Consider the following 72,089-nt stretch of genomic DNA (forward strand, 5'->3'; position numbering starts at 1 on the left):
ATAATGATGAAGGTCCTAGAGGAGAGGATATTGATGAAAATGAAGATCATGTGGAGGACAAAGATGATTATCCTGCTTTCGATATGAAAGATTTTGATATCAAAGATTTCCTTGGATAGTTTTTATTAAACATTGAACAATTTATTAGATGTTTTATGCTTCTCCAAACTTATAAACCTATTTTAATTGTTATAAACCCATTTTATTATGTATGAGCTGTTTATATCATTTATATTATTTTAAATGATGCACCTATTTATGAATATAAATTTTTACTAGTTTTCATTCCCTTTCCCATCCCCTTACGATCCAAGAGTTTGACAACATTCATCTCAATTTTAATCTTACAAATACGGGTTGCACTTCCAACCGTTGTTTCAAAACTGGACCAGCCAATTCGAATGATCTAACCCGGAGTTGATCTGGTCCCAGAAAAAAAAAACAAAAAACACTCTTCCCAAGACCAATGCAAATCACTTAAAACCAGTCCAAAACCAGTGCAGAAAACAAGATTGAACAGCACTTAAAGCTCATAATTTAATTTTGTTAATTCAATGTAAAATAATTTTAACCTAAATAAAGCACATTTAAAAATTATGCATTTGTATAAATTACTTTACAAATTATTAATTTTTCATCCCACAAAACATAATTTAGATAGTTTTAGTAATTTAGATAATGTCTAGATTTCTTATAATTATATATTATTTTATTACTTAAAATATTATTTAAAATAAAAAATATTCATTTAACTACTACTAGTTCAACTACCTTGGAAGAAATAAACCATCAACCAATACTTGTGTTCCAGCAGACAGAAGCTAAAATATGTCATTTGCTAAGAATTTAGAAGTCTAATTTGGACCCAACAGTAGCCAGTAGGGACCTTATTCGCCATGTTAAACCCAACGTAATATATTTAGCAAAGCATGTGCCAGACAATCTAATTTAAATAACAGTTGGCAATAAGGACTACATTGTGAACAAAAAGAAAAAATGTGGAACTCAATTGAGAAAATTGGACAAGCAGGTCTGATAGATCTAAAGATATGATTTGATGTCTCATTTGAAGATGAAGACTTGATGGAGTTTGCTTCAACCTTGATGAAGATTTGATGATTTTATTGTTTGAATCTTGTTGAGTTGTAATTCTTAGGTTTAGGGTTTGTTTGAGGGACGGTGTGATATATTGATATTTTATGAGCTAAAATTGTTTTCAAGAATTGTTTTCCATGATTTCAGTTGGTTTAAATGAAAGTCAAGAAAATGTAATTGATTAAAATTTGTTTTAACAAGTTGAAATGTACATAGCTTTGTTAGAAAAAACTAGCTTAAAAATTTCAATGTATTAAAACAAGTTTTAAATTGGTTAAAATTTTAAAACTTCTGTTAAAAACCAAGGTCCCACGTTTCAACCAATTAACATATGAATCAATCAATTAAAATCACAAAAGAAGTCAATTCAAGTAATTTCAATCAATCAAAACTCGGTTTAACTGATTAAAAATTCTTTTTTAAAACTTTATTCGCATTGTTTCAATAAATTTTTTCAACTAGTTGAAAATATCAGTTGGCCAAATTGATTTCTATCTTTTTTCTTCAAATAGAAAACTCGAAATAGTTTTTAAAATAATGTTTTTACAGACTGAATTGAAGACTTTAATACTGAAGAACTTTCTTGAAGTTCTCATTTTGAAAAATCTTTCTAAGGATATAGTTTCAAGTGCCGCATTTCATTCTTGTTGTGAATCATCTAGCATTGCTTTAAGAGGGAGTTTTTCTTGAACTTCATTGTCAAGGTGACTTTGTTCCAAATTTTTTTTCTTTGACTGTAGGCTATTCTCTTGATTAGGGTTATCAAGATTTGCTTGTGGAAGGGTTTCACAAATGTGGTAGGATCTTGTAAGGTTCAAGATCAAGTGTAAAGTGTTGTTCTTGTTTTTTCGAGTAAAGTGTTCTTGTTTTTTCATGTAAAGTGTCTACAGAAACTTGAAGTTGGTGGATTGACTCAATTAGATTGATTATACAACTGGATGTAGTCTACTTTGGGGAGGTGAACCAGTACAAATTTCTGCGTTTTTCTTCTTGATCTCCAACTCTTTCATATTTGAATATTTGAATTTTATTGTTTGTAGATCTTATAGATATAAAGAAATTGATAATTCATCCCAAAGATACTCATTAAGACTTTCTTCTTGAGTTAATTGATTCAAAAAAAAATCTGAATTTAGATTTGTTTTTGGAAGAGTTAAAGTTTTTAAAAGTTCAATTCACCTCTCTTGAACTCAACCTACTTTTCTAGAAGTTTCTAAATAAACAGAACGAGAAATGCAGTAACAAGATTTAATTAAGCATGGATATAGCAGGTGAAGAGAAAACATACCATCCTGTTAGGGCTCTTAATTCCTTGGTCCGCTTTACAGGTATTGAGAAATGGCTAATCTCAATGCAATGTAATTCAGGAGACTTTGTTTTTGAATTTTGCTGGGTAAGCTTCTTCCACCAATTTTGCTCTTCGGTCTGAATACTGTCCGTTAGATCAATGGGTTTGCTCTCAAGAATACACAGGTCGAAACGATCCTCATACATTGACACTACTGTGTCCATGTTGTGGCACAACCACTGATTCAAAGCCACCTGATAACAAGAATATCACCGAAAGTCTTGGTGAAATTTCATACAAAATTTAAATAAATAATAAATGTATGCCAGAAATGGGTAAATCTCACAATACATTTGACTCTTCACTTTATTCGGGTGCCAGAAAATAGTTCGGTAATAAATGAAGCACCAAATGCCAGTTAACATCATTTGATCAGATATTAATTCTTAAAAGTAATGCAAAAAAATACATATTTTGTGCCTATAAGGAATTATTTTAATAAACCATCATCATCTACTTATCTAATCACACACACGTATAGCATGTAATAAATTTCAGGCTACAAAATTCGTAATTTAAAGATGTACATTTTGGTTGGTAGGATAAGAATAAATTTATTTTTCGTATGAAGTTAACCATGACTAGCAAATATAAACTGTCCATATTACCTGTTCTCTCCCCATAGTACTCAATATCAGGGAAACATAAGTTATGGGAATATAAAAATAGAACAGGAACAATTCCAGTTTAGTTGATTTCATGAAAAGAATTTGGCCACAGCTCCAAAAACGGATCAACAAAAATGGAGAACTTTATTTCAAGTGAATAATTGCTTTTGACATAGAAGCTGAGGAACCATAGAAACTTCTCATAGAAAAGTATACACATTTAGTTGCTACAACTCCCTACGGGCAGCCAATGACCAACATGGGCAAAAAACAAAAAAAAAAATCTACAGGCTTCAAATTTGAAAGCAACATTAAGTACCTCGTTACGTAGCTTTTGGAGTTCTCTGGTGGATAAAGCACATAATGACATATCCAAGCTATTGGTTTTACTTGACACATCACTATCAACTGAATTGAACTCCAGATATATGCTTGCAACCCCATCTGCTAGAGCTACAATTAAATCTTCTAAAATAGAAATCCCATGCACAGCAAATATACACGAATCATAATAGCAGTCCTCCCTGATAATAGATGGATGACCAGTGAGTCGCTCAAATCAGGAGATTACGTTTAAGAAAGGGAATAAACATTCAAATTCATCCTCCAAAGTTACACACCAGCAGAGTAGTCCGCCAAAGATTCTTATTCTAACTATTCCTTCCTCAAAGTTACAAAATAGTCATCATAAGTGTCCTTTAGTGTCACCGTTTTAGTCCACTTAAAGACAAATATGATTGTTTTAAATTTGAGGGACTAGCTTGGATTATAAATCTTTGAAAGACTTATGAGCTGACGCACACATAACTTAGAAGGACCAACTTGAAGGTTTGCTCTATAACAATATAATTTTAAAGTTACAGTGCATTAATAGAAAAAACTGCATAGCCATGGACACAAAATATGCCAGTGTGGACACTGATAGTTGATCTAAAACAGATTTCCTGATTTGTAGATCCTGGACTTGGAAATCAGAATGCAAACCAAATAGATAAAAAATGAATAAAAAAATAGATAATAAGGTTGATTTTACCTGAGAGAACCAAAAGTAAGATACCAAAGTAATTCCGAATACAGATCTTTCTTGCCAGACCTTGCAATGCTCTCAACAACAGTGCTATCCCCTTTCACCTTTTCAAGTATCATTGACGCAAGTTCCTAACAATAATGTCAAACTAGAGTTTCATTATCTTTTTGAAAGAAGAAATTATGGAGGAGAGAGGCTTTTGTCTGAGAATCCTCCCCAACTTGGAGAGAAAATGAGGAGAAGAGCCCCTAGTTTTCACTGTTTTCTGTTTTATTATTTAAAAACTTAATAAATTATATTCGATAAAAAAATTTAATAATAAATAATGTGTTAGGGAAAAAATAATAAACTTAAAGTTTGACGTTTTTGGTTAAATTTATTTTTTTAATTAGTATAAAATATCGTATAATTTATTTATTTGTTTGCACTCTCTTCCACTCATCCAAACAAGAGAAATTTCTCCACTTCTTTCTTTTGTATTTATGTCCATTGAAACCCAATGTTTTCTATTCTATTTTTCTTTTTATTTCCATTCTGCTTATTTTTCACTTCCTTGTTTAACTCCTCATCCAAACAAAGCATAAAAGTAGAAGCTCCTACTGTTAGCATCAATAGAAGTTGTACCTTTTGCTCTTCTATTCATCAAGGGTCAAAAAGAACTTATCTAAGCTGTAATTGACCTACCTTCTCCTTTCAAAGAAAATAAAAGCCTGAAAAAGGTTGGGTTAAACACTCCCTAAATGAAACAAATTGTTCCATCATCCCTTCAAATCTTGTGCCCCTTCAGATATCCTTTATAACATTGAATTCAGCTCTTCTAAGCATCCTTTAGAGGGAATTGCAAAATCAACGCAATATTTTATCTTGAGAATTGCTATATACATGCGCATACATAATACCACAATCTCAATTGATAATTTTCTAATCAATGATTATAATTACACACTTTTCTCCGTCCAAAGTAAACTCATGACTCTGAAAGAGCCTAATTGGCTATGTGATATATTTTATGGACTTATTCAAAACCAGAAATTAGAACATTGTTGAAATAGTGTTTATCTTACAATTTAATTACTTATCAGTTATGGTTTATATTTCTATATTTCTTATAATATATCCTCCCATTCACACTCTTATTCTAGTTTGAGAGATTTAGTTGTACTCATATCCATGCAACCCAGACACTTCATTCAAATGCACTAGCAATAAGGACAAAAGTTGAGTATTGAGTGATATTATACTTTCAATAAATACCTTGTCAGCATTTCCCTTTAGAAGGAAAAATTCCTTTTCCAGCCACGCAGCACAGATAGGGTGACAGGATCTCTGAATTATTTCTGAAAACCTTCCAAACAGACCATCCATACCAACAGTTCTGGAAATGCTTAAGATATTGTTGACCTGGAAAACAATTTGAAACAATTGATAATAGCAATAATATAATTGAAAAAAAATAGCATACACCTACTTAATCATTTAGGCATGCATTTTAATTTTGTCCAGTAAAATATTACAAGGGGAAAAATCAGCAATATACTGTATAGAGAATCAAACTTTGGGAGTATTTTTTTTTAATTTCATGATAACATAATAGTTAAGTTTTGCAGGTAAGTTAAAAATTGAGAATTCATCTATCAATTAAAATGAAGCAAATGATGTACTAAAGGAGTTATTTGGATATTGGTAGTTGTATAACATTCAATAAGATTTCATTCAAATAAATACGTATAAAAGAAAGATATTTCCCAATATATTAATCTTATTCAGACTTTTGAACACTAGCTCAATAAAGGCAAGCTAGCCAAGACATATTTAGAAAACACATTTCAAATGTTTATTAGAACAGATCCAGTGGTCATTCCAATTTTTCAAAATTCTATATTATACCAAAATAACATAATATATGCATATGACAATTTTGAAGAAAATAAAGACAATTCCTGCCTCTTCTTCAACTTGCTGAAAAGCTGCCCAAAGCAACCTTAACTTTGGACCCCTGGCAACAGCACTTAAACTCAAGGGTTTCTTGGCCGATTGAAGGATGATGTCTCCAGAATAAGCCTTGTCCTCCAAGGCATTTAGAGAATTCAAAATTTTTTCTCTAACTACGTGTAATACATACTTTGACTCAAGTCCATAATTTTGCTTTGCTGAACTGCAAAAGACACCAAAGCTTACGTTTAATAAACTATAGTTATTTCTCAGCACACCAAACAAAATATTCATCAATTTAAACTGATAAAAACAATTCAACCTTGACGTATTGGTGTGCTTACCCTTACCTACCAGAAATGTCTGAGCTTTGAGGAAAAACATTTTTATCAGAATTAGTCTTTTGATAACTAGCATGGGATTTCTCAACAGGAATTACTCCAGCCATGTAAGTAAGAAATATACTGCCCATCAAAAGCATCTGGTCAACAACTGGAACCAAATGAGAGGTCGTTGCACCACCAAAGTCAACCAAAGGCCCTAAACCAATGCATTTTATTGGAAGTTCCTGAGTACGAGTAGTGAATTTCAAATCTCTGGCCCCAAATACACTTCTGGAACACGAGAAATATTAAAAGATCAGACTGCCAAATTCATAATAGCTGGCATGAAAAGCATCAAGGATCACTGTTTATCGCATATATGGGAAACTGATACGCATACTTCTAACCAATCAACATTACATATAACTAAAAACAGGGTGAATTAGCAGACCCATCAATGTGGAATGTATTTAGAATCGGCAAAAAAAGCATGCAAAAAGATGAATTCAGGTTTAAACGAAAGGCAGTATAATTTTCTATCCACACCATGAAGGCGAATTCGAACTTTAGGAGTTCACTGTTAAATATCAGAAAACAGTGCTAGACGAGAATTAGGACAAGCTCATTCTCACTAATGTGCCCCTTCAAGTGCTGGAGGGAGGAAATAGAAGATTCAAACCTAATCACACATGTAAAGAGAAAAAAAAAAGTAGGAAAACTCCAAAAAGAAAAAATATATGATTAAGAGGAATGAAACCTTTGAACAGTTTTGAGATTTGTAATCTGACCAGAGAAGCCTCTCCCAGTAACTAGCCTTCTCTGAGCATTCAGCTTAACACAGAATGCGGAAGCCACACATTCTGCCATTGATAGAAACGTTACTGCTGCACACTCAACACATTGCACTGCCCTACATGCGTATTTTATCAACCTGAACCCCAAAGAAAACAGAAATAGCAAACATAAAAAATGTATTAAAACAAAAACAGCAAAAAGAAAAACCAAACAACCACAAACTCAAGAACAATTCAATATTCTAATAGTAAACTAGGATTAATTACCCCTGACAGGCACATTAGTGAATTTAACAGCAAGAAAGAAAAAAACAAGGAGACGTTCACATTCTTAATGTGAAACAATTAACAACTTCGCAAAGCTCAATAATCTTAGTAAATAACGCGTAATCAACTAATCGTAACTAAAATGGACAAAACAAAATGCTCACAAGGAGAAACAGTGGCGGTGAAACAAAATTGAGATGCGTTGCAATCATAGTAGAAAAAGTGAAGGCAAAATTGAAAGGAGAACAATAGAATGGGAGTGGGAGAGCGAAGAGTGAAGAGAACGGAGGTTTGGGAATTGATGAGATGAGGATTGGATTTGTGCGTACCTGATTCGTTTCTTCTTGGAGACTGTTTTCAGAGTACAGTGAAATGGTTGGTAACTAACGGCCAGATTAGGGCTTTAAACCTTCCTAAACGTGGAATACTGATTCGTTTTCGGAGTTGTAAGAACCGCACCATTACAATTGGAATTCACACGCTCGATGTCAGAAAACATATTTTAAATAAAGTCACAGTACTCCAACAAATCTATTATAATATTACTAATTTCTTTGTTAGATAAATTTACAAATATATTTTAAATGTATATGGATTAGAAAGTCCTGTAACAAATATTAAATAAATATAAAAAAAATAGAAAATTTTAGTAATATATATATATTAGACCAATTTTAGTAATATATATATTATACGATTATTCTATTATACGTTTATTAAATGAATATAATTGATCATTAAATACTCTAACAACACATAATAAATAAGTTTGTTTTTACATTAATTACATGAATATAATAAAATATATTAAACCAGTTTGTTAATACGATGATTAAACAAATTTAATAATATATATTACATAAATTTTTTCATAAAATCATTAAACGAATATAACAAAAGCACATATTGATTAAATGAATTTAGAAATACTCTTTAGAAAAGTTTGTCATAACAAGATGGGTCTAGCAAAAAAATAGGAAATTATACATAAAGTTTGCTCATACATAAAAAATTTACTTTATTATTTACATTTATTTTATTGACAAATATTCAAAAAAATTGTAATAGATATTAAACAAGTTTGTTCATCTGTTAATTAAATAATTATAATAAAAAATCTTAAACAAATCTACTCCTTCTCACAAATTTATTCCTATATCAATTAAAAAAATCTTAAACAAATCTACTCCTTCTCACAAATTTATTCCTATATCAATTAGAAAGATATAGCAAAAGACATTAAATATCATTTCATATATTATATTTCTGTTATAATAAATAAGAAAAGAGATGCTAAAAAATTTATTTTATTATTCAAATATATTTAATTTGTTGTCACATAGACATAAAAGTTATTTTAATTATTTTACTATTTTATGATCATTTAATAAATTATTAAATAATAACTTATCTTTAAAGTATTAATTTTGTTTTATACTATTTTTTTTATTTTTAATTTTATGCTTTCATATTTTTAATTATTTGTTTGTTTAGTAAAATTAAATTTAGAAAAATATATTTTACTTTTATTTTTTAAAATAATATTATTTAAAAAATAATATATATTTATTAATAATACAAACTGTTTGCATTACCATATAAAAACTTATCTCTCCAATTATTTTACTATTTTATCAATTTCATTTGTTTTAAACTGATGTATCATAAAAAATATATATTTCAAACTATATCACTTAATTTATATCAAATTATTATAGTTTCTTAAATTTAAAATCTTCATATCAATTTCAAATATAATATATATTTATTAATAATACAAACTCTTTACACTGTTATGTAAAAAAATTATCATGTAATAATTTTATCTCACAAACAATTGTGAATAAAAAAGTTATATTTATTTATTTTTTATATTAAATTAGTACACATATATTTTTATTATTGAATATTCTTCATATTTTACATTATTATGTAAAAGTTAAACAAAAGATTACCATGAATTATATATATATATATATATATATATATATATATATATATATATATATATATATATATATATATAACTTCGTATAAGATTTTAAATAAACAAAATAAATTTAAAATATTTTACTTAATACTTCATTTCAAAGGCTTAAAATATATATTTATAAAATAAATCACACTTGTTATTATAAATTTTGTTTTATAATTATTGAATATTTATATTACTATTTCGGGTTTTTTTAAATTGTTAGAACATGTAACTTTAATAAGATCGAAACCATAAGTAAATGCTAACAAAATAATTATCATAAAATATATTAGTAATGTGTTTATATTATCATGAGTATAGGAATATATATTATAAATATATTGATTAGACGAGTTTAAGAAAAAATATTAGACAAATATAACAAAAAATATTAGACAAAAATTGAAGTACAAAAAAAATACTAGGGAGGTGAACAGTGTTTTTCAAATATTTTTTGCAATGCAGCATCTAATGGTTTAGTAAAAGTAAATTCATAAGTAAGCTATGTGTAGACGTAGGGTAAGTAAGGTAGGTGAATAAATATTGTTTCAGACAATGACATTGTAATTTTAACAATAGTTTTAAAGAAGGAATATAATAAGACATAATGTTTATATTAGTTCACTCAAATTTGAGCTACGTCTAGTTCTTTCTTAAGAACTCTTAAGGGGTTCCATTAATCTTATCAAGATTATACGAGTTTGACCCACTTCTGGTTGAGTATTCTTACACCATTCTTGGTCCCTTAGTCAACACGACTAGTCTGAGTATTCTTACACTACTCCTGGTTCTGAGTTTAACTCACTATTGGTTGAGTATTCTAGCCAATCATGACACACATAGACAACACGTCTAGTTCGAGTTTAGCCTCTATAGGATCTACTCCTAAACAATTGTTTAGATTGAGTTTACCAACTCCTACTTGAGTATTATAGCCACTCCTGGCACCCCTAGACAATTCTGGTATATCCTATATATGTTGTCTAGTTGAGTATCACCTACTCCTGGTTGCAAGTATTTTGGTTCTCTCCAGAATGTATAACAAATCCCTTGCGGGATATTACAAGGTACTTATGTTTAACTCTCAATGAGAGAGGATATGTTTACAATTACAATATGACACTTGTATAGTTACAAACTTGATTTACTCTCTAGGAGATTATATATAAAATTATGTGTAGTCTTGTACCTTGAAGGTTGCTTCTTTTGCTGAAGAGTATCAGATGATGTAAGCTTGATAAGCAATAACATTGATCTTCAATCTTCATGCTTGTGCTTGCTCCTTTTATCTTCTCTTTAGTGATGTTATTCCTTTGATTAGAGAAACATCAAACGATGTAAGCGTGAAGAGTAGCAAGATGAATACTTGTTCTTTTTATCTTTTCTTCTCTTCTTCAGTGAAGTTATTTCCTTTGATTAAAGAGTTGCATATGAAGCAGGCTTGGAACAACAACATTGTTGATCATTCAGCTAATTTTGATTTGTATGCTCCTTCTCTTCTCTATTCCCTCTAGATGGAAGAGCTTCAAACGATGTTTTTTGTTAAAATAGAATGACTTAATTTTCAACACTAAGAGGGGGGTGAATTGGTGAAATACAAAAACAATGTTTTCTTTAAATCTTTTTCGCAAAGTATATGACTTTAAAAACTTTCTTGAAACACAAAGAAAAAGATTTTTAAGTGCAGCGGAAATAAAGTTGATTAAACGCAGTACAGAGTCGATTAAGTAAAAGTGTAGGGATAGAAAAATCAAACACTACTTTTTATACTAGTTCGGCCAAGCCTACATCCAGTGTCCTTCCTCACCAGGAAGCAAATGCACTATAATGATCAAGGTTTTTACAACAAGGCTTTTATAGAGACCTCCACGTCAAAAATATAAAATACCTCTCTAACCCTCTAATCAAAATATAGGCATACAACACACAAAGACCAGCAGCAAGATGTTCCCTCTCCTACCGTCTTCAACCCTTTGAGAAACCCCTCAAAGTCAAGAACGTCGCACGCTCTTCTTCTTGTAATCACAATGGGGAAATAACCCAATCTTCAGTAGATTGTCAACTCTGATCTTCAACCAGCACCTCTTTGTGCAGATTTGATCAGCTCTTTGAAATCCCAGCAATCTTACTTCACAAGAAATCACAAGTTGATATTCACACTTTCAATCTTGATTCTTGGAGCGTTTTCCTCTTCTTTGTAAGATCACACCTTTCTGTAATGAATATGAAAATGTTAGAATTCACAAAAGTTCTTACAGAATTCAAATTCGCGTTAATATATAGATAAACACATCTCAGACGCATTTTAGTCGACTTAGCTACTAATGCAGTCGAATATCACAATTCAGTTAAACCAATTAGCAGCAATCAATGCAGTTAATTGAATGTACAATTAATGCAGTCGAATCACAATAAATGCTTGGTCAACATATTTAAAAATATAGTCGTTGTAACATTTAATACAAGCATTAATAGAATTTCAAAACTGTAACAAACTTTGTCGAATGGCTTGCGCACATAATCGACTTTGTAACAGTCAAAAACATAGTTTTGAAAAACTTTCTCTTCAAAAATTCTCACAGCACACTTTGAAAAAGTTTGTGCAAAGCCACGAGTTTTAATCGACTTACTTCATAATGAAGTCGACTTAAAACTGTTTGTTTTGCTGCACAATTTAAGTTCAACTAAAGTGCATGTGGTTTTTCTTTTCCAAAACAATTTTCAAGCAATCACAGATTAAATCTCACATATATAACATAGTGAATTGCAATGATCAACACAACACAAACATGTTCTCATATAATCATAATCATGAAAGTAATGAACATGTAACACATAAACACATGTGTTATTAATTATGTGTTGTCATCATCAAAAACCAGAAGCTCTGAGATTGTAGGTTTAGCTAAATCAGTGCTCCCCCTATCAACAATCTCAACATTTTTGAACTTGGTGAGCAATAACATGAATGTTCAATGCATACTCTCTTTCTTTTCTTCTCTTCTTTTCACTATGCTCTTAACTTCATTTTTCTTTTCATCATTTCATTTCAACCTCAATTCATTTCTTATTTTCTTTTCTTCATCCTAACTCGGGCATAATATTTTATTGCTCTTTTTTTCTTTTCTTCATCTCTCTTTTTCGATTTTTCTTGGAAGCATTAGACATTATAACTTAAAGATAAGATGAGGGCGAGTTAATGACTAATGATATTTCTTGAGCACATTCTCTCTCTCTCTTTCTTCTCTTCTTTCCTTCCTCTATTTTTCACCTTTTATATATTTCTGCTTTAATCATCCTTCTACATTTTTCTCAAAAGCAACAACTTTCTTCTCTTTAGTTAATCTTCTTTATATTAGCCCTTTTGAAAGATGACCATTGGATGTCGAGTTGATTCTTCAGAAAAGTAGGCAGTTTTTAGGTGAGAGATCACACTTTTGTCTTTTCATTAGAGGTACAATGTTTTATCAGAATTTTTCATTGAAGAGTAGCTTGTATGGATCTTTTAGAGTAGAGGTCTTCAAGAGATCTATTCTAGAATGTTCTTTGCCTCTCTAAATGTTTTTATCCAACGTGTGTAAATGTTATGATTAATCCTTAGTGTATTCCTATTTTGCAAAGATAACAAAGACAAGGTATGTAAGTGAAATAATACTTTATAGTATATGCATTGAATGTTTATAGTCGTTAACTTGTATTTTTTGTTTAAAACATCTTGTCATACATCTTGTCAGTAATTAATAGATCGATCAAATATATTATTCATGAGGATTTAGACAATGTATAACACTTTTTTTATGGCAGACGACATATGTCATTAGACTCTTATGAAAAGTCATTTTTGGATGTATATTTTAGCGCACTTTTCATTGGACGATATAAAACACTTTCACTTACAACACTACTCTTTGATGTAACTCATTGTTGGATGAATCGGCAAGTGTACCGAATCGCACAAGTAATATAAAATGGTAAGACCAAGTATCGTATCCCAAAGGACTCTCGGCACTAGACAGTTGTGTGATAACTTGATTAATTAAGACTTAAAGAAAACGAGATCATTGGTTTCAAATGCAAAGACAGAAAATTAAATATGAATGCAGTTTGATCAATAGTAGAATAGCACAGTGAACGAATGTTGTTTAATATGAGATGAATATGTTGTTGGGGTTATATTTCACCAAGTTCCCTCTCATGTATGTAAGAACTCTTCTTTATGCATTAATGTCAACGTCACTCACTAAATCACTTAAACACGATCCCTCGGCGAAGAAGCCTGTCCTTAATCACTAGTTCATGCAATTCCTAGCATTCCTAGTAATTAAATGTGAAGATCAAAAGCTTTAAGACGACCAAGACTTGTACCCTCATCCCTAAGCAATATTACTCTTGGGAGAATTCAACAAGAACCTGAATTGTAAGGAACCTCCCAGCACTCATGCAATTCATACATCATGCTATGAATGAGTTAAACAAAGCATGTAATAAGCACATATGAATTACTCTAACAATTAATGAAAAAACATGTGTTATTAAGAATCAATTCAAATACACGAGAGTTCATAAGGTTACATCATCCCCCAACAACAAATAGAGTTTAGTTCACCATAGACATAATGAAACTAGATGAATAATGGAAAAACATGAGATAGCAAAACCCTGAAAGTAGAGGATAGTTATTGTGCCGCTCCAGCCAGAGATACAAAACATAGGACGCCTGGGTCCTTTAAATAGAGCGAAGACAAAACAATAACAGAGCCGAAGCCCGTGTCGCTGGCGCTCAAGCGTCCCACATAGGGCGCCCGGGCGGTGACCGGTGGTCCTTCACGCTTAAGTCTTCTAGATGACGCCCAAGGTTCGTGCTTCCGGCGCTCAAGCGCCCAAAAAAGGGCACCTGGGCGGTGAGCGACACTCTTCTGCGCCCAAGCCTTAGAGATGATGCCCAAACTTCGTGCATCTGGTGCTCAAGCGCCCAAAAAGGGCGCCCGAGCGGTGAACGACACTTTTCTACACTCAAGCCTCAAAAAAGGGCGTCCAAGCTTTGAGCATCCCTCCCTTTTGGTGCTTTTCCAAGCCTTTCTGAGCTCCATCTCCTTAGCACTTCATCTTTGCTTTCCATATTATCTCATTTTCAACCAAAACACGGAGAACTAGTCATAAAACCATCAAATTCAACCTCAACTCTCTTATTCACACAACTTAACAGAAAAACATGATTCCAAGAAAGTTTCTAAGCAGAAAAGGGTGCATTTAGTATCAAAATTACATCACAAATAACGGTATTTTCAACCGTTATCACTCATTTAAGCTTCAACATTGTTTTGATTCTCAATAAGAGATATCTCAACTTGAGAGCATATCCTACTATTTTTCGCATGTTCCTAGAATAACTCCTTCTTGACATATTCTGATTTTCGTCTCTAGATGAGTACAAATATGTTATCTTTAAGGTTTTCATGTAGGTTTTCCTTAATGATCATACACTTCCTGTAAACAATGTGCTAGATGATATAGGTTTCTTATAAGTGTTTTATGTTCTTTCTTGGAGAAGCTTTGTATTAGCATTTAGTCGATTTTGTAAAATCTATCAAGGAGGAGGTTTCCTGTGGGTTACACGAATACCAATAACATATGAGTCAACTATATAAGGGATCGACACCACTCTTTACCCAAAACCTTAAGGCAATGGGTTAATGGATCTTTCACCTTTATATACTGCTCTATTTTCTCATTTCTATCCAATGTGGGACTTAGACTCACAGTTGGATTCCCAACAATCTCCCCCTCAAGGGTGAGTCCCTTCCACATAGGTACACTCCCCCTCCAGTGGAAGCATTCCCAACCAACCACAACCACGAGTAACCCTTTCCAATCGCCGTTCATCTTGACGAAACTCGCTTACCTGAATACCCTTTGCTAGGAAGACTTTCGGTATAGGGATCATTATACTCGTTTGAGTCGGTCACCAAGACAAACCATAAGCTCTAATACCATTGTTGGGAAAATTGAGGAGGAGGTTCCATGTGGGTTACACAAACACCAATAACATCTGAGCCAACTATATAAGGGATTGACAATACTTTTTACCCAAAACCTTAAGGCAATGGGTTAATGGGTTTTTCACCTTTATATACTGCTCTACTTTCTCATTTATATCCAATGTGGGACTTAGACTCACACTTGGATTCTCTAATACCATTTGTAGGGAGGTTCACCACACACATATACACATAGATATCCACACTGGTAAGACATTGTCCGCTTTAGGTCAAGCCCTCACAGATTTGCTTTTGGTACCACTCCAAAAAGCCTCTTACCAACGGAGGTATCTTATGTGTATATAAACCCCTGTTCATCTCTTATTTTATCCGATGTGGGACTTTGTTTGTACCCAACATCCTTCCCTCAAACAAAGGACCATGGTTCTCCACCTCTACCTCCCCTACAACTGAAGTCTTTTCTTATCCTCGAGTACACCATGGTCACCACTGAGCATCTCTTTACCCTTTTTCACGATCCATGGTCACAACACTGAGCATATATTGCTCTTTACCTCTCATGATACATCTGGCTATCTGTCGGCCACCTGCCATGGCTTCACCTGATCATGGAGGGGCGTACTCGTTTGAGTCTGGTCACCAAACCTGAACCTAGGGCTCTGATACCATTTGTAGGGAGGTTCACCACACACATATACACATAGATATCCACACTGGTAAGATATTGTCTGCTTTGGGTCAAGCCCTCACGGATTTGCTTTTGGTACCACTCCAAAAAGCCTCTTACCAACGAAGGTATTTTATGTGTATATAAACTCATATCCATATCTTATTTTATCCGATGTAGGACTTTGTTTGTACCCGACAAATTTGCATAGCTTCTCGTATAAAGTCTTAAGTTTCCAATTGACTCAAGTAAATGCTTAAACATTGTTTATGATTTTCTAATTCATTCAATCAATTTGGTTTAAAAGGCACTAATTCAACTCTTCACTTCAAACACTATAAAATGTTATTAAAAACAACTTTTCCTAATTCGTGATATTTCAATTATTAAACTTCAAAATTGGATTACTAGACACTGTAGTCTCTCTTATCTTAACAAAAATAACTTATATGTAAAGTATTACTTCTTTTTTCTATATTTTTTTTTCATTTTTAATTTTATTATTTAATGATTTCTAATTACTTTTTTATTTCATAAAATTAAAATTATATTTTACTTATATTTCTTAAAATAAAAATATTTAAAAAGTAATATATATTTATTAATAATATAATTTTTTTATACTGCCATATTCCATATAAAAAATTGTTTCCCTAAATAATTAATTTACTATTGTATCCATTTAATTTGATATTAACCTGATTTATCGTAAAAGTAAAAATATATTACAACTTTATCATTTAATATCTAATAAATTATTATTTTAGTTTTTAGATTTTTTTGAAAATTTAAAATCTTCGTACGAATATCTAAAATGTTAATGATGACTTAAGTTTGAATTACATTGTTAATCAGTTTAATCAAGATATACATTTCTAAAAGTTATTTAAAAAAAAAATATTTGATTTCTAAAATAAATAAATAAAGGTATGCCTTTGGACACATTTTCACCATCATTAATCTTTTTTAACATATTTTTCATATATTTGTTATGAAAAAGTAAATTATATTTAAAGTATTAATTCTTTTTTCTATACTACTTTTTTTCATTCTTAATTTTATCCTTTTATAAATTCTAATTATTTGATCATTTAATAAATTATTAAAGAATAATTTATATTTCAATCATTAATTTTTTATACTACTCTTTCAATTTTTAATTTTATCTTTTTTTTATTTCTAATTACTAGGTCATTTAATAAAATTAAATTTATAAGAATATGGCTTATTTTTTTCTCTTAAAATAATATTTTATTTTAATATATATATATATATATATATATATATATATTAATAATAATAATACAAATTTTTACACTGTCATATAAAAAAAATCTCTCTAAAGAGTTATTTTACTCTTTTCCACTTCATTTGTTTTGAAACTTATTTATAAAAAAATAAAAACATATTTAACTAAATAATTTAATATTTAATAAATTATCATTTTAATTCTTAAATAACACTATTAGTTTCTCAAGTTTTAAACCTAGGTATCAATCTCCAAAACGTGGATTATGTCTAAAGTTGGAGTTCTTTTGTTAATCAATTTAATACAGGATAATCACACTTTTATATTATTTTAATTTACTTTTTACTATTGTCAACTTTGAAATATAGTTTAATATTTTAGTAAAATCGAAATAAAAGGTAAAAACTAAAATATTAATTGTTTTAAAATATATCACTAATTTTTTTATTATAGTTAGATGAATTTAAAAATATATTTTAGACGTGCATTGATTAGGTGAGTCTATCAACGTATGCTAGACAAATATACTAAAAAACGTTATATAAGTCTAGAAATATATATATTAGATAAATGAATTTGTTCATACGTTAATTAGATGAGTATAAAAAAAATATTAGATGAGTCATTCCATATATTGATTAAACAAGTTTAAAAGAATATACTAATTAGAGGAGTATAACAAAAAAATATTAAACGAGTTTGTTGATATATTGATTAGACAAGTTTAACAATCCACATCACATGAGTTTTTCCATGCAATCACTAAACAAAAATATAGCAAAAAACATGAGACAAATCATTTCACATATTGATTAGACAAGCTTAGGAATATTCATTAGACAAGTCTATCCATAATGAGACGAGTCTAACAGCAAACACTAGACAATTTTATCCATACACTTATAAGACAAGCCTGAAATTATACATTGCACAAGTCTATTCATACATAGGAATTTACTTTATTACCCACATTTATTTTGTTGACAAGTGTCCAAAAAGTTGTAATACACATTAAACAAGTTTATTCATATACGGATTACACATTAAACAAGTCTATTCATACACATGAGTATAACGAAAAACATTACACAAGTCTAGTAATACATATTAGACAAATATGGATACACTTATTAGACTAATATAGCAAAAGACACTCAGTGAGTCATTCCATGCATTGAATTGATGAGTGAGTCATTTCATACATTGAATAGATGAGTAAGTCATTCTATACATTGAATAGATAAGTCTAAGAATACACATTAGACGACTATGTCCATAAACACTAATCAAATGAGTCTTGCAACATACATTAGACAAGTTTGTTTATATATTAACTAAATGAGTCTAACAATATAAGTTAGACGAGTCTATTCATACACATATTAGATGAGTTTATTAATACACATTAAACAACTTTATCCATTTTCTCATCAAATGATTCTTACAATATACATTAGACTGGTTTGTTCATATATCGATTAGATGAGTCTAGTAATACGTATTAGACGAGTCTACTCATATACTAATTAGACAAATCTAATAATATATATTAAATGAATTTGTTAATGCACTGATTAAGCAAGTCTACAAATACATATTAGACTAGTTTATTATACACTAATTTGTGCTCTTAGCGAGTCTACTTTATATAGCATATCCTTCATATTTTTAGACAGTCTACTATATATTTTTCACATGTTTTATCATATAATTTTTACAAAGTTTTCAAAACCTATAGATCATTTTTCAAGTTGATTCTACTTAAAACTTAATTACAAACTTAAAAATATTTATTATTTTTTCCTTAGCATCTAAATATCTTTTAGTAAACACACAAACAAACACTAACTAGTACGTAGACCCGAGTTTAAAGTTAGTTACTTCTATAAAATAATCATATTAATTTTTTTTCTTATATTTCTGCTTAAGAAAAAAATTCAGCTGACGATCATTTAAAAATTAATAGATTAATTTTTTTTTATAATTTTAAATTGTAATGGATGAATTTTGTTTGATATATTTAGCTTTAATAAATTATTCTATTTTTTAAAAATAATAATTATAATTTGAAAAAACATGAAAAAATATTTCTTAATTAAGTACATGTATTAAATCAGTGCATATAAAAATTAACGTTAGTTTAAGTTACATCACTTTTTTTTTCAAATATAGGTCTTTTTTAAAAACAATATTTTTTAACTTATAATAGGATGAGACCAAATTATTTTGACTCGTTTAAAATATCGCAAGGTTAGAACAAATTTTTCATTTGATCTATAAGATTGAGCCATGTTGCTACACGGGTGTAGAATCAATGTTCTAACTTATGCTTTGGTTTTGAAGAAATCGAAGCATAAAACGATACAGTAACATTTTTGTAAATTTTGTAAATTTATAAGTATCGGTATGAAACGAATGAAAGCCATATACATCTTTTAACATCGGTTAACAAAGAACTGAAACCTAAAGGTGTGCTAAATTTTTCAAAAAGTCACTCTCTTTTTTTATTTATTTATCTAAAAGGGACATATGGGTTCCATTATTAGTTATTGGGCCAACCGAAGCCATATCCTCTTTCAAAATTGACATTTATTTATTTATTTATTGTAAAAGACATATGACTTTGGTTATTTGACTAATCGAGACAATATTGTCATTTTTGCTTCGATTATTTGACTAATCAATGTCATATCCTTTTTCAAATAAACACTTTTTTTGTTTTTCAACTCTAAGAAAAAAAAAATTTGCTACCAAGTAATTAAATTACAGAGGGTATATATTAGAAAAGTATTTTATTTTTCTAGCTCTTAAATAGACTCTTTTTTTTATCGAATTTAAGTCGTGTATTGAGATCGAAAAGGAAGACACCTCAAACAATATATCAACATCGGACATGATGACCTTGGACATTCACATTGACAACATTGCCTTAAGTACAATTTACATTAGATAATGAAGAATTAGGATAATTAATCATGTAAAGACACCCTAAAACGGGACAAGCCTATAAACCCTAGGTCCATGAAGGTTAAGGTCCATACAAGTACTTTAAATAGTTATTGTTCACCAATAGATTCATTTATTACATATAATGCACCATTGACTTGAACATCAAAATATCTTTCCAAGCTCGATGGTCAATGACTCATACTACCATATCAGAAGAGGACATACATGTGAGAGTTATCAGAGATACTTTAGTGTAAGGAGCATAAGAAGGCAATGTAGACATGTGTGAGTCACGAGTGCACTTCAATCTCGCAAGAACATTTAACATCCATTATGGGGTTGAGGTATGTCTATATGTGGTGTCTACTGGAAACATGGCAAGCAACAGAAGCGCAATTAAAACTAAAGTACTTGACAACAATTTTAACCGTATATCAATGCTTATGGAGTTACAAAGGGAGTTGGCCAATTTAAAAAAGCGTAACGTCGAGGAGATGAATGCACTAAATGCATAAAATACCAAGATGAATAGGAAAGTTGAGGAGGTAGAAGGAGAGAAAAGTCAACCCCGACTTAGTAAGACACATATAACATCTCCACCTTAGACGTGCATCAAAACTATGGAAGAAAGTGTGTAGGGTACTAATCAATGCACAACTGCATTGCCAACACATCCTCACTTTTTAGGAGCCAAAAGGTACCCTTTTATAAATGGTATAATGGAAACATAAATTCTCCCAATTGGAAGAAAAAGATACGACGACACTATTGACCCAAACAAACACATTGATGTTTACATCACTCAACTTAGTGTTAAGATATGCCAAATATTCTATTAAAGGATATTAGACAATCAAATATTGTGTTAGTTATAATTTAGATATTATTATAATTTGTGCAGATTTGTGCACCTGTCATTCCTTTAATAGATGAAGAATTATAGGATCCTTGAATGTATATATATGGTACTCTACTCTTTAAAATAATACATCAGAATTATTCTTTAAATCTTTTATTATGGTATCAGAGCCAACACTGATATCCTCTAAGATATAGGAATCAATGTTTTTTTTTCATTGAATATTTCTGATGGCTTCTTCCGATGACAATCAATTGGAGAAACATGATTCTGGAACTTCCGCTGCTTCCAAGAGTTATATTTCTACTGCTACCGGATTTGTGACCAAGTCAGGTATATCTAACTCTGCCCTTAATCTTTCTGTTGTTACTAAGGATAGTGATTGGATAATTGATTCGGGTGCTACTGATCATATGACTTGTGATCCTCATATATTTACTAATTTTTCCTCTAATTGTTCTAAAACTGTTATTATTAATGCCAATGGGGTCTCATCTCCTATTGACAGTATAGGTACTATATCCCTCTCACCCTCCTTATCGATTCCTGATGTTTTATTTGTTCCTACATTAAACTGTAATCTTATCTCCGTCAGCAAGTTAACCAAATCACATTCTTGTGTTGCCTTATTTTACCCAACCCATTGTCTTTTTCAGAACATCCATTCCAAGGAGAAGATTGCTAGTGGTAGAGAGAGTGAAGGACTATATTATCTTGAAAATGTCTCACAATCAAACCATAAAAAAAGGATTGACTTGTCTTGCGAACGATCACATACAAGATAAAAACAAAAGAGAAATTTGGTTGTGGCATAGACGGTTGGGACATCCCTCTTTTGGTTATTTAAAAAAATTATTTCCATCACTATTTCATAAATGCAATATTTCTGATTTTTTTTTGTGAAACTTGTGTTTTGGCAAAAAATCATCGTGTTGTGTTTCCTTTAAACAATAACAAAACTAATTTTTCTTTTTCATTAATTCACACAGATGTTTGGGGCTCTGCCCCGCAATCTACACATAATGGAAAAAAATAGTTTATCAGTTTTGTTGATGATTGTACTCGAGTAACTTGGGTATATTTGCTTAAATATAAAAGTGATGTGTGTGATGTGGTTCGTTCCTTCTATCATTTGATTGTTACACAATTTAACATATCTATTAAGGTAATTCGATCAGACAATGGAGGAGAATATTTTAAGACTGAATTAATAGACTTCATGAACTTTAAAGGCATCTTACATCAAACTACATGTCCTTATTCACCACAACAAAATGGAGTGGCTGAGAGGAAAAATAGACATATATTAGAGGTGACAAGATCACTTTTGATAGATGGTAATGTCCCATCTCATTTATGGGGTAAGGTTGTGAGCTCTGCCGTTTATTTAATTAATCAAACTCCTTCTAGTGTGCTTAACTTTCGAAGGCCTTTTGATGTGTTGTCTGATCATTGTATCCTTCCTCCCATAGTTTATTTAATTAATCAAACTCCTTCTAGTGTGCTTAACTTTCGAAGGCCTTTTGATGTGTTGTCTGATCATTGTATCCTTCCTCCCATAGTTTATTTACCACCTCATATTTTTGGATGTGTTATATATGTTCACTTACACTCACATCAATGTACAAAGCTTGAAGAACGAGCGATCAAATGTGTTTTTGTTGGGTATGGATCAACTCAAAAACGTTATTGTGCTTACCATCCACCATCAAGGAAATTTTATATTTCTATGGATGTGACATTTAATGAGCATGAATTTTTTTATGTTGATTCTCCACTTCAGGGAGGCAATGAAAGTGAAGTGCATAATCATGATGTTGATATGTTTGATTGTGAAGATAAATTATTGTGTGAGGATCATTCTGCAGGAAGTGAGCCAATCCTAAATATGGACCCTTCTTTTCTGGATAATATAGTGTCTTTTGATCATAACCAATTGGCTCAATCTTCTCCACAGGTTCAACTTGACTCTTCAGAGGTACCTTCTGATCCTATCTTTGATAATACTAATTTAGATGAAATTGATCATGGAATTGATTCTTGTCTGCGTGAGACCACCAGCACACCAAACACTGAGTCTACTACTGTTCAATATATTCTTCCACCTCGTTCTAACCGTGGTCAACCTCTAGTTAAATATGAACCAGACCTCCAAGCCAAAGTTAAATATCCCATTAGTAAATATGTGTCATCTCACAGGTTATCTCAGTCATATGCATCATTTGTATCTCAATTATCTTCAATTTCTATTCCTAGTAATGTACAGGAAGTTTTGGCAGATCCTAGATGGACCGAAGCAATGGTTGAGGAGATGACAGCTTTAGAAAAAAATAACACTTGGGATCTTGTGTCCTTACCAAAAGGGAAGAAAACTGTGGGCTGCAAATGGGTCTTTACCACTACAAGAAAAAATAGAATTAAATACAGCCAAAATCCGTATATAAGGTCCAAAATCCGTATATAACACTTGGTTACATACGACTTATATACGGACAAAAATCCGTATATAAAACTGTCGTAGATAAATTATATACGGATATATCCATATATAATTTATATACTGATTTTTCCGTATGTAATTTACATACGAAAAAATCCGTATGTAATTTACATACGGAAAAATCCGTATATAAAATATGTATATAATTACATACGAAAAAATCCATATATAAATCCGTATGTAACATTTTTTACAGAAAAAATAAATAAATTATTCAACACTTACACATACATTAATCACAAACTTGTAATATATATATCAGTAGCAATCACAATAACTTTTTTTCAACACCATATCAAACCTTTCACATTTAAAAGAGATATATATTACATAAAAATCATTATCAAAATAAGTTTACAAAATGTCTAATGTATTCATAAATAGATTGTATTGCTCCTAAGATGCAAAACAATATAAATTTTACAATTCATAAGATGTCAAACAACATAGAATGACAGGTCTAGAGTTTCCTAATAATCAATCACTAAGGATTTTCTTCATCTGGGCGTTGATCTTGTTGCACTCCATCACCATGATAACAACTTCACCACATATTGCTTTTTCCCTTCTCCTTATTAGATTGTGCTGAGACTGGAGGAGGTGGGTTAGAACCACTAGATGCCATGTCCTGACAAAAATAAATGCAATTGGATGGTCATACATAAAGTTGACAAACTCTATTAAACAATTAAGATGGTCAAAACATTGAAGAACATTAAGATGAATTTAAAAATACTCATAGCATTATAAAAGGTTTTTTACATTGTGTTAGGATAAGAAGAATGAAACCAAGATTAATGCACAGGTAACCTAATCTACTAGAATGTGATTTAAATGTTGTTGGAGGCCCTTCTATACAACAGTATGTAAATAAATACAATTGCAAAGGTAGTTTGATTACTTGGTGGTATGAGTCCTTTGTTTAGGTATCAGTTCGCATGTTAAGAGGGAGTGGGACATGATAAGAAATGTAGGAGGGAAATAGAAAGGTATTATAAAATATAAAAGGTTAAATATAAACCATGTAAAAAATTTCTAATTAAAACATCTGTCAACCAGACTCTTAATCTTTAAATCTTATATATCTTTTACATTGAAATAAAAGTTGTAAAATAATTTTAAAGATTAAGGGAATAGATAGAACTTGTAAAATTAAAATTAAAATTTGATATAGTGAATGTGAATTAGAAATGAACTTAACACATTGGATTGAGCATGATAAAAGAAAAAAAATAAGATTAATATATCAAAAGTTTAATGAGTATGACTTTTCATTTTCTAAATTTTAAAGAGCCAAGTGAGTATAACTTTTCATTTTTCTAAATTTTAATGAGTTTTGGAAGTTTAACAACGTGTCGCAAGATCCAAATAGGGTTAACATTGACGAGATACTCCTAATATTTTGAGAAAATAGGTTAGAAAACTTTCTATTTCCCTCCTATATGTTTCCTATCATAATGGGTAAGGCAATTTTTGACAGTATGTAAGGCAATTTTTGATTTAGTACAACATATCAATTTAATGCCATTATCTATGTTAAAAAGGATTAGAGAATTGGAGTTTCATCCAACAATAATAACATTGTAGTTATTATTGGAGAATGCAATTAGACTTTATGATCATATATATATATATATATATATATATAAACCAAGAATATAGATTGAGCTCTCGAATTCCCAATTTGAAGTATGCAAGCTCCAACTTATTACAAACAGACTATACTAAACTTGATTTAGAAGACAAAAAATGTAGTAGGATTATAAATTGTGTGGTCAAATCATGGATTTGGTAGCAAGATTAGAACTTGCATGTGAGTAAGATGTTCTAAACTAAACAATAAATGACATAAACATATTTGCATTGTTCCAAACAGGTTCATAACTAATAAGTGGTTATAATAAAAAAAACTTAACAGGACCATTAATGCAAACAGAGCAATCCAAATATCAGATGATTCATGCACTTGCAATATTTAAAAGCAACCAGAAAAGGCATAAATTAAATTTAAAGTAATCTTCAAAAGCTTTATTCTTGAAATTTTTCACAACTTACAAGAGAATATGGTCTTAGAAATCAGAATGAGGTATAGGTGTCTAACACATAATTTTGTTGAAACTTTCCTATCTGGCCTTCCCAGCTCTACTGCATAAGATGGTCCTCCTGCTGAAACCAACTGAATGTTCATTTTCTGTTCAGCTAATTGTACAAGGAATAAAATGTCAAACATTATTTTCCACATAACCAAAAAAGAACTATTAAGACAAATCAAAGAAAATATCATACTCTATGGATTATGAAGGGATCCTAATCTTCCTAAAATACTTGTCTAATTCAATCCCAAAAGTAACAATAATTGCCCTCTTAAATCTCCCGTTCTTCCTTTATACAATGTAATAAACTCTTCTTGCTATGTCTCTGGTGACCTTTATATAGTATTGTTACTTATTGTATAGACAAATGCTATACTAGGATTGAACTTACTTTACAACCGATACAATCTATGAATTTTGATTAGAAGTTGTATTGCAAAAGATATAGCTTATTATAATTACCAGAGTTATGGCATCCCTATTTGCCATTGCCAAAATGTCAGAACAGGAAACCTTATTCTGGAAGCCAGGTACACTGTTGACTACAGCCTTGGCTTTGATCACAGTGTCAAATCCATCACCAGCTAGTGAAAGATTTATTTCATAATCAACACATAATCATTTGCACCATCCTTGGTTCATATCAAAGCCTTAGTCTAACAAACAAAGAGAAGTTGTCTCAAGTGACAGAATCATTACTTGAGTACTCTTTTCAACAAAAGTTCCTAATCGTCCACTATCAAGTTCTCAATCAAGGTTTCATAATTAGTGCCCCCACTTTTGTATTTTTATTCTTTTCCTTTTATCAAGAATGCAACATATGATTGGTACAGGTTGTAGTGCTAACCTACAGTATAGCAATCCAATAGCATTCTTTCAATTTTATTAAAGAAAAAGGCTTCAAAATTACATTTAAAGCTTCATTATCAAAACTTACATGAAACTTTGATCTGTTTGTAGAAGTTCAAGTATTCCCCTAAAACACCTAATGGATAGTAGTAGATAGGCATTAGATACACTTATACTTGAAATGGACTAAAGAAAATAAGGCACAGATATCAAGTAAGGCTGAAAAAGGTAAACAACCTATAGATATTATGATAAAAATATAAGACTCAACTTATTGTAAACAATAAGTCATATTATTAACCAAAGAAAAAAAATATTGTTAGTCAAAACACAATGATAACAATGACAATAGAAAAAAAAAGTGAATAAATTATGTAAAACTGAAATGAAAACACTTCTAGCTTTAATTTTGAACATCTCACTCTCAACTTATCCCCTCCCGCTGCCTTCACTCTCGAATCCTGGACAAAATAACCATCATTAGTAAAAAAAAAATTTACTTCTGAATGAGAAACATGTTTGGAGAAACAAGCTTCGAAACTGAGATAACATTATACTTAAAGTATGGCATCAAAACCATATTTAACAAAGTAATTAACTAAACCTAATATGAATGCACTAACCTTGGAAACCCTCGTAGGAGGTGAGAAGATGCAATGGTGGTTATGGAACAATAGCTCGGTCACACAGCGGCTACGGTTTAAGCTTTCACGAGTCCAACAACCTCAACCTAGCTTCTTCTCGAGCTCGCGAATGTCCTCACCTCATCACTCTCACAGAGCCTTCGTCGTCGTGATTGACATCATCGAATCATATTTTGCGACTTCATTTGTCCTCGTTACAGCCTTTTCGATCGATTACATCCTCATTTTGGCACTGTTTCACCGATTCAGTCGTTGAATCGTCCTTTTCCACCGAACACGCGACCTAAATCGCATTTCTCACCGAACAATCTTCCTATTTTTCACTCCGCTTCGAATCCTTTCCGCTCCTGGAGTATCATCGCGAACCTAGGGTTTTCCAGGCGCGTTCCTCCTCTTTCGAGTTCTCTTGCTAAGGCCCTTCATTGAATCCGGTCGTGGTCTCACTGTTAACTCGTAGAGGAAGCTTCGAGAAGTCCAAGGAGCGTCTTCTATAAAGAGGGTTCTTCGTTGAGAGAGCAGAGGAAATTAAGACCTGGGGCAAGAGGGTTTCTTAATACAAATACCATATTATTATTTTTTAATAAAATCTTTTCCAGATCCGTATGTAGTTTTGGTAGGAAAGATTCACTTTTAATTATACAGGAGCCCATTACATAAACTTCAGTCTTTATAAATCTTTCCCGCCACAGCGCGCCTTACTTACATACAGATATTACATACAAATTATAGATAAATAAAAATCCGTATATAAAATCTATATATAATTTATTTTTTTAAATCCGTATATAAAATCTGTATGTAATACTTACATTACATACGGATTAGAATCCGTATATAAATATCGGTAGATAATTTCAGATTTTCTTGTAGTGTACAATTAAGCATAAAGCTGATGGAACTATTGAGAGGTATAAAGCACGACTTGTGGCTAAAGGTTACACTCAGTCTTATGGTGTAGATTACCAAGAGACGTTCGCACCAGTAGCCAAACTCAATACTGTGAGAATACTTTTGTCGCTAGCTGCAAACCAAGATTGGCCTCTTCTACAATTTGATGTGAAAAACGCTTTCCTACACGGAGAAATTTCAGAAGAATTTTATATGGATTCTCCACCAGGCATGACTGATTCAATTGGAATGAAGGTTTGCAAATTAAAGAAGGCTCTATATGAATTAAAACAATCCCCCACGAGCATGGTTTGGAAGGTTTACCAAGTCTATGAAGGCTTTTGGCTATAGAGCAAGTAACTCTGATCACACCTTATTTTTTAAGAGAGGAAAAGGAAAAATTACAGCTTTGATTATATATGTAGATGACATGATTGTTACAGGAAATGACCAAGATGAGATTTCTAGTTTACAACAATACCTTGCATCTGAATTTGAGATGAAACAACTTGGAAACCTCAAATATTTTTTGGGTATTGAAGTAGCTAGATCAAAACATGGTATTTTTCTATGCCAAAGAAAATATATTATTGATTTACTATCGGAAACTGGGCTGCTTGGGAGTAAACCAGCTGATACACCAATTGAACAAAATCATAAACTCTTTCAATGCTCAGATTCAGCAAGCATAGACAGAGGAAGATACCAAAGGCTAGTAGGAAAATTAATTTATTTGTGCCATACACGTCCAGATATCACCTATGCAGTGAATGTTGTTAGTCAATTTATGCATGACCCACGGAAGCTTCATATGGATGTTGTTGAAAGGATTTTGAGATATTTGAAGTCTGCTCCTGGAAAAGGAATTTTGTTCTCAAATCATGAAAACTTAAAGGTAGAAGGGTACACTGATGCAGATTGGGCAGGTTCAAAAGATGATAGAAGATCTACCTCTGGATACTTTACTTTTGTAGGAGGGAATCTTGTAACTTGGAGGAGTAAAAAACAACCTATAGTAGCAAGATCTAGTGCTGAAGCAGAATTCAGAGGCATGACACTAGGTGTATGTGAACTTTTGTGGATTAAAAATGTGCTATCAGATTTGGGCTTTAAACAAAATGAAGCTATGAGTTTGTACTGTGACAATACTTCGGCTATAGCAATTGCTCACAATCCTGTGCAACATGTTAGTTCAAAGCATGTGGAGGTTGATAGACATTTCATCAAAGAGAAGCTTGAAGCTGGAATAATTTCATTTCCTTTTGTAAGATCAGAATTGCAGTTGGCTGATGTTCTCACCAAAGGAGTGTCAAGAAGATTGTTTAATGAGTCTCTATTCAAGTTGGGAATGTGTGATATCCATGCACCAACTTGAGTGGGAGTGTTAAGATATGCCAAATATTCTATTAAAGGATATTAGGTAATCAAATATTGTGTTAGTTATAATTTATATATTATTATAATTTGTGCAGATTTGTGCACCTGTCATTCCTTTAATAGATGAAGAATTATAGGATCCTTGAATGTATATATATGGTACTCTACTCTTTGATCTTTAAATCTTTTATTACTTAGCTTGTATACAATTAACATGTGTAGAGTATTCCCTACTTCGTTTAAGGGTACAACCCTGAATTAGTTTACTCGTTCAAGAAAAAAACATATGATCCATCTTTAAGAACACATTTAAGAATTTTTAGCATAACATGAATAAACATAAAACTAAAAAAAAATACATGGTTATCTTAAGCAAACTTGGATACACTTCCTAAATTTCTTGTGATAAAAGGAATGTGTAAGAAATCTTATAAAACAAGAGCAACACGTTTATTAAAATTGGAACAAGTAATTGAACCAATGTGTTGAATTTGCATACTTGAACCATTATTAGTCTTAACAGTGTTAGAACCATTGTAAGGAATTTTATTAAAAAAATTGGTGGAGTCATTGGTTATGTGATGGGTTGCTCCACTATTACCACAAGGAGTCACTCATGATGGAAGGCGTTTCAAGAATGGATGAAACAATGTCAGCAAAATCTTATGTTATTATAAAAATGGGAGAACTAACGAATTAACACACTTTTTTATATTAAGAAGATATGCATCAATCTATCTATCTTTCTTTTAAGCCCGGAGTTGAATCTTATGTCTATTAACTTATCACTTTATAAAAATTAACACATAAACTTAGAGAATTGATTTTACAGTTATGTTAGTTACATTATGATCTAAATTAAAATGTGATATGTAAGATTTTACTGTCAAGACAAAATTAATGTGTAACTCTACCAGTAATTATGTGTGGTAATTATCTTAATAGAGAACTAATTATAACTCCTAAGTATGAATATATTCTTTTTTATCTAATATTTTGCAAAAAGACTTTAACAAGTGTATTCAAACCTCCGTTATAAAGCTAATTGTTGCAATAGTGTACTTTTATCCAAATAAAATATCTATACAAAACAAAACTTGATGAAATTATTTGTGACATGTAAAATAATACATATATCCACCAACATAATATCCCAAGATTACACTTGAATGATTGCGTATTCAGTTTAATAATATTTATGTTCTCTTAATTTCTTATACTTACCACTTTTATAAATGTTTATTATTTGAAAATATATTTTGAATTTCAAACAAATACATTTACAATTTTAAAATTTAATCTGATCACTGCATTGATCAATAATAACTTTTCAATTTAAAATGTAAATAGTATATGTTAAAATAATAAATCATCACATTCTTGTGTTTTAAATTTAAATCAATTTTATATTTATAATATAACAACTCCTTTAAATTTTGTCTCACCGCAAATTACCATTTTCTTAAAGCAGTTTTTATTTAATTTATATAATTTATTTTAAAAAATAATTACTGTTCATTTTATAATATCACTTTATGTTATAATTTAAGTACACAATCTAAATAGATATTTATTTACTAAAAATGATTTTTAATCTATTATTTATATTAACAATTACATTGAATCGCATTAGACATTATTATTATGATTCATTTTTTTTTTCTATTTTTTCCCGTTTTCAAAAGAAAATTGAAAAAACCAGATCTACAATCAGGCTCCAAAAACATTATAACCATTTTTTTTAATTTGGACAAACTTATTTCAGATTGAATTTCTAAAGTGCATAGTAAAAGGGTTTAACGTAGTAAATAAAGTTTACTTAAGTTTCGAATATTTTTTAAAAAGGTGTATTCTAGAAAGAAAGAAAAAAGAAAAATCTTAAGTTTACGTGTTTACCATATAATAATATTATTGATATTAGAATTGGTTGTTCGTCGATAATATTATTGATATTAGAATTGGTTGTTCGTCGAAGGAAAGAGTCTCGTGTTGCGCCTGGTTCCTCTGACGTTTCCTTCTCCGTTTCCCAAATTTTGAAAAGCCAACACACGCTTTTGCTCTTCCTCACTTTAAAGCCCTTCTTCTACGATCCACCAATATTCAACTTTTTCTCTTTCTCTCTCTCTTCCGAGTTGTTAATTTGTTTCTTTCACTGATTGATCTCATGACGGGGCAGCAATCCCTGATATACAGCTTCGTGGCGCGGGGCACGGTGATTCTGGCGGAGTACACCGACTTCAATGGAAACTTCACGGAGGTAGCTTTGGACTGCCTTCGCAGGCTCCCTGCTTCCAATTCCAAATTCACCTATAACGCCGATGCTCATACCTTCAACTACCTCAACGATAATGGATTCAGTAATCTCTCTTCCTCCCTACCTTCTATTGTTTCCATTCCACCAAGATTTTCATTTTTCTGTTATATCATTTTTCGATTCACGATTTTAACTACTTTTTTAATTTCTTTCCATGCATAGAACCTAAACAATTTCAATGAAATGAATTTCACTTTGATTTCCACTGAATTTGTAAATTAATTAGCGTAAATCACCTTAAATATAATTTTAGACACAACGTCGTTTACAATATAGTTGATAAAGTTAGTTTCCACAAGCTAGATTTTACCTTTTAATTAATAATAAAATTAAAAAATTTATGTTTTTAAGATAAAATATATTATTATGTAATTATAATTTTATATTTTTCTAATAAATAATTGAACTTTTTATTACATTGTTTATTGTTTCTATTTGTTTTCTAAATACTGGACATGTCTTTTTCTGTTTAGATAAGTTATTATATTTAAATTAATTTATCTAATAAATATTAATTAAATTTCATTTTTATTTACTTTTATAATTTTTTTTAATTTAAAGTTTGTTACACAGAGTTCCTTTTACTATTTTTATCTAATATAATTATGTAATGAAATAGTAATTATTTTAATTTTTAAAATTAGATATTAGATATATTTAAAACAAATATTAAAAATTATGTAATCATTAATATAATAATTAATTTTGGTATAAAATTGAAAATAAATAATAATAGATAAAAAAATATAAATAAAAGAAGATGTATTAAAATATAATAGATAATAATAGAAAAATCTTAAAATAATTTCTAACTTATAAACTAGATAAACCAAAACATTCTAAAATAAATATTTTGAAGTACCTTATAAAATACATTTGTATTTATCAAACTAATTTATGAGCTAATCATCTACCACCTACTTTATTAAATACACTTTTAACAATGATATAAAAATTATATAAATTGAATGTATTTAAATTAAATTTAAAAAAAATCAATTTATAATAATTCTTCTTCTTCAAGTTTTAGGGAGATTAACTTTTGTTTATTCCATGATCCCTCTCAACACAAAACAAAAGTCGTGTGCTATCAATGTAAAAATAAATCATAGCATTAACAACCAAAATTAATTTCATCAATAAAATTTATTATAATTATTATAGAAATTAATAAATGTATCATATGTAAAATCTATAACTAAATAATGACATAAAAATCTTAATTATGTCTACGTTTTAATTTTAATTACTTTTTTTGAGAAAATTTTGTATGAATTGAAAATATATAATAATTTCATTATATTTTTTAACCATTATCTTATAAAACACATTAATATTAATTATAGAATTTTTCCAATGACACGTAACTTTCAATTCTTTATGTTAATCTTAGAAGTTGTATTCGGTGCAGGTGTGATATCGTGCCAGTTGTTTGTTTTTTTTTTCTGTCTGCGGATACTTTGAATTGCTCGGTTAATCTTAGAAACGGTCTTAAGGAACATTCTAATGTCCACATTTTCATATTGGTTGACTCGTCTTCATTTGTGTTGTATCATATGGACTTTTTAAAATTTGATTTAGAAGTCTAGTACTTTTTATTTTTCTAAAGGTTTGGTTATTATTAGAGTTTTTGTTACTACACTATCAATAAAAAAATAACAACACACTTTTCACTAACGTTTTATTATTAAATAAATTTTATAAGACTTTTACAAAATTTGGGAATCTCATTATTTATTCAATGAATTATTTTCTTATTTTCTATTTTCTAATAAATGTTAACCTTTTATTAAATACAATAGAGAAAAAAGTCTTTTCTTTTTGCCTAAACTTCATATTTTATATGTATTTATATTCTATATTTATTTATATAAAATTAATTCAATCAAGACGTGAGACAATTTATGTAACAGAAATTATATTTGATTTTTTGTCAGGTCAATTAAAAGGTAAAATATATTATTGATATAGTAGGCTTAATAACATGTAACATGATGACTTAATTAAAAAGTAAGATATATTATTTAGTTGAAAAATTAAATAAACTATAGCGACATTCAAACTAATTGAACCATTCTTTATGACTAGACTTTACATCACCGTGCCCCATCCAGATAGTAGTTTTAGATTGCTGGTTGTGAAACCTAATTCAATATTCATCAACTTGTTCGTCTTAATGTATTTGAATTGATGTTAAGTTATAATAAATATATGAATAACATATTACGTAATGTAATTTTTAAGATAATGTTTAGCTTCATTTTAAAGAATTGATTTAATCTCTAGAATTAATTTTGAATTGAAATAATTTTAAGCAGCTTTTATTACTATATTAAAAATTTTATGCTAAATTTCAGGATTTTTACTGTAATGAATAAACAAATAACATTAATCACATCTAACTTTAATTTATAAAAAATTAACATCATTTCCAATTTAAAATCTTAAGACTACTAATATTATTTCAGTTTAAAATTGATTTTAATCGAAATCAGATTTTAATTTATTGGAAATGAAATCATGCAGCGACTTTTGGTTAAAATTAAAAATCTTTATTATCTAAGGTAGATACTAATATAAACATTACATATAAAATTATGTGTTAATTAACAACAAGCTAGTGGTTGAAATATTAAGATAAAATAGCGTTATCGTGTACACTTTCTTGGTTGTCAATTTAAGAAATCCACAAAATGTAATTTCGGTTTTGTATATTTTTAACTAATATTTTAAAATGTATTAAGCTTATGTTTCATGTTCGTGCTTTTTTGTGTTTTTGTTGTCAGTATTGAATAAACAATTGTGAGGAAAAATATAACTTTATTTATATATTTCTTACATTTTATTACTTTATTTTGTACTTTATTTGTTGTTAATATGGATTATACTTTTATTGGGTTGCAATTATTATCATATTTTAGATAGAAGTGATAAGAGTAAAGTTTTTTTTGGTAGCAACATGCATGCTGAAAGTGGTTTATTTTAGTAGAATATGGTTAACCTCTACTGAAATTATGTTTGTAATTTGCACATGTTTCCTAGTGAATTAAGGCAGAAATAGCTGGACTGACATGATGTATTATTTTTAGCTTACTGTGTTGTGGCAGTGGAATCCGTTGGTCGGCAACTTGCAATGGCATTTCTTGAACGCATCAAGGATGATTTTAGCAAGAGATATGGTGGAGGAAAAGCTGCAACAGCCACTTCTAAAAGCTTAAACAAAGAATTCGGGTACTTGATATTATGTTTACTTATTGTGTAAAGCAAATGGGGCCTCTAAGTGTTTGATGAAATGTACTAATAAATGAAGCCTTTAATTGTTGTGTGGGGTTTTAGACCCAAGTTGAAGGAACATATGCTGTATTGTGTGGAACACCCAGAAGAGGTTAGCAAACTAGCGAAAGTGAAAGCTCAGGTTTCTGAAGTCCAACAAGCTATGCGGGCAAACATTGATCAGGTATATATAGTGTTAAATTATTGGACCTTATTTCACACCATATTTTGCCAATCATTGTATTATGTCTTAGGTTCTTGATCGTCAAGTGAAAATTGATGTTTTGGTGGGCCAAACTGAGGATCTTCGGGATCAGGTACTATTTATGATTTCACTTTTATATTAACAGTTAGCAAAAAATAACATATTATAATTACTATTTTGTGGATTAAAAAACTTATGATTCTACTTACATGTTTTATTTTTGTAAAAGAATTAATATAATAAGTTTAAAATCGATCTCAAATTAAAACAACTTTGAATAACTTATGCTGAGTTGGAAATTTTAAACGAAACTTAATGTTTACTTACTTTTAGATTAAAATCGTTTAATTATAAGTTAACTCACTTCAAAAACAGATTTTGTAGAAATCAAATTTAACAACATTAACTCAAACTCACTAAGTCTATGAAAAATTGAACTGATATGATTTTATCAAGCAGGGTCACTTAACCTATATGTTTGGTTGAATAATGTCTAGGAAAAACTTGAAATAGATCATCACTAGTAAAAGGTACACTTTACATTTAACTTAACCATACAGAATCAATCTCTAAAATGAGATATAAATTTACTTATTTATCTTTTAATCAATATGAAATTTCCAAAAGTTATTTATGAATAAAGATGTTATTTGGTATTTTTAAATATAAACAAATTATAATACTTTTAAATATTAAATTTAAAGATAGATGTCGATAAATTAAAGAGGATTATTCAGCAATTTTCTTTAGTTTGTAAGCACTTTCTTCAAATTTAAGCTACGAGAATCACATTAAAATAATATTTTTATTTACAAAACATTTTCCACTTAAATGTCGGTTCACTAAATGAAGGGTTCAGTTGGCCTAATGTATCCAAAGTGAATGAATAGCTGTATAGCATGGTCACTGTGCCATGAAAGTATCACAAAACTATCATAGATGACTGTGTTGTTTCAATAGATTCTTGTTATGCTACATTTAAGTTGTAGCCAAAATGTATCTGTCAAGAAAAATTATAAGTGGTTGAAGTCTTTTTCACTTATTTTCATCTACATTGACCAAACCAGTTCTTTGATATGTTACATACCAGTATCATGCATCAAAACTTGTCATCTTCAATGTACAAAAAGATCTGTGGGGTGTAATCGATTTGTGAATTTTGTATGGTTTTGAAGGCCAGTGATTTCAGGGGAGTTGGAAACCAGTTAAGGAGAAAAATGTGGTATCAGAACATGAAGATAAAGCTGATAGTACTCGCCATCATTATTGCCATCATTCTCATAATTGTTCTTTCAGTGTGTGATGGGTTCAATTGTGGTGGATGATACTTACCACTCACCTGCCACTTTTTGTAGTTTAATATATATACTTGCATGATATGATATCAACACTGTATAAAATTTGTTTATTTGATTGGCATAATAAGGTATCATGCAGGGTGTGATGGAACATTTTTAGTAAGATAAACAATGGAAATTGACCATTTTTAGTTTATGAATTCTTCTTATAAAATATCTAATATCACGTTTAATATAAAACTTTAAGATTATGAGTTATATATATATATATATATATATATATATATATATATATATATATATAAATTATTTTTTATTTTTAGGTGAAATTTTTAATTTATATTTAAATTTAAGATAAAAATAGGAAAATAAATAATATGTGACATGTCTTATTAGGTTTTCAGTTTATATTTAAATCATCTATAGGTTTTTAGTTGCTTTCAACCAAAACATACATGTGAATGAATAAATTAATTTTAGGTTTAATGTTTTGGTAGATCTCTATTTTTGTTCAGAATCTCAAATATCAACCTAAACAAATCAACATTGTCACAATGTTCACTGTAATAACAACACACATAACTCCAACTAGCAATTTTATCCTTTTATGCAACTTTTGGACTAAAATTTCCAAATCACATATCCTCCTCCTTTGTTTGACAATTTCACCATCTCTTTCGTCATTATTTTCTTCATTACACCACTTGAAAAAGTTAAAGTACATCCCTCTTGATGATCCACCCTATTATGCACCAAATAAGCCACCAAAATTTGTTCTAACTCATCAATCTATGAACAAATTAATTCTAAATAAAGTGACAAGGGTATTCAAAAAACCTAGTAATGACAACATCCCTAAAAATTTCTGCTAGCATTCTGTGGTGTTCTCGCCACTTTGCTTACAACATAATCACCACATTTGCAACGAGGGATTATCCCACCTCCCTTCCAAGCACCATCATTTGAGGATTGCGAATTTCTTTCCCACCCTGTTTTGGAACAAGAAGAACAACTTTGGGAAGAAGTTATTTCTATCTACCCACAACCACTATGCTGAAAAAATGGAACAACTTGCACGAACCCTAACCACCCCTTTTATTAGACACAATAACCTCAACTTTAAACATTTCCACCAGCTCACTTCACTTTGCCACATATTCATCAAACTGCACAGCTCACTTAGGTTTGACCATGGTATGGAGCAAATGATGTATTAAACCCTTATGAAAATATCAATATTGATAAGGGCGACTAGTACTCAACTATTTACACTATATAACAAATAAGGATTTAGTTTAGTATTTTTTTTACTATATTCTTATAGGTTCTATCCGTAATTTCTATATATTAATATTAGGATGGGAATCTAATTAAAAATAAATGCAATAATGTTTTTGCTCATCAATTTTATAAAAAATTCTATTGTAGAAAAAAAAATCCAAAAAGTTAAATTATTAGTACGTGCAACGTATTGAAAGAATTTGTGAATAATCAAACAATAATGGGTGTTGCTCCCTTCATCACCACCACTTGCTCTCTCCACCCCTTACTATTTTGCCCTTGAGTAAAATTTTATTTCTATGGTTAATATTTTTGAATTTTGACCCACTCCCAACTCATTCCACTAATCACCTGATACTAGTCCCCTACATGAATGTACGAGCAAGAAGTTTTTCTTTCATTTTAACGTTGGATTTCATCCTCTCTTTATAGGAATATTTTAATAATTTAATTTAAATGTTTTGATTTATTATTTTTGAATATATTTTTGATGTATTTTAATAATGTATATTTATATTAGTTTATATTTATACTTTTGTATTTTGCACGTTATATATAATTAGTTTTTAAATTTAATGTTTTTGTAAAATATATATTTTTTATATATGATTTTTGTATTCTTTAATTGTTTAACAATTTTATAATTATATAAAAAATTACTTATTACTTTATTTATATTAATATTTTTATATTTGTTTGATTAATTATTAATTATGTTAATAATGCTCATTATAATTTTATAGGTGATTATTATTTAAAATGGATGAATATCTTCATATGGATTCTCAATTTTTAGTTTGAAATCCGATTTCACTTCATTAATTAACGAAGTTGTAGGGAGATTTAACAAATAAATTTACCACAAATGAAATAATTCGTTCACGGGAGCACTTAATTCAATGGGTAAGAGGGATGACTTATGATTTAGGATTTGTTGTGGTAACAGTAAGATCTGACAAAGCTACTGGTGTGTACAAGGAAGAAAAACGTTCGTCATACTTGGATGTGAAAGAGGGGGGAAATATCGGAAATACAAAGCCGATGCGGTGGCTAGTGTATACGGCACTCGTAAATGTGAGTGTCTGTTTAGATTAAAGGGTAAACCATGTTCAGATGGGGCCGGATGAGTGTTGAAGGTGATGTGTGGACATCACAACCATGAGTTGGCTGAAACTTTAGTTGGTCACTCTTATGCTGGCAGGTTAAATACGAGTGAGCAGTCATTACTGGTTGATATGACAAAGAGTAAAGTTACACATGTAAATATTTTATTAACACTCAAACAAAATAATGATCGAAATTTCACAACGATTAAAAAAATTTACAACGCAAGGCAAGCATATAAACGATCATTAAGAGGGTCCAGAACTGAACTACAACAACTTATGATGTTGTTGGATCGGGATAAGTACATTCATTAGAGTAGGTGTGCTGATGATTCAGAGGTTGTTACTGACCTGTTTTGGACACATCCTAATGCGGTCAAATTGTTAAACTCATTTAATGTTGTATTTTTGATGGATTCCACATATAAAACAAATAGATATAGACTTCCGTTGCTTGAGATTGTGGGTATGACTACAGGGTTAACCTTCTCAGCCGCATTTGCTTTCTTGTCTACTAAAAGGCAGAGTAATTTCACATGGGTTTTGGAAAAGATGGAAGGTTTATTTTTAACATCTGAGGGTGGTCCTAAAGTCATTGTCACTAACCGAGACTTGGCTTTAATGAATGCCATTGCAAATGTATTCCCTAAGTCATATTAGATGTTATGTCGGTTCCACATCCTTAAAAATGTTAAAGCTAAATGCAAAATGTTAGTTCATCCTACTGAGGCTTGGGATGTGTTGATGGATGCATGGGAAAATGTGATGGATTGTGCTGATGAAAGCTTGTTTGTTGAGTATGTGAATAGTCTTCAATACGCGAGCAATTCATGCCCTTTGTTCTTTGAATATGTGAATCAGACTTGGATTATTCCGTACAATACATACTTTGTAAAGTTCTGGACGAACAAAGTAATGCATTTAGGGAACACAACCACAAATAGGTATGTTGTAATGTTATTTTATTTATTTGTTTTGTAGATAAATATTTATTTGCACTTGTTGATAGTTTTTTTTGTTTCAAGGCTGAATATGCTCATTGGAGCCTGAAGAAAGTTCTTGGCAATAGTATGGGTGATTTGTGTTCTTGTTGGGATAATATTCATAACGTCATTATCTTACAACACAACAAGATTAAGGCGTCATTTGAAAGTAGTTTGTTGCTCACGAGTGACCATTTTAAAGGCGATAGATATAGAAAACATATTGGGTGTGTCTCTCGATATGTATTAGATCTTATTGCTAAGGAATTGGAAATAGTGCAGCAGATAGGATTGGACTCCTCAAAGTGTGGATGCGTATTAAGACGTACATTTGGTGTCCCCTGTGCATGTGAATTAGCACGGTATGATCCTAGGATGATCCCTGTGGGTGAATTTCATATCATGTGGCGAAGATTACATTTCTCAAATGTTGAATTAAATGAAATCGAGCCCCTATTATCCATTAAAAATGAGTTGAAACAAGTAGAAGAACGATTCAATGAGGTTGACATTGGCGGTAAAGTCACCATCAAGCAGAAGTTACTTGACATTGTTTGTCCTACATTGACATCAATGGTCCCTCCATTACATAAAGTCAAGACAAAGGGTGCACAAAAAAGTAAAGTTCAACGAAGAGAAAGGTCTACTACACGGGATCCATCATATTTTCAGCATGTGGACGCCTTTCATTTAACCATAGAATCTTCATCTGTGAGAAGTAAATTACAATCAAAGCCAAAAGCAGTGAAGAAAAGGAGAGTTCCAATGATAGACCAGTTTCATTCTACTACTCACCCCTTCATTGTGGACGTTGTTGATGTTGTGCTTGATGGTCACTGTGGATATAGATGCATTGTTGCGTTGTTGGGACTTGGAGAAGATTCATGGCCCCTTATTAGGAATGAGTTGTACAAAGAACTCAGTGAATGGCGTGATGAATACGAAAGCCTAGTAGGAGGCTATGATAGACTAGAAGAACTAAGGAACTCTTTGTTGGTGCAGTCACTGTCGGCGGTAAGTGTTTCCCGTTTTATGTATTTTATTTATTACATTTATTTTTCCTAACAACTTGTTTTATTCATAACAGGCTAACAGGAACAAGTGGATGACATTACCAGACATTGGTTATGCAATTGTTAACCGATATAACGTTATCTTAGTGTATATGTCATACTCTCAAAATTATACTATCTTCCCCCTACGTTTCACACCACCTTCTGATATAACTCAACATCGCTTGATTTGTATAGGACATGTTCATGGATGTCATTTTGTACAGGTAAGTGTATTTTTTTATGATTTCCTTTTAAAATTACTTATCACTCAATTAATTATTGTAATTTGTATAATGCAGGTTAAGCTACAAGAAGGTTGTCCATTGGCCATGGTGAATATCATGTCCTCAACTCACTATTATCCTGAGGCACGAGCGTGGTCATCTATTTATACTAGTAGAATGCAAGCATTTGCACAGTTGATGGGTGTAACAACATCTTATGTTGACTTAGGTGATTCGTGATATTTATATTATGTATGAAGATATGTAAAAATACACTATTATTTATATTATTAGTATTTGTGATGTTTATATTATTAGTATTCGTGATATTTATGTATTATTTATTTATGTATGAAGATATATTTATATGTTCAGTATTCGTGATATTTATATTAGTTGTTGTTAATTAAGTACTTATTTTTTTCCACTTAAACATATAAATATTGGATCATCTATATAACCAATATAAAAGAACATGTAACTCAAAATGAAAACATTAAAATTATAAGAAATTATAAATGTCTAATACAAATATAAAGGAAATATAAAGTCAAATAATACATAATGAGCAAAAGGAAATATAAAGTCCTGTAATACATAATGAAAAAATGAAATACAAAGTCTTATCAATTAGACGTCGACTGTCTACCACGCACATGCCTCTGCCCTCTCCTAGTCGGGGAATATTCGTCGATGCCCTCATTAGCAATCTGCAGCAGGTCCACTGACACCTGATGTGCAACAGTACCCTCGGTCACATGACGACACGATATCAAGGACTGTAACATTCTCGCCATTCGCCTAAATCTAGCCTACATTATAATTATATCAAACAATTAAATAAAAAAGGTGAATAAAATTTAATAATATAAGCAATGAAAAATAACATACCAGGGCGCCAGATGGTGAAGGTGGGTACGGTCTACGATGGAGTCGCGTATAAGGATGCGAAACCCTCCTAAACCACTGAATGTACCCATCGACACAATCAGAAGGGGATGCTGCATGTCTGACATTACTCACAATGTGAGCTCTGAAGTGCAACCAAACATGATCAATGGCCACTATATCTGCATCTGGAACCGCAATGGGTGATCGTGGACTGTCTTGCTGAAACCCAAATTGCCTCAACACACGCTTAGGCAAATGCGGCAAAGGGTGTCCCCAATCCGAATCCATCTAGAAAACATACAGATGCTGAAGAATGGCTGAATGGCCCAATGCCCCTCATACGGATGCCATACAACTCCACTGTATGTCAGCGCATCCAACTGTGACCGAATCTCCGCGAGAGTGGAACCCTGCCTAGGGCTCTGCCACCTCATGGCACGTGGTGTGGTATCATCGTAAGAAGTCACCAACCGCCTCCTTCCCATGCAAGGGAAATGTTCGTATATCCAACTCTAAAAAAATAATTATTCAATTAAATTTCATCCATCTTCGAACATGGAAATAAATACATGAAATAAATGTCAAAGTTATAACTGTACCTGAAATAGAGTCAAATATCCGACCATCTGCTTTGTGGAGGCGAGAACTCGCATCTCCGAGCTGCTCGTACAAATGGGCGAGTGCAGCAACGCCCCAGGCATATCTGCCACACGCGTGTACGTCTCTAAATAATAATAAGTAAGACACGCGTATAGAACTGATACTCTTATTTGCAAAAATCGTGCATCCTACTAGATACAACAAATATGCTCTGGCAGTATAGTCCCAATGTTTCGACTCACACCTCTGAACATATATCTCTCTAAGCCAGCTGAGTTTGACTTTCGGACCCCGTGCATCCTCCATCTCAGCACCAACTGTGCCACCATCAACGCCGAGCAGTTGCACAAGGGCTGTACGAGCCTCCTCAAACTCCAAGTCCTCCAAATCACACAGTTATCCCATCACGGACATGTGAAGTAATGTCGAGATGTCATCAAGAGTAAGGGGAGATGAAAACTACTGGTCTCGAAATGCCACCTCTCTATGAATTCGAGGAGTAAGCCCTTATCAACGTAATCATAACAAATCTCTGTGAGAGGCATCAAACTAGAATTCAACACAATGTGTTGAATTCCCTCGTGGCATGGTCCTAACTTATTTACTTTTTTGCCGTTGGAGATCAACTTCAGTATGTCCCCTCAATCCTACACATCAATATTTAATAAATTTCTATTAAAAAAACAATAAAATAAATTTTATTTTTACACTCACCCGACCTTGTGAAATAGCATAAGCTACATGCTGAACATAGTGCGTCAGCAATGAACCATCACGTGGACCTCTAGGAAATCCACCGACATACTCTTGTATGTCATGAACATCCGCATGCTCCTCCTCATTGTCATCGTCGTCAAGGGCCTCAAATGCATCCTCCTGACCATGAGTCTCATACGCCTCATATGTTTGCTCCTCAAAGGCTCGCTCCTCAGCATAAGGGTCATCCTCAATAGGAGCTGCACGACTTCTATGAGTGGAAGAGGTAGGTCTTCTCCGAGTTTCGCCCTGTGCCGAACTCTCTCCTCGAGAACTCTCACCTCGAGAATTAAAAGATGCACCGTGTGTTCTTACCATTTCTGACAAAAATATAATTGTTTCATTTAAAAAACCAGCATAATTGATTTTTATTCGCATCATTACAATTAAAATGTGTTCTGAATCCACTTCGCTAATAGTTGGAACAACAATCACATATTGATATATTGGATTGAGCTTTTAACTTTGAACATTAAGTTGCGAGACTGATTGCAACATCTCTGTTCCATGGATTGACTCTGTGCTTCTAACATTCTATATTTAATATTGAAGAAGAAAAAAATCCCAAAAGGCCGAAACAGATGTGGGATATCCGTTTGAAGGCCAAACGAATATCCCACATCCGTTTTGGCCTGTTCAGGCGGTGCACAATCGAACCAGCGGCAACAATACTCCATAAACGGTGATAAACAGTGACAAAATAACACATATTCAAAGTACACAAACAATAATAAACCTTAAATTAAACTATTTAACATAAAAAAGGAAGACAATGGTGAAGAAAACCAACCTGAAGAAGACGAAAACAAGCTGTAAGGAACTCGATCCAGGCTCTTCCTCGACGCTCCTCCACACCATGGCGACAATGAAAGCTTTCAAACCAAAAGAAAAACGGGAAAGAAACAAATAAAGGAAAGGAAGTGGGGAAGTGAAATGGAAATGGGGAAAGAGAAAGAGAGTTCCGTGAGTGCTGGAAAAGTAAATAAGGATTAGGATTTCAAATTATTTAAAATAGGGTAAAAGTAAAAAACTTTTATTTTAAAGATATCATTAGAATTAAAATAATGTGAGGAGGTGGAGAAAATATACCGTAATGGCGAGAACAACACCCAATAATCATTAACGTGGTATCAATTGAAACATTTTAAAACACATTATTCAATTATTTCCTACGAATTTAGTTAAAAAAAGAACATATTTGAGTTGAGTCAACAATTTAAAATTTATCCTATATTTATTTAAGAAAAACACACACATATAATTTTTTTCTAATTTAAAATTTGTACAATCCAAAATCTAAAACAATACCCATACTCAGGTGTGAATGTGACGTTCCTCTAGAGAACGACTTTGAAGGACACTGTTTGAAAACCTCAACCAATTTGAAAATGTATGGCAGCGAAATTTGAAAGTGGCGTGGCACTTCGTAATAACGGACAAAAGTCGAGGGCATTTCAACAACGTATACCCTCTTTTCTTCTATTTCACGCTTGCTTCACATCTAAGCCAACAAAATCAAACACCGTCTGTGTACAGCGGAAGAACGAAGCCTCCTCGTTCTTCTTCTGCGCTTTCTCTTTCTACAACCGCTGCCTATCTTTCGTTCTTTCTCTCTCCTCAACCTGCCACGTCACCTTCCTCTAGGAGTCGCGCGGTGTTGCTCGTTCTGCTGCCGTTGTGGTTCCGGCGATGGGACAGCAATCGTTGATCTACAGCTTCGTCGCTCGCGGCACCGTGATCCTTGCCGAGTACACTGAGTTCACCGGAAACTTCACGGGCGTGGCGGAGCAGTGCCTCCAGAAACTCCCTTCCTCCAACAACAAGTTCACTTACAACTGCGATGGCCACACCTTCAACTACCTCGTGGATAACGGATTCAGTAACTCCTCTCTCTCTCTCTCTGTATATATCTACCTGTTGTATTGGTTCGCTGATCTGCTTTCGTTTTGTGATTTTACTGTGTTTGTTCTTGGAACCGGATTCGGTGCGCTTACGCGCACGCGCTGATGTAAACCAGCGCTGTTTGATGAAGATCGGACGGTTCAAATATCGTATTAATGTTTAAAATATGCTTCGTCCGATCTTCATCGACTTTGGATGTGCGATGTCCGTTACCTCTTGATCTGCGTGCTAGAAATGAAAAAAGAAACAGAAATAGAGTTCGGTACACGGCGTGTGTAGCCTGACATGATTAGGTTAACCCCTGGGGATCAAACTTGGTTGTTCGAATGTGTTAAACAAAAAGTAAATGCGGAAATGGAAGCAGTGAAGTATTTGGATAATTCATATGTTATGTTTATAGGCATGTATGGTAGTTTGTAGCATTGTGTTGTGTCTGTTGTAGCCGATTTGTGCTCACTGGCTTATGACAAAGCACCATTTCTAATTTTAGTAAAGCTATTTGTGGATAGTAAGGGATATAGATTAATTTTTCCATTATTTTAGTAGCCGTTGAAGAGGATGATCAAGGTATTAAATTGCAGTTGTGGTTTCATCACAATTCTTGACTTGTGGAAAATTGTGGTTGATGTGGCCACAGTTGCGGTTGGAGTGCGATTCGACCATCATGCAGAGTCCAAAAACCTTGATGTTGTGAAATCATGGTCAGAGATCTCTCTTAAAACAATTTAGATGATTGAGGAAAACTTAGTAGTGTTGTAAGGGTTTTGAATGAAATCTTTTGGTTTTCTGGAGGTGAACTATATGGAATTATAAATGTTTAATTCTGACTTTATTGCTATTAGCTTTGTTAAAACAATCCTTCTCTTTATCTGTGGGACAGCTTTTTATAAAGCTGTTTTTTGATGTTTGATCTAGAAGGGTCACAGGCTGTCTCCTATTCCATTTTCTTTTTTCTTGTCTTGTACGCCTATCTTTTATGAGTGAAATATATACACAAGTGAGGAGCGAAAGACTCACTAGATTTCCTCTCAAGTAGCTTGACTGTGTTTTTTAAGTTAGTTAGGACTAACTAAATGCCACTGAATATTGTAGCTTATTGTGTGGTTGCTGTTGAATCTGCTGGACGGCAGATTCCAATTGCTTTCCTTGAACGAATCAAGGAGGAATTTACCAAAAAGTATGCTGGAGGAAAAGCAGCAACAGCCGCCGCTCAGAGCCTCAACAGAGAGTTTGGGTATATATGTGAAATGCAAATTTGTCTTTATAATCTTCTGTAATGAGATCAATTATCGTGAAATATTTGTTGTAGTATAGACCTAAGTTGAAGGAGCAGATGCAGTATTGTGTTGATCATCCAGAGGAAATCAGCAAGCTTGCTAAAGTGAAAGCTCAGGTGTCAGAAGTCAAAGGAGTTATGATGGAAAATATTGAGAAGGTAAGGCAATTATCCTTTTTGCTATTAGTGGGTGGACTGCGTTATGAGGGTAAAATTTTGTGCTAGTTTGTTTTTTTTTGGTGGGCATATTTGTCTGTATGGGTTTGAATTTAAACTTATATGTTCCTGTAACTTTATTACTAAGTTGCCGTGACGTTTATTCTATTTGGCAGGTTCTTGACCGTGGGGAGAAAATCGAGCTTTTGGTGGATAAAACAGAGAACCTTCGTTCTCAGGTCCATTTTTTATTAATATTACTGATGTCTTATTATGTAAATTTGAAGTAATAGATGACTAGAGATTCAACACACTTCATTCTCTTTAAACCTCCCTTTTTTATTGGTGTTATTTGTTGTCAAGAGTATAGAAATAATTATGTATTAGACACAGTCATCTACAAACTGACTCGGGAATACTTAATTTCTCTTTATATTCACCAGTTTGAGGAGACTTTAACTACATTGTATGTTTCTAAGTCATCAGTTAGGCAGGGCCTATCACACTATGAAAGTATTGGTTAGCATTGTGATACGTAACTCTCGTGCATTCATGTTGTGTTGTATTCTTCCTTTTTGTTTCCCTTCAAACATTGAATTTGTTTAATATTATGGCTCCTGTGACGTAGAGGAATTGGTAGTTTATTGTACTGTTTTTATGTCTTTTAAATATAATTTTTCTGTGCCTCATCAGTTAAATTGATCTTGCAGGCTCAGGATTTCAGGCAGCAGGGAACCAAGATTAGGAGAAAGATGTGGTTTCAAAACATGAAGATAAAGCTAATCGTTCTGGGTATCTTAATTGCCTTGATTCTCATTATTGTTCTTTCCGTTTGTGGTGGCTTCCACTGTGGTAAATGAGTCTTCCCACTTTCTGGCTTCAACTGTGGTATTTGTCTCCTCACTCGATATGATTGTTACTAGCAGATTGCCATTGTGCGCGTAGTGTCGGCATGGTGCTTTTGACTTACTTTTTGGGATTTACATTCTTCCAAATTTGATGATCAATATTACATGGCATTGCTTGTATAGTGTGTGATGCTTTAGTCTTTCCATCTTGTCTCCCATAGCGTAATGGTAGTTTGCCATTCTATATAGTTTAGGTGGGAGTTTAATCATTTGGTTTTGAAGATTATGCTGTTTTATTTATGACACATAAGAAACCAACCTTTGCGTATTCTAATGTGCTAAAATTCTAAACGCTGTTGTTTGGTTAAATTGGTGGGGTTTTAATTCATTCATTAGGTTTGCTCAATTAACTGAGTATTTCTTTACCAGTTGAGGCCAAACAAAGACAAGCAAAAACAGACGTTGAACACGAATGGTACAAATGGTGTGTTTGGGAAAACGTTGGGATCAGCGGAATGCACGTTTTTTCCTATCCATTTTTAGCTTAGGACACGTGAAAGATAGTTTGTTGTCTCGTAAACCAAAGACGCAAAATATTGCATTTCAGTTTCATGCATTATAAGAGTAAAGTCCTGTTTGCATTAATACGCTTGCTGAACATTCAATTGTACAGTTCTCCAAATTCACTTGTAATGTTCGCAGGCAAAATTCAATGCCCTGAAGTTTTGGTAAGTTGTAAGATTAGTGTCTTGGTCTTGAGATAACAAGACGTGTTCTTTCTGCGCGAAACTTATTTACGGTCCGTGGGTAGGTGTAAGGGGATTAGGTTTGTTGAGAAGTCTAAGGAATACAAAAAATTATTTGAAAAATTGGAAAATGAGAAATTGACCGATCAATCTGTTGACTGAATGATATTCTTGTGAAAATTAATTTGAGTAGCATAGTTCTGACAATGATATTCTGCACATCGATTCTTCGAACGACAGCCCCTTTGGAGGTCATACACCAAAATCGGTTTATAGAAAGTTAAGAAATTAAGAAATAATAAAAGTTAATATAACACTAAAATGTTTAATTAATTTCAAACAAAAACCGGTGTGAAGACATGAATTAGCATGAAAACCGTACAAGAATTTCTTGTCGAATAGGTTAGGATAATACCCTCAAAATTGCCTGTATACAAACATCAATCAGAGCATGAGGTGGAAAAATAATCCAAAAAATTAAAATTGTCCGTAACTCACACCAGTAAGATATTTCAAAATTTACTGAAGGGAGTGTGAATTTCCGTTAGAAATGAGTTGAACGGAAAAATTGCATTTTCAATACGTGAGTGGAGAAATAATGTAAAGTTAGATTGAGTTTAAACTTAGATGAATTAGATCAATTGAAATCTTTCTTTCCAATTGACAAATTAAAACGATTAATTTCATTTATATTATTATGATAACAAAAAATAAAAACTGATTATTATAATAATTAAGCAATTATTAAAATAAAATATATTATTAAATTGTAAAAATTTTCATAAGAAATAATTTTAAAAATAAATAATTTTTATGATTTTATCTTACTTAGCTTTCTTTTATTGTACTGGTAGATCTTTTTCTTTCTTATTGTGGATAATTAATTGAGTTTTAAAGAATAATTTCCTAAATATAAAATTATAAAAATTTGTACACATTATTAATGTTATACATTATAGCTAAAGTTAAAAAAAAAACCTTTATTAATGTTATACATTATAGATACTGATTTTTTATACTTTGGATAAAAGAAAACAAATCTATTCTTTTGTTTAAGAATGTAAATTTAAAAATTATAGTTCTAATTTTCTTGACTATTTTTACTGGAAATGGTTTTTAAATAAAAATCCCATAAAAATAATAACGTTAAACAATATCAAATTCATTAAAGTTTGGTTATGTTTAAATTCATCATATATACATTTTTTGATTTTTTATATCTGGGTCTGTATTAGGAAGTTATATCGATAATGCATTTCATTTATATTACAGTTTAATTATGAATTTTTATTTATAGTAAAATAATTTACCTTTTTAATAATTTTCAGTTATTTAAGATAATTTCTAAATATTCGACAATGAACATCTTTATATTAATAATATTGAAATTAAACTTTTTATTTATATGGATCTTGATGCAGTATACTATTTAAAAAAGTTTAAACACTATTAAATATAAAATATTTTTGCGGACATACAAAAAAAAATTATCTTTCATGAAATTATTAAAGAAAACAATGCATACATGTAATATAAATACTCTTTGTGCACATGCAATACATTAAGGAATACAATGATACAGTGAAGTGATCCAATCTTAGTGAATACACATGAAAACATTTTGAATATATAACACATGTATTTAGAGTTTAACAGTCTTTTTTTATTGTTATCACAAACTATAAAGTATAGATATGATAATTATATAAAAAATTAGAACAAAGACAATTTTGTAGTTACTAACTGAATATTGTGATAATGCATGCATATTAAAAATTTACATGAATATATTAATTATTTTAAATGATGTTCATCCACAGTTTGCAGTTGCATAATAATTTCCTGTTCTTCTTGTCTGATATCACACATTTGGTTGCAGAAACATAAAAGTTTGTAATGTGAGATTGGTGAAGCTAAAGTTCACATTTTTCATTTGTGTAGAAAACATTTCATTTTTGGTTCCAATAATCCTATAAACTAAAAGTGGCTTCCAAAATGTCTCATTGATGTTCATAAGAACAATAGTCTTATTGTTTTTTTTTATCATTATTAATTTACATCTAGATCTTCTCTCCATTCAATTCCTCACTCTTAAACAAAAGTAACACTCTCAATCCATCAAAAATCTATACACAAAGTATAGGAATTTAACAAGCTAGTTGATCTCTAAATGATGAAATCTCCTCAAAAATTGGAAGTCTCTTTGATCTAATTGGGCCCCATTCATTTACCAACCGTTCCAGGCCTTTGATGAACTCATCATCCAGGCCCAAAAGATCTGACAATTGTGGAGGAGGCAACATTGACCTCAACTCCTTTAACAAATCTTGGGCCCGTTTCCTTGATTTGCTATCCTCCGAGCCTGGAAGGTTTCCTTTTAACACTGTTTCAAGAATAAATTGAGCCTCCTCAAATTTGGCTTGTTTAACGAGGCACAGGCCCAAGTTATAGGCCTTGTTACAATCTGGATCAATCATTTGGGCTTTCCGATACACCACTTCGGCCATCATGTAGTTCGTTTTTTGCATGTAGGCCCAGCCCAGGTTTCCCTGTACAATAACAATGCTAAAATATGTGACTCTCCAAAAACAATGGTAATAACCCAATAAATCAAATAAACTTTTTTGTCCTTTTTTATTTTCTCTACTATTTTGAAAATTTTCAATTTGATTATATTTTTTTTCAAAAATAAATTAATATGATCTTTTTCATCAAATCATGACACATGACATGATCAACAAATAATACATCATCAGTCAAAGTTGAAAGTTGACTTGTTAATAAAAATGACACATGAATAACAAATACCGTGACATTACAGGATTGTCTGTTACCAAAAACTTAACGGAAAATAATATACTGACTTATTTAAAAAACAAAAATGAAACCAGATTCATAGCACTCAAAATAATAATATGAAAGTGAAAAATTATTACATCATTGAAATAAAAAAAATATTATTTAGCCTAACCTTAAAAAATCAAAACATAGGTAGAAATAAAAAGTTTATTGATAGATAAAATACCAGTAATCTTGAAGTTTCTTGTTTAATAGAAACTTGGAACTTTTTGCCATGAGAGCGTGCTGTCTTGGTGGGTTTTCCATTGAAGGCCTCACCTTGGTAGATCAACTTCAACTTTCTCTTCAGCAATTCTATTTGTTCATCTATTTTCCCACATTTCTATCATCAACAAATCAAATTTTAAGTATAATAAACTTATTAATAACCCAATAATAAAGAATCTTATTTATAGCACCAACAAATAATAAAAACACATAATTATACCAAAAAATAGACATATAGATAAGTATAAGTATTTGAGATATGTGAGGGTTTCTTCTATTTTTAAACATCTCATGATAAGCATACATTATGTCTGAATGAAAGAACATGAAACAATGTAATAAATTAATTAACATAGTCCTTTCATGTTTGGAACTTTCAAGGTTTTTACAATTGAAAACTTCGATTAGTAACTACCCTTTTGTTCCACATGAATAAGAAAGAATGAATGTCACTTATTAAAATAATATTACTCTCTCAATAATGCATTTCTTCTGCAAATACAAATATTGATATTGTTTAATTAGAGCCAAGATAAAAATAAAAAATCGAGAATATCAATAAATTTGAATTTTTTTGAAAGTTAAAACTACAACCATTTTCAGAAGTCAGTTTTAGATGGAGGGAGTAAACAAAGAAGTAAAAAAAGGCAAATAGCATTGACTCCATTTTTGGAGAAATTAATTTACATGCACACAAATATAAATAAAGGTTATATATATTTAGTGGACTTAAATATAGTTAAATGCTAGCTAACTAACTTAATCCTATTCTTATGTTTAACATTAAGATTATCCCAATACATATGATAGAGGATCATCTATAAAGTATAGTTATATACTTATTCATTTTTTAAAGTTAGGAACATTAAATAAATTAAACTAACATTCTTAAGCATAGTAAAATTAGATAATTTTATTTATATGTAGGTCCAAAGAGATAGCACATAGTCTTAATCAGCGAAAAAACGTATTAAAATATGATTATTTTGTTCTCGTAAATTAAAAAAAAAAAATCTTAAACACTTATCATCTTTGAAAGGTTGGACAATTAAAAGAATAGTTGGATCATTAAATATTCAATATTATAAAAGTTCTAAGAGGATAGGGATCTTAAACAGAGATTCATTATTATAAAAGTTTCTTAAACCATTTTTTGAGGTCCTACAACACTTATTTGTATCACATCATTATTAATAAACACATAATCAATTTGGTAAACAGTTTTAAGAACTTCATATTTTTGTATTTTTTTTCACTTAATAATGTTTCAAATAAATTTCATTTAAAAAATTAACTTAACTTGCTCGAAAAATTGTGTTTTCATTTTGAAGAAACAACTATATCACTCACCTGAATTTAAATAAACTAGATATACCACATAAAATCTCCACTAATAAATTTAAAAATTTATAAAAATATGAAGTTTAAATGTATTTTAGAGTATTAATTTTTTGTTTTATAAATGTATAGGAGGGATTAACTACATGAAATATAGTGAAATTTAAAAAAAAATTGTTTTATTTATGTAATAAATATAAAGAAAAAGAATTAAAGATTTAGTGTGTTGAAGTTAAAAGATAATTATACCTTGTAAAGATCAATGAGTACATTATCAAGGGACTCTTGGGATTGTTTGGAGCAAAGGCCTCTGAATGAAGAAATTGCTTCAATGGCTTCTTCTGATCTCTCCAATTGCTTCATCACCACTGCCATGTCCTTCAAAGCACTGTCCACTTTGTCCCCACAGTTTATTGCTTTCCAAAATAACACAATTGCCCCTTCCAAATCCTTCACCACCAGCTTCATAATTCACATCATTTATTAATTACTTAATTACACCAACAAAAATTCAATGTGGATTATCATGCGAACTTTTTTTTAAAAAAACTACAGAAAAAATAATAACTTTAGGTGATTTAGTTAATGTTCTACCTCTTTTTATTGCTTTAAAGTTTGTCCATAATTAATAAACTGAATTTTAGGTGATTTGATGTTCTACCTCATTTAAAGTTTGTCTTCTTGTTAATTTTGCAATGAATAATAAACTGAATTTTAGGCGATTTAATGTTCTACCTGCGATTTAATGTTCTACCTGGTGTTTTTGATTTAAAGTTTGTCTTATTAATTGTGTAAGAAATCAAATTATAAGTAATTCGATGATTTATAGTTATTAATTTCCTAATTTTAGTTTCATTTAGTTCATGTGCTTCCATTTCTGAGGATAAGTTTGATTTGGTTTGGTCATTTACTTATTTGTTTTTCTTTTTCTTTTTTTATAGGCAGATTTTGCATTCTTACATTTTAATGTCACCTTAGCTAGGATTTCAAAGTTTCACAATGAATGAATTCAAATAAAAAACTATATGTGAAGCTTAGAAACACTCATGGTTCACGAATCAAACAACAACGAAAGTTGGAATCATGAACATCAAACAAAACCAACGTCAGAACAAATATGAGTCTCGATCTCAGTATCAACCTCAGATACACAAAAACAGCTGGTGTAATTTAGAAACCAATCAATTAATCAATCCTCGGAAAAAGAAAAAAAGAAAACAGAAAAACGAAAAACGACATAACAGATAATTGAATGTTCATGGAAAAGCAGGAACGAAATAAGGTTTCCTTAAAGAATGATTGTAAATAATTTGAGATTAAAGGAAAGAAGGAGGTGAAGTATACCTGGGCGTGTTTTGCTCTGACATAAGGGGAATCTCCATAAGGAACCTTGTGAAGTACATGGAAAAGGTCTTCTTTCTTTCCTTTTGAGGATCTGTTGTTGGAGGCACTTCTTTCTTCCATCATTGTTCTGAGACACACAGAAAACACCAACAAAACTTCCTCTTCTTCCTTCCTTCGTTAGGATTTCACGCTTTCGAGTTTCAACGACAACGCAACTTGTGTTGAGGTTCAAACAAAGACTAAGAACAACGTTGTGAACCTGGTCAGGTTTGCGTCTTCCTTCATTCTCTATCACAGTTTTCACGCTGTTCAGTCAATCAACGACTGTCAGCGAAGTTGCCTAGTATGAGGGACACGTGGCAGCGTATGATTTCGGCTTTGGAAACAACGTGCTTCTTCAACCGTATACAGATTAAGCCAAGAACATAAGAAAAGGCTACTTTGTTTTCAATGATTTTCTTTTTTCTTTTTTTCACCATAAATATAATCCAAACAAACCTTTTTTCATTTCATGGTTTTCTTCTGCTTTTACTTTACTTGCTAAAAATCGGTTTTATGGAAGTTTTTTCTTTTAATTTTAAATATTTAAAAGAATTTATTTAATTATTTCTGTTTTGTTTTGTTAATAAAAATTATTTTCGTAAGAATTATATTAAATGATATTGTTTAAAGGGGTTATAATAATAATAATTATTTAGTTTAAAGTTATAAGTAATAAAAAATAGAAAAAATTATTATAAAAATTCAATTTTTTAAGTTAATTATTTATTGTTCATTAACTTTAATAGAAAATTATAAAATTTTCCTATATTAGTTGCAGTAAATTAATTTGTTAGGATGGTTCGATTGAATAGTATTATTTAGATGTTAATAGTCAGTATAATAAATGTTGATAATATAAAAGTAGGAAAATATGAATTTTATTGATTAAATCATTAAAACTATCACAATAGAAAACATTGAATTTAATTGAGAACTTTTTTAATGATTAGAAGTTTGATATTTTAGGATTGTTTGAATATTTGTTTTTACAGGACTTTTTTATGTTGATGTCTATTCTTTGTCCATTTGATTTTGGATATTTTTATAAGTTTCTCATATTTTAGGATTTGATATAATATTGACAGGGTGGTGGTTGATAGCCTCTAAACAATTCATATGAACTTTGAATATTTGTTTTATGTAGGTAAGATAATATACATGTTTCCATATGTGCAGGAAATACATGCAAGATATAGTAAGTGAAATTCAAAACCTTCCCAAATCATAACACATTTTATCTAGTTTGACATATGTGCTACTTATACTTCTCATGGATTAATAATCTATTTTACTTGAATTCATGTGTTGGACCTATCAAATTCAAGCATTTAATTAGTATTAGTCATGCAAAATATTTATGTCATGCAAAATCATGTAAAAAAACATGAAACTTCTTATATTGATAACATTTTTTTTAGTTCTGCATTTTTAAAACATTCCACAATGTTTTGTACAATGTATCTTATGGAAATTGTTCTTAACCTTTGTTTCGATTGAATTGGTTCGAGGGTCGGTCGTTCTCCCTTGCTCTTTGGTCTGAGGGTCGGTCGTCCTTCCTTGCTCTACTCTCTTTTGATCTTCAATCCTCTCCGAGAATGCAATCCACTTGAATGAGTTGTTGACCTGTAGAAGACACTCCGACGCTCAAGTCAGATATGTTTCATAAAGATGTCTATATTTTATTGTAATAGATTAAGATGATCTTTACCTGGACATTAACCCTATATTTATAGGGCTTATGGCAATCAAGCTCATTAATTCATATTGGATATGACAATAGTGTCGTATATTCATATTTGATACGACAATCAAACCATTAATATTTAATAATATACCTGCTAACTGCCCATAGATACCGTATATTTTCCACTAATATGATCAACAAGTGTATTAATTGGTCATTAACGACATCCATCTTACCTGGCTCACAATCATTGAATTACCGGTCGGTGTGGATGGTCCTCTCCTAGGACGGTCGGCTACCCATGTATAGTACAAACTTAATGAATTTTGAATATGACTAAGGTGTGAACATAACTTATCAATAAAATTTATATGAATAAATATAAAATTTAGAAGATGATGTTATATGTTGAATCTTGAAATTTGTAGAACTGAAGATGATGTGAATCCAATTAATGATTGGATGTGTCACTTTGTTGCAGTTTTTAAGTAATTAGTTTGTTTAAAATAATGGCTTAATTCTTTGTAAAATTGTTTGACCAAATTGTGTTTTGGATTAATCAATTAATGGACTTTAGTTTTGTTTTATTTCAAGTTTTAATAAGGGCTCAATTGAAAGCTTAGTCATCAGCCTTTGGGAGACCAAAAGATACATAACTGAATGCTTTTAGGTAACTTATTGGTTATCACGATTTTAGTTACAATAAGCCATTAGCTTAGTGAGATCATTATTAGCTTAGTGGATCATTATTAGCTTAGTGGGATAATTATTAGCTTAAGTGGAATGTAATTAACGATTTTTTGTAATTATGATGATTTAAGCTTCTATATAAGTTCAACCATTTTGATCAAATGAATATGAATTGAGTTTTATTAAAAACATATTACACTTTTATCTCTTTTATCTTAGTAAGAGTGATTCTCCTAAGTTCTTGAGTGATTCAAGAAGCCTTAGTTGTATAAAAGGATTTTCTCATCCTTTATGTGTTGCCTCCCTTGAAAATAATGATTCTTTCCTTCCATATTTCATATTTACCTCTTGCCTTTTCTTCATTAGAATTCAAGAAACTAATTTTGTCCAATTTTCTTGCTTATTAGCATTCCAAAAAAAACAAATCCACCCCTTTGGACTTTTCATCATTTGGTATTAGAGTTTTGACTGTGGGTTTGAAGTGGTGATGGAAACTTTCTATACAAGGTGTTTAATTGAAGGCCACCCTTGTTTAGTTGCATACGATTATGAAGTGGCAACAATGTTGTGAGCCACAAAATGGTGGAGAAACTCCACTTACCAATAAGCCCTCATCTGAATGAAGCATGTATCAGATTCACTACAAGGTAGTGTGTGCAAGAAGTATTATGTGATATCGCTCCTATGGACTCTTCTCATCTCCTTTTAGGATGGTCATGGCTTCGTTTTAAAACATTCAATTTTGATAAGCACTCGTTTTATTTGAGGTATAATGGATATAAAATTAAGCTGAAATTTATGACACAAGGATAAGTCAATAAGGATCAACATAGGCTGAAGGAGAAAATAGAAAAAGAAGCAAAAAAGAGTGAAGAAAGAATGAGAGAAAAAGAAAGAAGAGAAAATGAAAAATAAAAAAAAACTAAAGAAATAGAGCATGAAAAATTTATTTGTTAATGATATTTCTTCTACGTTTGTCATGATGTCATTTTACAGAAACAAGGATGACATCTAAATGAAATAAACAAACTCCCATGTTTAAAAAGGAAGCTTGTTTGTAGTGTTTTATTATGCATATGGAAATATGGAGGATAATGAAACACAAGGCATGTTGTTATTTGTTGTTACATATGAAAGTAAGAGGGTGTTGGCAAGAGAGGAGCTCCACAGATTTCACCCATTAGAAAAGAACAAATATAAATTTCTTCAAGTTGTATTTGATCCTAGAGGACGGGAATAAGTTTCAAGTTGTGGAAAAATAAATTCCTTTACAAGGACATAATAAAATTTTAATAAAATTAGTGGGAAAGTACGGCCTTAAGATTTGAGACAAATCTTCTTAAAGAAGGAGGGTATAATGTGAATCTAACCAATGATGGGATGTGCCACTTTGTTTCATTTTTTAAGTAATTAGTTTGTTTAAAATAATGGTCTAATCCTTTGTAATATTGGATGACCAAATTATGTTTTGGGATAATCAATTAATGAGCTTTAGTTTGGTTTTATTTGAAGTTTTAATAAGAGTGTAATTGGAAACTTAATCATGAGCCTTTGGGAGTGAAAAGATGTATAACTGAATTCTTTTATGTGACTTTTTGGTTACCATAACTTTAGTTACAATCCACCGTTAGCTTAGTGAGATCATTATTAGCTTTAGCTTAGTGAGATCATTATTAGCTTAGTGGATCATTATTAGCTTAGTGAGATAATTATTAATTTAAGTGAAATGTAATTAATGATTTTTTTTTTGTAATTTTGATGGTTTAAGCTTTTATATAAGTTGAATCATTTTGATAATATGAAAATGAATTGAGTTTTATTAAAAAATATTAGAGTTTTATCACTTTTATCTTAGTAAGAGTGATTCTCTTAAGTTCTTGAGTAATTCAAGAAGTTTTAACTGTATCAAAAGATTTTTCCATCCTTTGGGTATGGCCTCCCTTAGAAAGAGTGATTCTTTCCTTCAACCTTTCATATTAATCTCTTGCCTTGTCTTCACCATAATTTAGAAAATTAATTCTGTTAAATTTCTTGCTTATTAGCATTCCAACCTAGATAGATCCATAAAAAAAATCCATCCCTCTACATTTCTCATCAGAGGATCACTACCAAAATTAAGAAATTCTTAATAAGATCAAATGATTGAGGCTTTTGGATATTTTATTCAAAGTCTAATAGTTAGGCCTTTTATTATTATTATTCCAAGCGAATAATACATATGAGTAATAACCCCTTATGTGGGCCTTCACATGTTGGGCCCTGTCGTGTAATTGTACCTCCATTAGATTAGCTACCATTCTTAGGCTAATCTAGCTCTTATTTTTGTCATGGGTACTCCTAAGCCTTGTATAAGGTGTTGGACTTCCATTTGGTTATAGGTATGAGTTTCATAGTTATTAAGAGCTTTAGCCTAGTAAATGATGTCCACATTAGTGTCAAATGAAGTACACAACAAAATTTATGCTCTTCAAATAAAACAACACATTTATATTTACTATAAGAAAGGTGATAGGAAGAATGTTATTTTGTTCATCTTGCGCAACAACCACAATAATGTTTCCCTGTATTTTTCGTAGGGAAATATTTTGTCTACTTGAATAATTGACTTTTGGTAATGAAAACTATCCATGCATGGTTTAAAAGTTCAAAACACCATCTTAATAAGATATGGTCTTAAACTAGTTGTTGCTCTTATTATGCATCACTATCACAAAAGAGGTCTTTTACTTAAGATATTTAGGAGTAATTATTTTCCTTAAGAGCTTGACATCAAAGTGAGAACTATAAATTTACATCAAACAAAATAACTTAGGTAAACTTTTGATGTTTTTTTAAGTTAATTGGTTTTAGCTTAAAATTAAAACTTTAAATACAAAAAAATACCATTACAGTGACCTTGTTCTGCATACGTTAAACACAAATGACAATAATATGTAAAATGATAAATAAAAAACAAAAAATGCACATGAAACTTTGTAATTTCTACTATGTGAAGCTTTGATAAATATTTATTTGGTATGAGATATCACCACAAGTATAGGTATGTAAACTAAATGCTTAAAATATAGAAAAATAGTTTAAAAATACTCATGACCTCTTTAAAAAACTATGTTGTTAGTGGTTAGTTATGATTACTGGTTATGAATGTTTACAAATAATAGAGAGAGATTATCCACTGATTAAAAAATTGTTTTTGCTTTTCTCTTTGCACAAAACTGCACATACTCTCCTTTTATATTACCATTATCTATCTACTACAATGTCATAATTCCATCAACTTTGTATTTATACTCTATTCTTGAGAGATATGTGGAATGAAAGTTGCATCAGGTTTCTCTCAAGTTACTCCTTCTATCTTTGATGGAGAGTACTATGACCTCTGGGCAGTAAAAATGGAGTCTTACTTAAAAGCTTTGGATTTATGGGAAGTCGTGGAAAGAGATTATGAAAAACTTTCGTTACTTGACAATCCCTCCATGGCCTAAATAAAGACTCGCAAAGAGAACAAACCAAGAAGGCCAAGGCAAGATAATGCCTATTTGTTGGTTTTTCTAAAACCAAATATACTAGGATCATGACTTACAAGTTAGCAAAATCAATTTGGGATTACTTGAAGGAAGAGTACACATAGGATGAGATAATTTGAGGCATGCAAGTTTTGAATATGATGCGGGAATTTGAACTGCAAAAAATGCAAGAGTTTGACATGATTGAAGTGTTAGCAAAATGATGAAGATGAAGTTTTGATGATGTCCAAATCAAGTCAAGAAATCAAGATTCAAGATGTTATGAAGAATTGTATTGCTATGGAAAGCTTTTGTAATACTCTTAGAAATATGTATAGGACTTAGATTAGAAAAAGAAAGTGTTTTGTAAAATTACTGTAGCAAAACACTGTAGCAAAACACTGTAGCAAAACACTGTAGCAAAACACTGTAGCAAACCTGAAAAACCAAATTGCCTCTGGATTAATCGATTAATCCTGAGATTAATCGATTAAAACAGTCCGTTGGGGGTTTCAGAGTTGAAAACTAGCCGTTACACTGTAATAATCGATTAAAGCTTGTTTTACTCGATTACATAATCGATTAATCCTGAGATTAATCGATTAAAACAGTCCGTTGGGGGTTTCAGATTTGAAAAACTAGCCGTTGTACTCAGTTTAATCGATTAATACTTGGTTTAATCGATTAAAACAGTCAGATGGCTCATTTTCGAAGAATGGAAGAGCCTTTGGATGAGTCTATAAATGGACTCTCATTTCCTCTCAAAAAAACAACTAGAGACACAGAAACTCTTCCCTTGTGCTCAAAATACTCAGAAATTCTTGAGACTTGTGTGTTCTTGTTCGGCTTGTGAAACTCTTGTCTGTGGAGCTGGTGAAGTGCTGCTACGGTGACAGAGGAAATAGCCGGTTCATCCTTGGTGTGTCTAAGGAGGTGTTCGGAAGAGAATCATCCTTCGTGAAGTATTCGGAGGAGGTGTTCATCCTTCGTGAAGTATTCGGAGGAGGTGTTCATCCTTTGTGAAGACTCAAAGGAGGTGTAGTTTCATCTCTTGTGGTATCAAGAGAGGTGGTTTCTAAACTCTTACAAATTGTATCTTTGTGAGTGTAATTTGTAATTGTTTTGGGTTAGTGAAAAGGTTTATCTTGTTTGAGATAAACGACTGGACGTAGGATTGGTAAGATCCGAACCAGGATAAAATCATCTGTGCAAATTTCTGTTAACCTTACTCTATTTAATTGTTATTATTAATTGCTAAGTAAGTTTAATTGAGTAGAAATTAAAAGGCACACGTTAGTATTAAAAACCCTCTTGGTTTGTTATCCCACGCTAACCATTCCGCTGCAGCCGCTCCTGACATGAAGGTTACTAAAAAAAATTACTAAGCATTGCTAACAAGGTTCGACTTCTTGACACTCAATTTTCCGATTCTAGAATAGTTTAAATTTTTTTTGTTACAATTCGTGAGAGATATGAAACATCAATAACCACATTGGAGAATATAAAGTATTTGTCCAAGGTTCCTCTAGCATAAGTCATACATGCTTTACAAGCCTAAGAGAAAAGAAGATTTTTGAGGCAAAAGCAAGGTGCTCAACAAGCAAAAGTTAAGAAGTTGGAACAAGGAAACAGAAAAACTACAAGAAGATTAAGGAAATGAAAGTATTGAAAATAATTATAGCAAAGGAAATTGTAAAAAGAAAAGTTACCCACCTTATCAACATTGTGGTAAAATTAGTCAACCTTCATTTAAATGCTAGGAAAGGTCTGATGCAAAACGCAACAAGTGTAACAAACTTGGTCATGAAACAATGATAATCAAACCAAAATTTCAACAACAATAAGTTGATGCTAAAGTAGTTGATCAAGAGGAGGAGGATCAACTATTTGTTGCTACTTGTTTCTCAAGTAGCGATTCAAGTGAAAGTTGGTTAATTGACAGTGTTGCATTAACTACATGACTCATAACAAAGAGTTGTTTAAGGAATTAAAAAGCACACAAGCCTCAAAAGTTAGAATTGGCTATGGACAACATATAATAATCAAGGAAAAAGGTACTATTGGAATTGAAAGTTGTCTTGGAACAAAGCTTATATCTAGTCTTTTTATATCTATTTCTACGAGCATTTCAAGATTTTTTTAGGAATATAAAAAAATTCATTTCATTTCAATCATTATTATGATATTACATATTTAAATTCAATTGGATAAAAAAAATCCATATAAGATTGTTAAGAAAAGAGATATTTTGAAGTAAAATATTTTGGGTAGAATATGATTAGAATATGTAATGTGTAATGTAATAAGGCTTGTATTTTTGAAACATGCATATATTTAATTGCAACTATAGATCTATCTCAAACTTTATTGCAGTCATATTTGGTTATGATAAAAAATGCATATGGTGTGTGAATATATACAAATTTTCTATTCTGATGTTCTGGATGTTCTAGAAATTGACTAAAAGCACTTAAGTATTGGTCAATTGACGGTGAAGGGCTATAAAAATTATTTTGAAGACAAATATTGTTTGATAAAAAATGTCTCTAGTCAAGAACTATTCAAGAACATGATGTTTTTCCTATCATGGAGAAGTTCATAGAGTTATGGCACAAAAGGCTTAATCATTATCATCATCAAGGATTATCATTGCTTCAAACAAAAAAAATTAGTGAAGGGTCTACCTAATTAAGAAGATCATTTTCCTCATTGCCAAGAATGTTCACTTGGAAAGCAACACAAAAAAATCTTTTCCAAAATCAGTCTATAAACAACACAAAAGTTTAAATTGGTCTATATTGACTTATGTGGACCATAAAGAACAACATCTTCCAAAGGTAGTTTTTACTATATTGTGTTCATTGATGATTTTACAAGATTTTCTTTTTTAAATTGAAGTTAGAAGTGACTGAAGTGTTTTAGAAGTTCAAAAAAATGGTGGTGAATCAAATGGGTTGTAATATTCAAGTTCTGTGGTCAAACAATTGAAAGAATACATGTCAAGATAATTTGATTCATTTTTTCAAGATGTTGGCATAGAACACTAATTCACTGCTCCTTACACTCCCTACTAAAATGAAGTTACTGAGAGAAGAAGCAAATACATTATGGAAATGGCAAGATACATTGTAGTATTTCATTTCCTCAATTTATAGGTTATGGATAGGCAAAGAATGACTAAAACTGGATTGCTATAATGGAGGAGGAGCTTCACATGATAAAAAAAATGATAATTGTAGCTTGTAGACAAAACCTCGTGGGGATTAAATGAGTGTTTCTTTACCAAGCTAAATGTAGATGGCTCAATCAATAAGCATAAGGCAAATAGACTCGAAGGTTATGCTTAAGTTTGTGGAGTGTACTACTCAAAAACATTTTCACTAGTTGTTAGGCTTGATACCATTAGGTTACTTCTAGTTGTTGCAACACAAATAGGCTAAAAGGTGTACCAATTGGTTGGTAAATCAACATTTTTGAATGGTTTCTTGCAGGAAGAAATTAATGTTAAGTAACCTAAAGGATTTGAGAAAAAAAGAAGGAGAAAACAAGGTCTATCTTTTAAAGAAGGTGCTTTATGGATTGCAAGCTCCAAGAGCTTGGCACAACATAATTGACAATCATTTGTTAAATATAGGCTTTGTAGAAAGCTTATATGAGTCCACTTTTTACACCAATAAGGTTGACACTATCATTATTTCTCTTTATGTTCATGATCTTTTAGTGACTAGAAACAATGTTGTTTTAGATTATGTTTAAGATTGAATTGATGAAAGTGTTTGAGATAACTGATATTGGGATTGATGACTTATTTTCTTGGAATAGAGATTAAGCATAGCCAATATGAAGTTTTCATTTGTCAAAGAAAGTATGCCAAGCAAATTCTCAAGAAGTTTCATATGAAGAAAAAGTTTAGCTAGGAAAATGGACTTGAAAGAGTAGACGAGACATATTTTAGAAGTTTGATTGGGTGTCTAATGTACCTTACAACAACAAGACCAGACATCCTAACTGATATTGGGATTGATGACTTATATTCTTGGAATAGAGATTAAGCATAGCCAAGATGAAGTTTTCATTTGTCAAAGAAAGTATGCCAAGCAAATTCTCAAGAAGTTTCATATGAAGAAAAAGTTTAGCTAGGAAAATGGACTTGAAAGAGTAGACGAGACATATTTTAGAAGTTTGATTGGGTGTCTAATGTACCTTACAACAACAAGACCATACATCCTAATTGTTGTAAGTATTTTACCATGATTCATGGATTATGCAAGTGAAACACACCAAAATGTGACTACAAAGGTACTCAGATATATCAAAGGTACAACAAATTTTGGCACTAAGTTCAAGAAAATCAAGGATTTCAAGTTATTAGGGTTCTTTGACAGTGATTGAGCAAGGTGCACTGATGACATGAAAAACACCTCAGGATATTGCTTTAGTCTTGGATTTGGAGCTTTTTCATGGAGTTCAAAGAAGAAAGAAACAATGGCTTAATCTATTGCAAAAGTAGAGTTTATTGTTGCAGTTGTTGTTGTCAATCAAGCTTTGTGGCTTAGGAAGATAATGAGTGATCTTAATCTTGAGCAGAAGGAAGACACTAAGATTTTTGTTCACTATCAAGCTCCAATAACTATTTCCCATAATCTTGTATTCTATGGGAAACCTAAACACTTCAATATGAAGTTATTTTTCTTGAGAGAAGTACAAAGGGATGATGTTGTAATTATTGTCTATTGCAAGACTAAGAAGAAGATACTAAGTCTATACTAGTAAGCAATTTCGAGATCTTGAGAATGAAACTTGGTGTTTGTAGTTCCTAAAACAAGGAGGAGTTTGTTAGTTGTTGAGGATTGTTGTTTTTAATTTATTATTATTTGTTTATGTTTTGAATTTGTCAATCATGGTTCCTTAAAAATCTACATTGTTGGTGGTAAGTTATTATTATTGATTATATATGTTTTGAAATAGTGGAGACAAATTATCCATTGATCCAAAAATTGGGTTTTCTTCTATCTTTGGACAAAATTGCACATACTCTCATGTATATTATCATTGGCTATCTATTATGATCTCATAATACCATTAGATACTAAAATAATTAAAAAAAAATAGTAAAAATGTATTTTTTGTTGAAAATTTGAATGTTCTTCATATTATCTAGGAATTACTCTCTTCATTTTGAAACGTCTCAATTTGAGGTCTCTATTAAAAATTATAATTATTTAAAGTTTTTTCCATCAACTTTTTATATCTTAAAATCTATGAATATTTTATCATATGTAAGGACTCTACTCTCAAATATATACTAAAAGAAGTCACCAAAAAATTTTGGGTGAAAAATCAACGTCTAGTTATTTTTAATGATGTTTACAAAAGTGAGTGAATAGTATAAACACACAAATACAACAAAACATATACAACAAAGTGAATACAAAAAAAAAATTGTGGACACATTCGAGCTTCATAATATCACAATATTATTCTTTTATGAATAATATTGTTTTACATATCTATAGTTGCATCATCATGTAAATATGACACTACAATTTTGGATATATTTGTCATCTTCTACTTATAGATGCATTGGTTTATCAAGTGAAACTTATTTATGTTATTTATGAATCTTTTCTTTTTTGAGAGCATTCCAACAAAAAGGGATCTAGGGGGCTAAACCATAATATCACACTCAAAGACATGTTCATATTCTACCTCATGTATCTTGTTTTAGTCATGAAAGTTGAGAAAATATTGTGGAATTGATAAGGAACAAACATGTATTTGATGAAAAAAATGATCTTAATAAAAACAAGGCAACATAAAAAATGAGTCGAAAAAAAAATTCAAGATTATGAAGTGGATAAGTAACTGGAAGTATTAAAAGAGAATGGAAAACATGTCAACCAAACAAAAATAATTAAAATAAAATGGAGAACACTAATGAAAATGGAAGAAGGTAAATAACACCAGAAGATGGAGTGATTGTCTTTATCTTCAATATAATTTTCATGTAAAATCATCACTTGACTCATAAGAGCTCAAGATAAAACTCAAACTACATGATCTCTCTCAACAATTCTTTCACAAATTCTATAATTTCATATACCTTAAGCTTATTTATGAGAAAAGGTGACGCTTTTATAGCAAAGCCATCCAGAATTTACAATCAAATGACACATAAATTTACTTAACACTAGTGCAGAAAGGGCTTTAGACGTCCATTCTTTTGGCTTTTTGACGTCCGACCTTCCCCCAACGTCTTTGTGGGTGACGTTACTCAGACGTCGGGGGGTCCACATCAGACGTGTGTATAGACGTCCGATGTGTCAGGCCCGACGCCTATCCAAACGTCCGGTGTACACCTCGGACGTCCATATAGACGTCCCACGTGCCCGTCTGACGTCCCAGAGACGTCCGTCTCCTCCTCCCCCGACGTCTATACAGACGTCCGCGGTGTATCACCCGACGACCACATGCCTGAATTGTTTTGTGCTAGGGGGGGGTTGGACGTCGGTGTGTGCACTGCCAGACGTCTATAGACGTCCGACAGTGCACTGACCGACGTCTACTGGGCATATTTTTTTAAAAAATTAATTTATTTTTGCAATAAAACCACACCTGAAAAGCAGAAAATTGTCCCAGAACAATTTTGCAATAATATATATATGCGTTTCATATAAACAAAGTTCTACTTAATGTAAAATATAATCCACTACCAAAACTATCAAGATAAAACTTAAACTAAAACTAAGCAATGTTCAACAACAAATAAAACTATTCCTAACTCCATCTTTGCAGAAGATAAGCGGTCCACTCCTGCCTTATCTGTTTAATTGTGTCCTCTGGAATAGGCGATGTACTCTTGAAGTGCTGTAAAATTCAAGAAAGATTCATTATGGTTTCATATATGTTTGAAGATGAATTTGATTTGTAATGTATTCAAGGTATACATCATTACCTCATTCCAGTCATCTGTAATGACAGCTCGAATGATGGTCTTAATCCAACACATCACATAGAAGCCACATTCCCATGAATCTAGTTGCTGGTTACACTAAAATAACAAACTAAATAGTTAAGAATTTAGATCATTCAATAACAGAAAATGAATTAGAACTATAAATGACTTAAAACCTTTGGATACAAAATTTGAACCAGTTGACCACGTGATTTACCAATAACTCTGTACAGATTGAAAACACAAAGTATAATTAATATGACTATATTTATCATAAAAATTGAAGGTGAACATCAAATTCAAAGTCATTTTTGGAGAAACACTTACCCTTGAAGCATTGTTCTCAAGTCATTTTTCATCTTCCTATGCAACAAACAAAACCATATAATTTTACATGCTTTGGGAATGATGACCATCAGCTGCCAGTGCATGCTATCATAAAGGATAAATAGTTATTTAACTAATTAAGGAAACTATAATAATGAACTGGCCACATATAACAACACCTACTCATCAATGTATGGCACAAGGTATACGTCTCTTTTTGACTCATCCATCCATGTTTGCAAATAATGTTGTCTGTTTTGAAGTGTGTTACCAGACGGTTGAATGGTCTGAGGTTCAACAAATCCGTACATGGAAGACCGACCTTGGTCTACAACGATTGTGTCCATGTACCTAAAACAACAAAGTTAAGTTGTTAGAAACTATAAGAATATAAATAAAAGTAATAGGAAAGACCAAATTGACTATCTTACATGCACCATAGCTGAATGATGGAAATATTCAACATCCTGTCTCCCCCAATCACCTCCAATGCATCAGAGAATGTGATATAAACTCGCACATGTGGGGGAACACCAAATACTCTCAAATCCCAGTATAGTTCTAATGGTGCTTTCTTCAACCTGGGTAATTTTGTCATTAGCTTTGATAGAGGATCATCCTCCGCTTCAGCCATGTCATCATCTTCATGTATGACTGTATCATGAATTGGCTGCTTCTGAGGACGTGTGAACTGAAGATAAGAATTTACGTCAAAGAGTTATCAACAAATATTTGAAGAATAAACATAGAAATACTAAGGAAAAAGACATTATACCTGTGGAGTAGCGATGTGTGACATGATCAATGCTCTAGGCCAGGCAATAAATGATCCTATGGCCTCCCCCACAAAGTTAATTTCTGGAGTGGGTACAGGCACCTGACCCGGGGGATCCCGAACCTCGTCAATCGTCACACGCACGTGCTGGGGTAATATGGCAACACCATGAATAGTCTGCCCTCCCTCAAGCACTCGTCTGACAGCCACAATGCGTGGGGGATCCCCATCAACCAACAGCTCATACTGACCGCTATACTGAGTGGGTTCTACAGCAGAGCATGATCCTCTAGTGCTGACACGAGGTGGTGTGGGAGTTTCAGCGGCCCCCATGTTGCCTTGCGTCATGGAATGCAGCTTTTCTTCAAGCGCTCTTTGTATTTCTTTTTGTTCTTGTAGCTGCTGCTCCATGAATCATTGCTCCATTGATCTCATGCTTTGGTTGAGTCTTTCCTCCCACTGAAGATCCATCTGCCTCAGTGTCTCCTGACTCATTGATGGGGGGGTTTTGTGTGTAGGGCCAAAGTAGTCACGAAGACCAATCGCCCCAGGAACTCCACGTACACGACCTAGGTGCTCGGGCCTTCCAATGGCCGTTGTTAGAATGTCGTCCCTACCTTGGCCAGCAAATGTGCCCTGAGTCTGCTACTAAACCAACTCATTCTGCACATAAAAAAAATAATCGTTACTTAGAAGACATGCTGTGATAGATACACAATCAAATAACTGCTTATAATTTGAACTTACAATTCTCTGTGAGATCAAGGCAGCTGAGGAAGATGTCATGTTCCCATCAGATTTAGTCCGAGCAGCCTTCCACAGCTCGTACCTAGCAGGTGCAGGTGCTAGGTCCGGCGACTCAAGTTCCAAGGCATCCGCTCTAGACTTTCTAAGTTTCTTTTCCAGTTTTGCATAACCACCTCGTGATAACAAGTGTGGTGCATCGTTTAGCCTTTGTCTTTCTTGGGCGGCTAATCTTTTACCCTGTGAAACCATGTATATAAATAAGTGTAAAATCATAAAAACTCAATGAATACATTTTCAGATGTTAAGAAACATACCTTGCATTCCTCAAACTCTCTAGATGCACGAAACTGCATCCAATCCTCCTCTGTGAATGTATATTGCTGACATTGATTTTCATGTTGCCTGTCTCCAAACACATAGAGTCGTGTCAGCCTTGTCTTGAAATCCCTCCATCTTATCGCTATATGCGATAACACTTTCTTTCTAATTTGTATTGTGTTTGGAATATCATAATGTTGCTGTCAAAAACAAAAAACATGTTATTGATAAGAAAACATGAAAGATACGTATATCACAAATTGCATGAAGTATAAACATACCTGAATATCTTGCCATAAGAGGTTCTTGTCGACCTCTGGGACGTCATCCCAACATGCATGAAGGATAGAGACATGACTTTTTGCTAACTTACCCAAATAACTCCTAAACCTATCAGCATTTGGCCCTAATGGATGACCTGATCTGGGGTCAATGTCAACATGTCTCCTCTGACCATCCACACGTCCGGATGTCACATCTGCCACTCGGGTGACGCCTCGACCACGTCTGGTCTTTCCCGATCCTGAGTCTGAGGCCGACATACCTGAAAAATTATACAAGGTTAGTAATAATTCAATTATGATGAACGTACATATAAAGTCAATAAAAAACAAAATATCAACCTATTAAGATATTGTTTTTTCCCAAATCCCTTCATTGTGATCACTACGAATTGCCTGGATGACATCGACAACGTCATCAACTGGGTCTTCAGTGGGTTTAGATGCAACAGATGTTGTCTCAAGTATATCAAGAGAATCGTCATCATCATGTCCATGCATGTTTTTTCCTTCTAAAACCACTGACCATTTGTTATTCGCTGGATCATTTACGTAGAATATTTGTCTTGCTTGACTAGACATGATAAATGGTTCATCAGTGTAATTCATCTTGTTCAAGTCTACCAATGTGAAACCAAGTTCATCTGTCATGACACCAGAATTTATATTAACCCATTTACACTTGAAAACTGGGACTCTAAAAGTGACGTAATCAACTTCCCATATTTCTTGTATTATTCCAAAATAACTGATGGATGCTGTGATTGGATTTTTGTCTTTAGAACTAGCAAAGTGCACAGCCTCAGCTTGTAGTGTGACACCACTATTTTGAACTCTGCTTTTGTCATCTTCTACCTTTGTCTGAAAAGAAATATTGCTTATATAGTACCCACCATATGTAATGACATCTGTGTTCGGCCCACGAGATAACCTCAATAAATTTTCAGAAACATGTGGAGTCGCATAAATCTTTTTGTTAAACCATTGTAAGAAGGTTTTCACATGTTCATTAAGATGTCATTTTTCACTCATTTTTGGGTTTGCTGCCTTTATTTCATTAACGTGGTCAGAAATGTAAGGAATCACATCAACATTGTTGTTTAAGACGTACAAATGAGCTTGGTCAATTTCTTTTCTGCTAACACTTTGAATTCTCACACCTCGAACACCCTTACCTTCACATTTTCCTTCATGTCTGCTCTTGGGAAGACCCACGGGTTCACAAGATGGCATATAACTTGAACAAAATTCAATGGCTTCTTCTGCAACGTATCGCTCTATGATTGAAGCTTCTGGTCTATACTGATTCTTGACATATCCCTTTAAGATCTTCATGTATCTTTCAACTGGGTACATCCACCTTAAGAAGACCGGCCCACATATTCGAATTTCTCTGACTAGATGAACAATCAAATGTACCATGATTTCAAAAAAGGAAGGTGGAAAATACATCTCCAATTGACATAGTAGTCTTATTCCCTCATTTTCCAATTCATCTAAACCTCGAGGGTCAACAACTTTGTTGCAAATGGCATTAAAGAAAAAATTCAGACATGTTAGAATACCCCTAACAGAAGGAGGTAATATGCCTCAAATAACAACAGGTAACAATTGTTGCATTAATACATGACAATCGTGAGACTTTAAACCAACTAGCTTTAAGTCTTGCATAGACACAAGGTTACTAATATTTGAAGAATAACCTTGTGGAACCTTCACACTTCTTAAACAGTTACAAAAACTTTGTTTTTCTTTTTTAGAAAGTGTGTGACAGGCTAGGGGCAAATAGGTGCGTCTTCCTATTATCTGTGGATGTAACTCAGATCGGATTCCCATGTCAGCCAAATCTTGTCGTGCTTTTATTCCGTCTTTGCTCTTCCCTTTGACGTTTAATAAAGTTCCGATGACACTGTCACAAACATTTTTTTCAACGTGCATCACATCAATACAATGTCTAACATCAAGTTCAAACCAATATGGAAGTTTAAAAATATTGACCGTTTCTTCCAAATGTTTTTTGCAGAGGTACTTTTACGATGTTTTCCAAACACAATGTCAATGTTTTTGACTTCGTTGTACACCTCTTCACCATTTCGGGGTCTGCACACAACCTCATCCTCAGCACTTCCATTAAATGCTTTTTTCAATCTACGATAAGGATGATTACGAGGAAGGAATTTTCGATGTCTTGTATATACCGTCTTCTGACCATGCTTCAACTGAAGGTAACTAGTGTTTTCTTCACATATGGGACATGCAAAATGACCTTTAACACTATAACCGCTCAAGTTTCCATACGCTGGGAAATCATTTATAGTGCAAAACAACATTGCACGCAAACGGAACTGTTCCTGAACATGTGAATCAAACACGTCGACCCCTTCTTCCCACAACAATTTCAAATCATCAATTAAAGGTTTTAAGTAAACATCAATGTCATTTCCAGGTTGTCTAGGACCCGATATCATCATGGACAACATCACATATTTTCTCTTCATGCACAACAAAGGAGAAAGATTGTAAATCATCAACATAACTAGCCACGAACTGTTTTTGCTACTTAAGTTTCCATAAGGATTCATACCATCAGTTGCAAGTGCAAGCCTTAAGTTTCTTGGATCTGCACCAAATTTTGGGAATTTTTCATCAATCTTTTTCC

General features: G+C 31.6%; 6 protein-coding genes and 1 long non-coding RNA gene across 21 annotated transcripts in view; 3 read left to right on the plus strand and 4 right to left on the minus strand.

Moving 5' to 3' along the window:
- Positions 1–7,870, minus strand: part of LOC108329603 (uncharacterized) — a 10,923-nt gene extending 3,053 nt beyond the window's left edge. For 8 of the 9 annotated variants that reach the window (XR_001832244.2, XR_008247053.1, XM_017563894.2 and 5 more), the window contains exons 1-8: positions 7,724–7,870; positions 7,091–7,264; positions 6,361–6,624; positions 6,023–6,233; positions 5,333–5,479; positions 4,085–4,209; positions 3,371–3,575; positions 2,384–2,637 (exon numbers count right to left, since the gene is read on the minus strand). Coding sequence is in view for 7 of the 9 variants with exons in the window: in XM_017563894.2 (XP_017419383.1) it covers positions 2,384–2,637; positions 3,371–3,575; positions 4,085–4,209; positions 5,333–5,479; positions 6,023–6,233; positions 6,361–6,624; positions 7,091–7,200 (1,316 nt within the window). In the remaining 2 variants the exon portion in view is untranslated. Of the gene's footprint in view, positions 1–2,383; positions 2,638–3,370; positions 3,576–4,084; positions 4,210–5,332; positions 5,480–6,022; positions 6,234–6,360; positions 6,625–7,090; positions 7,265–7,558; positions 7,699–7,723 lie in introns of those variants that run through there. The other variant, XM_017563895.2, reaches the window with a different exon arrangement.
- Positions 7,871–23,994: 16,124 nt separating this feature from the next.
- LOC108326978 (uncharacterized) lies at positions 23,995–27,736 on the minus strand. 7 transcript variants are annotated; one of them, XR_008247333.1, is made up of 6 exons: positions 27,158–27,736; positions 26,957–26,995; positions 26,623–26,670; positions 26,148–26,532; positions 25,648–25,755; positions 23,995–24,220 (listed from the first exon to the last, which is right to left on the minus strand). It is a non-coding gene; the product is annotated as an uncharacterized LOC108326978 (long non-coding RNA). The 7 variants fall into 7 exon arrangements; XR_008247332.1 differs by having other exon boundaries at positions 25,648–25,758; XR_008247334.1 differs by having other exon boundaries at positions 25,648–25,758; positions 26,148–26,341; positions 27,158–27,734.
- Positions 27,737–31,400: 3,664 nt separating this feature from the next.
- LOC108328351 (vesicle-associated membrane protein 722) lies at positions 31,401–36,727 on the plus strand. The gene is made up of 5 exons (XM_017562210.2): positions 31,401–31,800; positions 34,847–34,988; positions 35,094–35,214; positions 35,285–35,347; positions 36,411–36,727. The coding sequence occupies exons 1-5, from the start codon at positions 31,608–31,610 to the stop codon at positions 36,558–36,560; spliced, it is 669 nt and encodes a 222-aa protein (XP_017417699.1). The 5' UTR covers positions 31,401–31,607; the 3' UTR covers positions 36,561–36,727.
- A 2,901-nt stretch (positions 36,728–39,628) lies between these two features.
- LOC108327411 (uncharacterized) lies at positions 39,629–41,422 on the plus strand. Its single transcript, XM_017561118.1, has 4 exons — positions 39,629–39,832; positions 39,946–40,917; positions 40,991–41,182; positions 41,258–41,422. Exons 1-4 carry the CDS (start codon positions 39,629–39,631, stop codon positions 41,420–41,422), a joined length of 1,533 nt encoding a protein of 510 aa, XP_017416607.1.
- A 188-nt stretch (positions 41,423–41,610) lies between these two features.
- On the minus strand, positions 41,611–43,747 carry LOC108327413 (protein MAINTENANCE OF MERISTEMS-like). Its single transcript, XM_052872570.1, has 7 exons — positions 43,388–43,747; positions 42,918–43,054; positions 42,668–42,797; positions 42,427–42,585; positions 42,074–42,361; positions 41,839–41,994; positions 41,611–41,634 (listed from the first exon to the last, which is right to left on the minus strand). The coding sequence occupies exons 1-7, from the start codon at positions 43,745–43,747 to the stop codon at positions 41,611–41,613; spliced, it is 1,254 nt and encodes a 417-aa protein (XP_052728530.1).
- A 1,168-nt stretch (positions 43,748–44,915) lies between these two features.
- Positions 44,916–48,340, plus strand: LOC108329472 (putative vesicle-associated membrane protein 726). Its single transcript, XM_017563685.2, has 6 exons — positions 44,916–45,308; positions 46,424–46,565; positions 46,646–46,766; positions 46,940–47,002; positions 47,474–47,555; positions 48,041–48,340. Exons 1-6 carry the CDS (start codon positions 45,119–45,121, stop codon positions 48,157–48,159), a joined length of 717 nt encoding a protein of 238 aa, XP_017419174.2. The 5' UTR covers positions 44,916–45,118; the 3' UTR covers positions 48,160–48,340.
- A 1,925-nt stretch (positions 48,341–50,265) lies between these two features.
- On the minus strand, positions 50,266–54,392 carry LOC108328244 (protein SULFUR DEFICIENCY-INDUCED 1). Its single transcript, XM_017562077.2, has 4 exons — positions 54,106–54,392; positions 53,011–53,223; positions 51,383–51,538; positions 50,266–50,906 (listed from the first exon to the last, which is right to left on the minus strand). Exons 1-4 carry the CDS (start codon positions 54,226–54,228, stop codon positions 50,505–50,507), a joined length of 894 nt encoding a protein of 297 aa, XP_017417566.1. The 5' UTR covers positions 54,229–54,392; the 3' UTR covers positions 50,266–50,504.
- Between the last annotated feature and the right edge of the window lie 17,697 nt (positions 54,393–72,089).

The sequence above is a fragment of the Vigna angularis genome, chromosome 2, assembly GCF_016808095.1.
Source record: "Vigna angularis cultivar LongXiaoDou No.4 chromosome 2, ASM1680809v1, whole genome shotgun sequence".
NCBI lineage: Eukaryota > Viridiplantae > Streptophyta > Magnoliopsida > Fabales > Fabaceae > Vigna > Vigna angularis.

Bases quoted from the DNA above. Each gene is read 5' to 3' on its own strand.
- LOC108328351 (XM_017562210.2), top strand. From the start codon at position 31,608: ATGACGGGGCAGCAATCCCTGATATACAGCTTCGTGGCGCGGGGCACG. The intron at 31,801-34,846 runs GTAATCTCTCTT...TATTATTTTTAG, and splicing joins CCTCAACGATAATGGATTCA to CTTACTGTGTTGTGGCAGTG. The intron at 35,348-36,410 runs GTACTATTTATG...ATGGTTTTGAAG, and splicing joins CTGAGGATCTTCGGGATCAG to GCCAGTGATTTCAGGGGAGT.
- LOC108327411 (XM_017561118.1), top strand. From the start codon at position 39,629: ATGTTAGTTCATCCTACTGAGGCTTGGGATGTGTTGATGGATGCATGG. The intron at 40,918-40,990 runs GTAAGTGTTTCC...TATTCATAACAG, and splicing joins TGGTGCAGTCACTGTCGGCG to GCTAACAGGAACAAGTGGAT. The intron at 41,183-41,257 runs GTAAGTGTATTT...TGTATAATGCAG, and splicing joins ATGGATGTCATTTTGTACAG to GTTAAGCTACAAGAAGGTTG.
- LOC108327413 (XM_052872570.1), bottom strand. From the start codon at position 43,747: ATGGTAAGAACACACGGTGCATCTTTTAATTCTCGAGGTGAGAGTTCT. The intron at 43,055-43,387 runs GTGAGTGTAAAA...TGTGATTTGGAG, and splicing joins ATGCTATTTCACAAGGTCGG to GACTTGGAGTTTGAGGAGGC. The intron at 42,798-42,917 runs GTGTGAGTCGAA...ATTATTATTTAG, and splicing joins AGAGAGATATATGTTCAGAG to AGACGTACACGCGTGTGGCA.
- LOC108329472 (XM_017563685.2), top strand. From the start codon at position 45,119: ATGGGACAGCAATCGTTGATCTACAGCTTCGTCGCTCGCGGCACCGTG. The intron at 46,566-46,645 runs GTATATATGTGA...GTTGTAGTATAG, and splicing joins AGCCTCAACAGAGAGTTTGG to ACCTAAGTTGAAGGAGCAGA. The intron at 46,767-46,939 runs GTAAGGCAATTA...TCTATTTGGCAG, and splicing joins TGATGGAAAATATTGAGAAG to GTTCTTGACCGTGGGGAGAA.
- LOC108328244 (XM_017562077.2), bottom strand. From the start codon at position 54,228: ATGATGGAAGAAAGAAGTGCCTCCAACAACAGATCCTCAAAAGGAAAG. The intron at 51,539-53,010 runs GTATAATTATCT...TGTTGATGATAG, and splicing joins TACTCATTGATCTTTACAAG to AAATGTGGGAAAATAGATGA. The intron at 50,907-51,382 runs GTATTTTATCTA...GTTATTGTACAG, and splicing joins AAGAAACTTCAAGATTACTG to GGAAACCTGGGCTGGGCCTA.